This window comes from Humulus lupulus, chromosome 8, assembly GCF_963169125.1.
Source record: "Humulus lupulus chromosome 8, drHumLupu1.1, whole genome shotgun sequence".
NCBI lineage: Eukaryota > Viridiplantae > Streptophyta > Magnoliopsida > Rosales > Cannabaceae > Humulus > Humulus lupulus.
In genome coordinates, this window is record NC_084800.1 from 167299565 (window position 1) to 167371653 (window position 72089).

The 72089-nt window shown below is 39.2% G+C and overlaps 1 protein-coding gene across 1 annotated transcript; it reads left to right on the forward strand.

The window, feature by feature from the left end:
• Positions 1 to 11672: 11672 nt before the first annotated feature.
• Positions 11673 to 14841, forward strand: LOC133798638 (uncharacterized). The gene is made up of 5 exons (XM_062237052.1): positions 11673 to 11975; positions 12090 to 12224; positions 12321 to 12358; positions 12465 to 12531; positions 14427 to 14841. Exons 1-5 carry the CDS (start codon positions 11688 to 11690, stop codon positions 14802 to 14804), a joined length of 906 nt encoding a protein of 301 aa, XP_062093036.1. The 5' UTR covers positions 11673 to 11687; the 3' UTR covers positions 14805 to 14841.
• The last annotated feature ends 57248 nt before the right edge of the window (positions 14842 to 72089 follow it).

Consider the following 72089-nt stretch of genomic DNA (forward strand, 5'->3'; position numbering starts at 1 on the left):
TAGGACTTTGTTGGAAAAGGTGTAATGGATGCTTTCCAATGCTAATCTATCAGAGTCTTTTTGGGCTGAATCTGCTTTTACAACCTATCTTCTTATTACTCGCTCTCCTTCGACTGTTGTTTATCCAAAAATGGCTCCTGATGATGTGGCAAGAATTTATTACACGTGGTTGGCACGTGGCAGTGTTAAAGTGAAGGGGTGCTGTTTGCTTATCGACTAGCTGTTTATTGCTTCATCAGATCTCGCTTTTAGATGCGACCAGTCTGGTCGCATGCTTCAGTTTATTTCCTTTAAGATACACAATCTTGTAATAACTACATTCATTATATTTTCTCTTTATTACCTTGATACGCTGATATTAAGGATAGTTAAGGCCCATTGGCCCATGTAACCCCCCTTGAGCCTATAAATATGCATGAGGGGGGCTCAAGGAAGGGACTTTTGAACTTTGAATTTGAATACTCATAAAGAGATAGCATAGTGTGATTATACACCAAAAAGTTGTAATTCTCCTGAAGTTTGTGAAACTCAAGAACCCTAGTTCTTTGATCACGACATTGGTATTCAACATCAATAAGAACACTAAGTGGACGTAGGTTATTACCACACAGTTGGGGCCAAACCACTATAAAATATTTGTGTCATTTCTTCCCGTTTGATTCTCTTCTTAATTTCCTTTTTGTTCTTTGTCGTTATTTTGACTTTGTGTCGTTGGCCAAATCAAGGGTCAACAACTGTCATTGACAAAAAGACTCCACAAGAGGTATGGTCTGACACTCCTGCAAATTACTTTGATTTAAGAATTTTTGGATGTCCAGCTTATGCACATGTTAATAATGGAAAACTTGAACCTAGATCTCAGAAATGTATTTTTCTTTGTTTCAAAGAAGGTGTTAAAAGGTATAAGCTTTAGTGTCTAGAAACTAGTAAGGTTATAGTTAGCAGAGATGTTATTTTTGATGAAACTGCTCTGCTTAATGATTTACCTTATAAAGATTTATGTGATAAAGGACAACATAGTTCTAGCATGCATGAGGAGTTACAGTTTGATTAAAAACTGTTCCAGGAAGTTCTTCTCGGTCTAATCTCAAGGTACAAAGTGATGATACCTCTTCACCAATTCAAGCACAACCACAACATTCTATAGCAACACATAGAGCTAGAAGAATTATTAAGCCTCCACAAAGATATGCTGAGGCGAGTTTTTTAGCTTATGCTTTAAATGTGGCAGACAATGATGATTCCAGTGAAGAACCTTCTACTTATTCTAAGGTAGTTAGTTGTAAAGATGCTGATAGATGGATTAGAGCTATGCATGAAGAGATGGAATCACTTCAATATATTTACACATAGAATTTAGTGCATTTACCTAAGGGTAAGAAAGCTATTCATTGTTAATGGGTGTTTAAAAGTGTTGGGATTTGTGCCTTTAAAGCGTATTTCTATATGAAAGATTACGGTTAATTAAATAAAGTTAACATTTTACACTTATATGTGTATTTAATTATACATGCCATATATCATGAAGATCCAATATTATTGATGTGGTCTTGGATGAATTATATATATAATGGTATATATACAAGAGGATTTAATTCAAGATAATAATATAATTTTTTTTCTGTAATCGCTAAATGAAGTGGGAGCTTTATCTAATAAAGATTATGAGTACGGTTTATCTTCTATTTAAGATATAGTAGTTTATCCAGACTGTTAAGTGTAGTGACACAAAGAGATTGAGGTACGATATACAATATAGAATGTATTCGACTGGGACAAGATGAAAGAAATAACTTCTGATAATCTCCGTTAAAATATATATGTTCAACATTCATCAATCAATGGTTGTTTGAGACTTGACATCAATCCTGAAGTGAGTAATGAACTCCTATTTGTTCTTTTATGACTTTTGACTAATCGGGTAAGGTTCAATATTCGTACTACCGAATTTTTGATATCTTGGAGTCATAGAACTACAAGTGGCTGGGAACATACTTCACATATATGGAATATGCTCCTTACTTAAATGAAAACAAATTATTTGTTCCTTTTAGTGTTGATTTGGGGCTTGAACATAGAGCGCTCAATTTCTGTTAGAGAATAGAAATTTCATTCTATAATTAAATTTATAGAATAATGTTCATTAGAGGATCAATGGAACTAATTATTAAAGACATAATTAGAGAGGTTAATAGACATTAAGGCCTAGCTTTAATTATGAAAAACTAGCAGATGGCCATAACTCATGCAATGACTAAATCAGTGGACGACTTTATAGTTATAGCTTCTAATAATATAAAACTGTAGTTTTGAGAGTTCAACTATAAATTTCAAGTGGAATAATTCATAGTTAATAAATTAATTAATAGAAATCAGAGTTAGTGAACTTAATTAATGGAACTAAGAGTTAGTGAAATTAATTAAATTATTGGAGCTCAGAACTATGGGTCTATACTGCCCCCGTACTAGCTCAATAACACAGAGGTATGATTTTGGTATTGTTGACCCTCGTTTTGGTCAACGACACGGAGTCAGATATACGACAGGAAAATAGTACAAAGCTTGATCAAACAATCTGATGGAAAGTAAAGAACACAAGGAATTATAGTGGTTCAGCCCCAGTGATTGGTAATGACCTACGTCCACTTGATGCTATTATTGATATTGAGCTTCAAAGGTGTGATCAAAGAACTAGAGTTCCTGAGTTTCACAGACCTTCGAAGGAGAAAACAATACAAGCGATGGATAGTAGTAATGTAATTCGTAAAAAGATCAAAGAACCTCCCTCCTTGAGCTATTTCTTTTATATTTATAGGCTCAAGGAGAGTTACATGAGTCAATTAGTCATATCTTTCCTTAATAAACGGATCTTCAGGTCATAATGAAGAGATATTCTCGGATATTATTACATCTGTACATATTTATTCATAAATAAATGGAGTATACGACCAGGCTGATCGTATATAAAACTTGCACTTTGCATATGGAAATATCTCTGGTCGATATGCGAGCAGCATCTCTGCCACGTGTGGGCCACGCGTCGAAAATCCTTGCCACATCATCAAGAGCTATTTTTTGGATAAACAATGTTGACCCTTGTTTTGGTCAACGACACAGAGTCAGATATACGATAGGAAAATAGTACAAAGCTTGATCAAACAATCTGATGGAAAGTAAAGAACACAAGGAATTATAGTGGTTTGGCCCCAGTGATTGGTAATGACCTACGTCCACTTGATGCTATTATTGATATTGAGCCTCAAAGGTCTCTTTATCGATCGGCTTTGACAGGATGGGTGGTTGCGCCATATGCACTTTTAGTGCTTGAAAGGCCTGTTCGCACTCATCTGTCCATTCAAATTTCTTATTGCCTCTTAGTAGAATGAAAAATAGGACGCACTTGTCTGTTGATTTCGAAATGAATCTACTTAGAGAAGCAATCCTCCTGGTCAGGCTTTGGACATCCTTAATCTTCACTGGCGACTTCATCTCGATTAGGGCTTCTATTTTCTCGGGATTAGCTTCAATTCCCTTGAGTTAACTATAAATCCCAAGAACTTCCCTGATCCTACTCCGAAGGAGCATTTAAGGGGATTTAGCTTCATCCTATATTTATTCAGGACGTTGAAGCATTCCTACAAATTCCTTACATGCCCTTCTGCTTTCTTTGACTTAACCAGCATGTCGTCAACGTAAACCTCCATGTTTGCGCCGATCAGCTCCTTGAACATGTGGTTGACGAGTCTCTGGTAAGTCACACCAGCGTTTTTCAAACCAAAGGGCATCACCTTATAACAGTAGAGCCCTGTATCAATTCGAAAGCTAGTGTGATCCTCATCAGGGGGATGCATACTAATTTGATTATACCTGGAGTATGCATCCATGAATGAAAGGATCTTGTGCCCTGCAGTGGCATCGACCAGCTGGTCGATCCTCGGGAGTGGGAAACAGTCTTTGGGACAGGCTTTATTAAGGTCTGTAAAATACATGCACGTACGCCACTTGCCATTTGGCTTGGGCACTAGTACAGGATTAGAGACCCACGATGGATAAAACGCCATCTTGATGAACCCATTCTCCTTCAGCTTCTCGGCCTCTTCCTTCAAGGCCTTTGATCTATCTTTGTCGGGCAACCTTCTTTTTTGTCGCACTGGTGGAAAGCTTTTGTCGACGTTCAGGACATGGCTGATGACTGCAGGATCTATCCCAACCATGTCTTTATGTGACCAGGAAAAAACATCCTGGTTCCTTCTTAAGAACCCCACCAGTGCTTGTTTTGTTGTTGTCTCTAAGTTTTTACCAACTTTCACAACTCTGGTCAGAGTTTCCTCATCGATTTGGACCTCTTCAAGGTCCTCGATGGGTCCCACTTCTTCTTCAAAAACCCTAAAGCGAGGATCTAAGTCTCTATCCTCACTTTGGGCAACGCCTTATTTGGGGAGATTATCACCTGAGCGGGCTTGAACATTAGTTGCCATTTGCAACTCCTTCCCAGTGGCATCTCTCGATACACCCTTCTTTGCCTTGGTGATTGAGGCATTGTAGCACTCCCTCGCTTCCCTCTGGTTTCCCAACACGCATCCTACCCCTGCGTCTATTGGGAATTTCATGGCGAGGTGCCATATGGAAGTGACGGCCCGTAGGTCGACCAGAATTGGTTTCCCTATCATAGTGTTGTACGCTGAAGGACAATCAACTACTATAAAAATAGTGAGTAATGTCCTGTTAGCAGGCGCAGTGCCTGCTGTGACTGGGTGTCTAATCGACTCTACTGGGGCGAGCCCTTCTCCGGAAAAACCATAAATGGTTTGGTTGCATGGCTCCAGGTCCTTCACGGACAACTTCATCCTTTCCAGAGAGGACTTATATAGGACGTTGGCCGAATTTCCTGTGTCGACCAACACCCTTTTCACCATCATGTTCGCGATCTGTACGCCCACGACCAGTGGATCGGAGTGTGGGAATCGCACGTGCTGGGCGTCATCGTCAGAGAAGGTGATCAGTTCCTCCTTTGTTCGAGCCTTTTTTGGTGCACGATCCTCGACACTCATCATCTCGATGTCCTGGTCGTGGCGTAGGGTTCGAGCATATCGTTCCCTCGCTTTCCCACTATCTCCTACAAGATGTGGGCCTCCGCAGATGGTGAGTAGGGCACCTGCCACGGGAGCTGGCTGTAAAGGTGGCGAGCGTTGGCGTGCAGGCGCTGACTCATTGCCACCTTGAGCCTCTCACTGAGAACCTCCCGTGGCTCGTACATATCTTCTTAAATGTCCCTATCTTATCAGGAACTCAATTTCATCCTTCAGCTGGTTACACTCATTAGTGTCGTGCCCGTAGTCGTTATGAAAGCGACAGAACTTTGTTGAATCTCTCTTGGAGATATCTTTCCTTATTGGCGTGGGTCGTTTGTAGGGCACGCTTGAGCTGGTCGCCTAGTAGACCTCGGTTCGGCTTTCAACAAGGGCAGTGTAATTGGTGAATCTCAGTTCATACCGATTACCTTTGGGGTGCTTACTCTCGGAGGTCGAGGGTTCGTTGCTCGCCCTCTTTCCACCATTCTTACCATTTCCATTCCCGTTGCCATTGGGCTTCGACCCGCTGGCGGCTTTGGCGGGTTTTTCCTTAGGCCCTTTGTCTTTTGCTGGCGATTTCCCTTCATTGGCAATCGTGTCCTCGAGCTTGATGTACCGATCAGCTCGATCTAAAAACTCCTGGGTACTTTTAACCCCATGCCTTATGAGGCTACTCTAGAGGGGAGAATGGTGCCTAACCCCAGCAGTTAGGGCCATCATCTTGCCTTCATCGCCCACAGTTTTGGCTCCAGCTGCAGCTCGCATGAAGCGTTGAACGTATTCCTTAAGGGGCTGTCCCTCTTTCTAACGTATCTTGACCAATTGATTCGCCTCAGTGGGGTGTACACGACCCGCATAAAACTGTCCGTAAAACTCTTTTACGAACATCTCCCATGAGACTATACTTGCAGGAGGGAACTTGAAGAACCACTCCTGGGCGGCATCAGAAAGTGTCGCTGGGAAGATCCTGCAGCGAGCATCTTCAGAGACTTTCTAAATGTCCATTTGTATCTCAAACTTGTTGACATGAGATACTGGGTCTCCATACTTATTGGGGGTTTCTGCCACAACAATCCTCTGTATGAAAGGGGTGCCTCTCCTCCGATCGTACTCAATGTGTGATGCCTGCTCCACGACCAGCTGCTGCACAACTTGGTTCAAGGCATCGATTTGAGCCTGAACAACTTTTGGGATTGCTGGGGCCTCTGGTGCCGGGGGAATGTACTCATCATGCCTTTCTCGGCAGTCGTTGAGTACATCCCTCAAGTCATCGTCTCTTCGTCGCTGCTCGCTGGCTCCGAGCCGACTAAAGACGTTATTCTACCTAGGCTGCTCCCCAACGTTACGAATTGCTGGTCGGTCTTCTCTAGGTCGGGGGCTCCTGCCTCCACCTCTCTCTTCATCCCTCCGACCAGCATTTCCTCTGCCTGAGTCGGCTTCATTGTAGCCGTGTCCATCTCTGAACCGTGGCTGGCTATGGTGGGACCGACTATTCCCTCTGTTACCTCCTTGGGCTGGAATTTCTCAAGCGTTAGGGGGAGGTCTGCGTTGGTTGGTGAGTCCCCATGCATTGTCATGCCGTGGGGGGCCCCTGACCGCATAGCCTGTCTCTGAGTTCTTCCTGTTGGCAGAAGGATGCTGCCCCCTGCTCGGTGGATGCGACTCTTCACCCCGTGGGCGTCTAGGGCTGCGGGGCTGTTGCCCGGCCCTATCCTGCCTCGGGCGTGGGGGATTGCCTTAACCAGCCTGAGACGGAGGCTGCGTCTCAGAATCCCTAGGTGGGACATCATCTTGAGGCATAGGTGGCTACTCCGGCCTCTGAGGGCTTATTGGCTGGAGCAGAGGACTAGGATTGGGGCCTCTTTGAGGTGGCCCGTTTGGTGGCTAATCTGGCTGGCGCAGCCTGATTTCTAGCCAGCTGGATGGCTGCTTCAAGGGCTGCCATGGCATTACTCTACCGACGGTCCATCTCTGCCTGCCGCTCACTCAGTTCCTGGCGCTGGCGCTCTATCTCCCTTTGCTGCGACGCCATTATCTTAGCAGCATTCTCTTGATTGGCCCTAAGATTGGCCAACTCATCCTGCAACACCCTCAATGTTGCCTTTAGGGTCTCAGAATCCAACTCCTCCTCATCAAACTCCAAATGAAGTTCGTCTTCAACCACATTTGGGGGAGGAGGCTGGGATGGTGCAGTGGCAACCTGTCCAGTCTTCTTGGTAGTTTTCGCCATCAGATCTTGAGTTCAACTCTCAATGAAAGCACCAGAATGTTGACCCTCGTTTTGGTCAATGACACGGAGTCAAATATACGACACGAAAATAGTACAAAGCTTGATCAAACAATCTGATGGAAAGTAAAGAACACAAGGAATTATAGTGGTTCGGCCCCAGTGATTGGTAATGACCTACGTCCACTTGATGCTATTATTGATATTGAGCCTCAAAGGTGTGATCAAAGAACTAGGGTTCCTGAGTTTCACAAACCTCCGAAGGAGAAAACAATACAAGCGATGGATAATAGTAATGTAATTCGTAAAAAGATCAAAAAACCTCCCCCCTCCCTTGAGTTATTTCTTTTATATTTATAGGCTCAAGGAGAGTTACATGAGTCAATTAGTCATATCTTTCCTTAATAAACGGATCTTCAGGTCATAATGAAGAGATATTCTCGGATATTATTACATCTGTACAGATTTATTCATAAATAAACGGAGTATACGACTAGGCTGATCGTATATAAAACTTGCACTTCGCATATGGAAATATCTCTGGTTGATATGCGAGCAGCATCTCTGCCACGTGTCGAAAATCCTTGCCACGTCATCAAGAGCTGTTTTTTTGGATAAACAGGTATTAAAAGGAAATAATTAAAAATAATAAAGTATTATTTTTAATCTCACAAATTAATATTATTTGTAAAATAATATTTAAAATATTATTTATGAAGTAATATTTAATGGCAAATAAAATTATATTGATACTTTTGTGAAATTAATTTTTTTTATTGAAAATTAATTTAATCATATTTAATTTTGTGGTATAATTGTATAGTGCATAAAATAATATGATAAATGCCCAACAAATGGTATTTTATAGAGATAAAATATCACATGCCCATAGTTCTGCAATTGTTGCCAACCACAATCCCAATGGATTGTGGCCCATGCATAGGCCCAATGTGATTAGGGCTAGGTCTTATTTTGATTGTTAGATTAATATAACATAACATCATGAGAAAAAGACATCAGATGCATTTTCATGTTATATTTTTCCAAGAGAGAAAAATAGAGAATTTTAGTTCTATCTGAATTGTGAGAAGAATACTCTCTCATGTGTTGAGATTCAAAAGTATGTTCTTGAGTATCCTACCAAATAACATAGACATCCACTTGTCTCATTTTCTTTGTGTGAGCCATAGTATGGAAGATGGCTGGTTAAGAGGCTAAGCTATTTGATCTACATGTGTTCTACATCTAGAAAAGGTATTTGTAATTTTCATTTTATTCAGATTCATGTCTCATGAGAAAGATCTCATTCTAGTTATGGTTCCTAGAGTGATTCGTTCTTATGCTTTAATGATTGTTATTATTGCATTGAAATATTATCACATGCTTTCGCTGCATTGTCAATCACGTGATCAAAAACCAACAAAAAGAAAAGAAGGCACACCGGGAGTTGAAGAGCCCAGGTATAAGACAAGGCTAGTTGCTAAAGGATACAATCAGATTCCAGGTATTGTTTACAACGATGTTTATTCTCCTGTTGTCAAGCATAGTTCAATTCACGTCTTACTTGGTATAGTGACACTGCATGACTTTGAGCTTGAGCAGATGGATGTAAAGACTACTTTTCTGCATGGAAATATTGAAGAAGATATTTATATGCAGCAACCAGAGGGCTTTACTATTTCAGGAAAAGAGAACTATGTATGTTTTTTGAAAAATTCACTTTATGGCTTGAAACAATCACCTAGAAAGTGGTACAATGGATTATGAGATACTTGCATGGGTCTATTGATGTTTGTTTTCATTTTGGAAGTACTGGAGATGGAGTTTTGGGATATGTTGATTTTGATTATGCTGGAGTCCTTGATAAAAGAAGATCTCTTACTGGCTATGTTTTCACTGTTGGTGGTTGTGCTATTAGTTTGAAAGCTACTCTTCAGCCTACAGTAGCTTTGTCCTCTACTAAAGTAGAGTATATGGCAATTACATAAGCTTGTAAGGAAGCAGTTTGGTTGAAAGGTTTTTTCAATGAGCTCAATGATGACTCGAAGATGTCCATAGACTTTTGTGATAGTCAAAGTGTTATTTATCTTACAAAAGATTAGATGTTTCATGAGAGGACAAAGCATATTGATGTGTGCTTTCATTTTGTGTGTGATATCATTAATCGTGGAGATTTAGTTGTGAGCAAGATCAACACCTATAATAATCCTACTGATATGATGACCAACTCTTTACCTGTAGCCAACTTTGAGCACTATTTGAACTTGGTTGGTGTTTGTTGAGTTAACCTTTTGGGGCTTTGTGGAAGAGGAGGATTTTGTGTGTGTTGAAATAAATTCTTATTCTGAGTATTAGAATTTGTGTTAAGGTGGAATTTGTTATGTTAGTGACCCAAATTCTAAAGGCCGATCCCAAGAAACTTTATTATTTTAGGGTTTCCCTTTTATGTATACTTTCTGACTCAGATGAATACTCTCTGAGTTGTATTGTTGAAACACTCTTGTATCATTATCTGATATAGTGAATTTCTCTCCTGTGCGTGTGGTTTTTTTCCCTTCGAGGTTTCTATGTAAATTTGTGTGTGATCTTTATTTTTCTGTACATTGTCTATTATTATATTTTCTACATATATATATTGTTGTTTCATTCCACACATACACTCTAGAAGAGTTATAATAAATGTGTTCATGGATAGTTTATTTATATCATGATATTTACAAGTTGTGATTTATAGTGAATAAAAAAGAAAATCATATGAGATATTTGATCACCAAAATTATTGTGTATTTTTGCATGAGGGAGATATAAATACATGTTGCACTCTTTTTTACTTAGTTCAAGTTTTGTCCAATTAAGTTTTCCTGACAAAGTTTTTAATAAGGAAACTATAAGTGTATATTACAGGATTGTTGTAATCATTTCCTTGACAATGAATATTTTTCTACAAGGTTTTTATGCTAGTAAAGTTTTAATGTGACATATTTTGTATAGAAGACATCATGTGGATGTCTAGCTACCTCTTAATTAATATTTACATATTAGTAGGGATGGAAATTTTCCCCACAAGGACGGACCCCTGCGGGTGCCTGCCCCTAATGGGGTAGGGATTCCCGGCTTAAACGGGGAATGGGGCGAGGACGGGGGCCATTTTCTAACACCGAATGTTAAATAGGGTAGGGACAAGGATAGCAATCCCCGCCCCAACCGAGCCTCGTGTAATTTTTTTATTTATTTTATAATATTTTTATTTATTTTACTTGTTCTTTATGTGATTTTGTAGCATATTTGTAACTTTTTAAAGATTTATAATTTTATTTTGGACATATTTAATACTTTGGGTGATTAAAATAGTGTAATATATACTAATTTTAGGTAATCTACCTTTGTTTATTTTATTTTTAAATAAATGGGTACGTGTGGAGATTCTTCGTCCCAACGGGGATTCTCCGTCCAACCCCTAACGAGGAATACGCATATGGGGATTAAAATAGTTAACGGGGATAGGGGCGAGAGGAGTACCCCCGCCAATTACCATCCCCGTTTCTATCCCTACATATTAGTCTTCTTCATTATTACCATAACTTCTATTAGTTCTTAGTAACCTATGTAACTCATGATTTTGTATTCTCTACACTTTATAGATAATCCATAATCTTGTAATTTTACACTTAATAAGATAGAAAAATGCTCTTTATTCTTTGTCTCATATTCATTCTCTATAATATATTTCCACTATGTTTATATTATTATTATTTTATGAAATTGAAATTTACTTTCACATAACAATATGTTTATATTATTATTCATCACTCCTTAATATATTTGTATTTTCACCGCTTAAATTTAAAATTAAATGATATATACTTTCGGCAATATGGAGTACTTCTTGGATGGGTTGGGGGTAGCCGACTTTGTAACAATTTATCGGCTCTATTTTGCTAAGTTTTTTCTTTTGCTTATAACTAAAAGAATAAGATAAGTAACATATGTGACTTATTTTTTTATTTGGATAATTATTACATAAATATATTTCTTTTAATAAAAAATTATTTTTAAAGTGTTTGGATAATAATAATAAAAAAGATTTTTTATCAATAAATTAAAAATTATAGTAATTATTTTAATTTAGAAAATAACTTCATAGAAATCCGAGAAACAAGTCCGAGAAACTAAAATGAAAGGACTTCCAAATTAAAAAGATTTTTTATTTTTTAACCAAACACCTCAAATGACTTTTTTTTTAATTGTAGAAGTTAAAAAAAGAGAGCTTATAGCTTAGCCAACCGGGCCAATATGGTCGTTTTGAGCAAATGTGTCCGTAATTTGGCATCTTGATAACATTTTTTTCTCCCAAACGAGAGGCCTTAAAACGATGTCGTTCTACTCATATGGGTCGGCCACTTCTTTCTGTTTTCTACACCAGTAGTAACATTTGGCTCGATCCAGTTTGGTCCAGAGCCACAGGCATTGGCAAAATCATGCTGTTGCATTGTTGGACAACTTCCACTGCTTCTGCTTCTTCGTCTTTTCAGTCTCACGCTCGTTGGCCTTTCGCCAATCCAAGAAACCCTCACAATGTTGTTTTATCCAAACCATTCTTCTTCTTCCCCAAGTCGAGACCCACAACTCTCAGAGCTCACTTCTTGGACGAAATCCCTCAGCTTTTCCATAATAAGGTCAAGAATTATGCTGGGTATTCCTTATTTTCTTTTAGTTCTTACGTTACAACTTGTTTGGTATGATTTGTGTTTTGTATCTGTACTGAAGTCAAGTTTTTTTTTCCTCTAAAGGTTTTGATAGCAGCTGGTGTTTCTGCGGCAATTGGGCAACTCTCTAAGCCTTTCACCTCTGTGATTCTGTATGGGAAAGAATTTGATATCAAGTCTACTATTCAGGCTGGGGGCTTTCCTTCTACTCATTCCTCTGTAAGGCTTTTTTTTTCTTTTTTTTTTTTCTCACGTAGATATTGTTTGATTTTTGAAGTGGGATTTTTAATGTTTATTGCATCTTTTGATGGATAGGCAGTTGTTGCTGCTGCAACATGCCTTGGTGTTGAAAGGTATGCAGTGCTACTGTCTTTCCATAGGCATATATTTCTTAGTTTGTTTCTGCTGATAAGTTAGATGCTGAAATTTAAAATAAATACAATGTTTATTTATCTGCAGGGGTTTCTCGGATTCACTATTTGGTGCAACGGTTGTTTATGCTGGCCTTATTATGTATGATGCCCAGGTATAAACATCCTAAAATCCTACTCATTTTACTAGCACAAGCTAGCATCGCATGATTTTGTATTGTGATGCATGTTCAATAGTAGAAGAGTAAACCACTTTGATTTTGATGGTATTTTGCGAATTGTTTTATCCTGTCGCAGAATTTAATGGTTGTATATTATTCTTTCCTTCTCAATTTGTGTTCCTTCTTATCATAGATTGATAATTTTTTTAAGGTAGACTCCAACTTAACCCTATAATATTGGGAGACTAGGAAATTATGCTATATGTGTCCCTAGGAAGGAATTGAATCTCAGAACTTGTGGGAGAAATCGCCTGTCTGACCGTTTGAGTATCCTCTGGAAATTCTTAAATTGATAATTTGCATACAAAAGGACCCATACACAAATTAGTTGTGGTCAGTTTTCAGAGGACTTCATATTGAAGAACAAGGTGTCTGTAACAACGCTCGTTCATGACCTTGCTAGGGTGTATTGATGCCTTGCCTTAAGGTTATTTGTTAGAGAGAGGTTTGTCTGTGCACTGTTTACACTGGTGTAATGCAGGATTAGTTGTAAATCTTTGAATAAAATTAAATTGACTCATAAAAAAATACCTAAGGAGTTAAACCCCTTAAATTTTTCATTATTTAGCAACCTTGTTCTTGAGAATTTGTTTTCTTCAGTTAAACCCTTGAGTTTTAAAAATAGTTGCGATTAAGTATTTACTGTTAATTTTGAACCAAATGCTTAGATTTTGAAGAGCAAAGTTGGTAATTATATATATACCATACATCCCAAAATTTCTGAGAAATCATACTGTAGAAAAATTCAAAATTTTCATTAAAAACTAATCATTTTGCAAAACTTTTTCTATACAATTATTAACAGATTGGACTTGATTGTCTTTGATTTAAGATTCAAGAACATGGTTGAAATACACAAACTCATGGACTTGATTGCACACGGCAATAAACTTAAGAGTCATTTGTTGGAAAAAAATTAGATAAATTATCTAATTTTTATATGGGCAAATCATGTCATATCAAAATTTACTGCTTGTTTATCTAATTACTCTACTTTGGAGCAATTTTTTGTTTTTCCTTTCTCTTTATTATGTTATGGAACTCTATTATTTTTAATTTAAATAAAAAAAATCAGATTATGGGGTTCAATAGTGGAAAGGATTCCAAAATTAGAAACTTGTTTGTTAGTTACTCTGATATCGTACATTAAATGCATGCACACACCCTCCTTCTGTGAGTTGGTCAAGTTTCATTTTGGTTGGAATTCTAGTTTAGTTGAAGTAGTTACGCTTTTATCTTTGGAAGTCTTGTTAAGTTGGAGTTGTTTTAACTTATACTAAAATGTTTCAGACTCTTACATCCTATTCATCTCATCTCATGCATAGTATTATTTATCTTTTTTTGATACAATGCGGATTTGATCCCCTCCCTCTCCCACGCTCTCACGCACCTAACCACTTCAACTAGCCTCAAGTGGCATCATCTCATGAATTGTTAAAGTATAAAGCCTGGAGTACTCAGCCAAATGCACTGAAGTGTTAGGTTATACGGCAATATGGGCATTTGTTCTACCAAGTGCACTGTGAAGTGGTTAGGTGATACGGCAATATGGGGATTTGTTCTACTTTTAATGGTGATGGATGAGTTTTCATGTCTTCTCTACTAAGGAGTAGTTTATTACTTATGATTTTTAGTAGCATATTCATGTTTACACATCAAACATTGAACTGGAGTAACTTAGTGCAATGTCATCCTTAATTATACACTTCGAGCTTGGCCAATGATTATTTGATAGATTTTCTATTCATGTTTGAATTTAGTACTATTGTTTCATTGTTTGGATGTTGTTACCTGAACTGAAACTAAGAAGCAGATCCATATTCTTACAGGGTGTTAGAAGAGAAGTAGGGATTCATGCAAGGACACTGAACGAAATCCTAACGGCCAAGTCACGAGAAAACTCTACTAATGCTGGGGACATAGATGGCTTTGATTCTCAACCAGGAACATCGTTGCCCTTGAACTACTTGTCCAATGAATTAAGTTCTTCAACATCAAAATCTAGAAACGCCCTTTTAGTACCAAAGTCGGAGAGCAAGCCTCAGATGCAGAATCCTTCTGGCTTGGCAGATGAAACTGGGGAAGGATTAGAAAGAACTTCTAGCTATTATCCACTAAAAGAATCAATTGGTCATACCGAGATTGAGGTCATAGCTGGTGCTTTACTTGGCTTCTTGGTAAGCCTGGCTGTAGACACCCTTATATGATGCCAAATACTCTTTTATATATCATTTTCATTCTATAGATGTTGTGTAAATTCCTACACCAATACAAGAACAGAATCCAATATATGCTACAAGACAATAAGAATCAAAATAATAAACAGATTAAACAAAATGAAAGTTTAAGAGCTAATCTGCTGGAGAAAAATAGCCAAAGGCAATGGCTAACGATTCCTTCATTAAATCTCCAAGGAATGATACAAATAGAGTTACAAGAGCCTAGCTTTACACAATTACAAATCAGCTCACACTGAGAGGCATTGATCAAACACACAATGCTCTCTTTTACAACCCTCCAAAACTTTCTGTAATGACTTAGAAATTCAGTACCAAATAATGAAGCTAGGACTCTTATTTATAGACTCGAATAGAAAGAAAAATAAAGCTAACTACATACATTACAGGTAATTAACTAACTAAACAATGACATGTCAGCTGAGTTGGACAAGTGGTTGAATCATCACAACAAATCCACCTTGATTCGACTACTTGGACAGCAGCAGCAGGCATACAGAATTGAGCTTCAAAAGATTTGAAGATCAACAACAATTATCAATGTTTAGGAGATTTAGACAGTGTTTAAACTTTTGGAAGGTCACACTCTTGGTCAGCATATCAGCTGCATTATTTTCAGTGTTGACCTTCTTAGCTTGAACTTGCCCTTTGGCAACAATGTCTCTTATAAAATGGTACTTGATATCTATATGTTTTGATCTTTCATGTAGCATAGGATTTTTAATCAAGTGCAAAGCACTTTGATTATCACAGTAGATAGATATCTTACTTGAGTCAAAACCAAGTTCATGAGTTATACCTTTGAGCCAAAGTGCTTCTTTAAAAGCTTCTGCTGCAGCTATATATTCAGCTTCTGTAGTTGAGAGAGCAACTACCTTTTGCAAATTAGATTTCCAGCTGACAGCACCTCCACATACACAGAATACTAAACTAGAAAGTGACTTCCTAGTATCAAGATTTGCAGCATAATCACTATCTACAAATCCAATAACATCTCCCTCTTCTGTTTTCTTTCCAAAAATTAATCCAAGCTGAGTTGTTCCTCGAATATACCTCAGAATCCATCTTAAAGCCTTCCAATGTTCTTCTCCAGGATTGACCATGTATCTACTGACTACATTGAGAGCATGAGCTAAATCCGGTCGAGTACAAATCATGGAATACATGAGGCTGCCCACAATGTTGGTGTATGGAACCTTTTCCATGTTTCTTCTTTCTTTCTCACTTTGTGGGCATTGATTCTGAGATAATTTGAAATGAGGGGCTAGAGGTGTTAAAACAGTTTTGGCTTTATCCATCTTAGACCTCTCTAATACCTTCTCCAAATATTTCTTTTGATGCAGCATAATGATTCCTGGTTCAGGTCTTTCAATCTCAATTCCAAGGATCTTCTTGGCTTTGCCAAGGTCCTTCATTTCAAACTCATTACTTAGCTGCAACTTCATATTGTGAATGTCTCTTTTGCATTTGCCTACAATTAGGATATCATCAACATATAAAAGCAGATATATGTTGTTGTTTAAGTAGACACAAGGGTCAAAGTTACTTTTGACAAATCCAATATTAGTAATGAATTGGTCAAATCTGATGTTCCATTGTCTAGGGGCCTGTTTAAGACCATAAAGAGACTTCTTGAGATGACAAACTTGATTTGGATTACCATTTTCAAAACCTTCAGGTTGATGCATAAAAATTTCTTCCTTCAATTAGTCATGTAAAAATGCAGTTTTTACATCCATTTGTTCCACCTCAAGCTTATCTCTAGCAGCCTTTGCCATTATGATTCGAATTGATGTTTGTTTCACAACTGGAGAGAATATTTCTGTGTAATCTATTCGTTCTTTTTGTGTAAATCCCTTGGCCACAAGTCTGGCTTTAAACCTTTCTTTCTCGACTCCAGGAATTCCCTCTTTCAGCTTGAATATCCACTTGCATCCAACCAGTTTTTTCTTCTCTGGTTTTTCAACTAATACCCAAGTGTTGTTTTTTTTGTAGGGAAGACATTTCTTCCTGCATTGCCTTCTTGCACTGTTTGCATTTGCTACTGCTCATAGCCTCTTCATATGTCAAGGGATCTGTGTCAATATCTTCTTCTGCAACAGACAAGGCATATGCTATGAAATCAGCATATCCAAGTCTTTCTGGTGCCCTGATGTCTCTCCTTTCCCTGTCTCTGGCCAGTTGATAACTATCAAGATTGCTGGTCTCATCTATGACTTCTACAGATTCAATTGCACCTGTTTGAGAACTATCCTTAGGTGTTGCACCAGTTTGATCCCTTTGTGCATTATTAGCATCTTCCACCTGAATTCGAGCAGTCTGGTTTGCATTGACAGGTTGAACTGTAATAGGTGTCTTCATTGGCATTTCTTCTTCTCTGAAAACAACATCCTTGCTCGCTATGCATCTTTTAAATCCAGGTTTTAGGCACCATAGCTTGTAGCCTTTAACACCAATAGGATACCCGATAAACATGCATTTGATTGCTCTTGGCTCTAACTTGTCTTGTTTAATATGAGCATAAGCCGTACATCCAAGCACTTTCAAGTGTTCATAGGACTGCTTCCTTCCTGTCCAAATTTCTTGAGGAGTTTTAAAGTCTAAGGCTACTGAGGGACATCTATTGATTAGATAGCCTGCTGTAGTGACAGCTTGTCCCCAAAATTTCTTTTCTAAACCAGCTCCTTTAAGCATGCATCTTACTCTTTCAATGAGTGTCCTGTTCATTCTCTCAGCTAATCTTCTCAGCTAATCTATTTTGCTGAGGTGTTTTCCTTACTGTCTTGTGCCTAGCAATGCCCTCTTGTTGACAGTACTTGGTGAATTCATTGGAGCAATACTCAAGGCCATTGTCTGTCCTGAGTTTTTTAACCTTTTTGCCAATTTGATTTTCTGTCAACTTCTTCCAATTAATGAAAGTTTCTGGAGCTTGATCCTTTGTTTTTAACAGTAATATCCACACCTTTCTTGAGTAATCATCTACAATACTCATAAAGTAATTTGCTCCACCTAGAGAGGATACTTTTGCAGGCCCCCATAGGTCTGAATGTAAGTAGGCTAGAGGTTCAGTTGCAGTATGTATTCCTTTGCCAAACTTCACCCTACAACTCTTTCCAATAATACATTCCTCACAGAAGTCTAGTTTCCCACTTAATTTTCCACTGAGCAGACCTTGTTTTGTCAGTTCTATTATACCTCTCTCACTTACATGCCCAAGCCTTTTGTGCCAAAGTTGAGTCATGTCAACATCCTTTTGAACGACTGAAGCAGTACCTGTTATTGATTTTCCAGCTAGAAAGTAGATTCCACCTTTAAATTCTCCTTTCATAACCAGTAATGAACCCTTCATAACCTTCATAGTGTTACTTTCAATCTTTATTACACAACCATTCTGAGCTAAAGTCCCAACAGATAGCAAGTTCCTTCTCAGATTAGGAACATATCTAACATTTTGTATTGTTCTGATCACACCATCATGCATCTTTATTGTGACAGAACCAATTCCTCTCACTTGACATGCCTTGTTGTTTCCAAGTAACACAGAACCACCTAAAAATTCTTTGAAGTCTTGAAACAACATTTTGTTAGGACACATATGGAAAGAGCAGCCAGAGTCAAGAATCCATTCATTACCTGAACTTTCACTCGATACAACCAAAACATCTGCAGAGTCATATCCATCAGAAACTACACTAGTTTATCCTCTTTCTTGACTTTTATCTCTGTTTTGCTTGTTCTTCAAGAAGTAGCACTCAGTCTTGTAATGCCCTTCCTTTTTACAGTAATTGCAAAACTTTCCTGATCTGAATTTTGACTTTGGTTTCTGGCTGTTGTGCCTCTTATAGCCATTGTTACCTTTTACATGCTTTTGATCTCTGTGGTTAGTCCTGCCTCGAGCAATTAACAGCCCTTCACCTCCTGCATCAGATCTTTCTTCTGATCTTTTCTGAATTTCTTTTGAGTTTAAGACAGCTTTACTTCTGCCATTGTGAGAGTATCCTTTCCATACAATATTGTATCAACAAAGTGTTCATAAGATCTTGGCAATGAACTGAGTAAGATTATACCTTGATCTTCTTCCTCAAGCTTGACACCAATGTTGTTCAATTCCAAGATGATCTTGTTGAAATCATCAAGGTGCTTTCTGAGTTCTTTTGCATCATCCATCCGAAGTGTATACAGCTTTTTCTTCAAATACAATTTATTTGCCAAGGATTTCTTCAAGTAAATTGCAGCCAACTTTTCCCATAGACCAATGGCTGTATCTTCATTTGACACTTCTCTAAGAACCTCATCTCTAAGGCTGAGCAAGATTGCACTATGAGCTTTTACTTCAGTCTCACTGAATTTCTCTCTGTCATCCTCAGCTTTCATTTCTTTATTGGGATCAATGGCCTTCGCAAGTCCCTGATGCACTAAGAGTGCTTTCATTTTGATTCTCCAAAGACCAAAGTCATTATGCCTTGTGAATTTGTCAACTTCGAATTTCACACCAGCCATTCTTGAAGCTTTCTTGAATTCTTGAAACAGGTTCTTGATTTCTTGGAGATAGAACCTGGCTCTTGATACCACTTGTTGTGTAAATTCCTACACCATTACAAGAACAGAATCCAATATATGCTACAAGACAATAAGAATCAAAATAATAAAACAGTAAACAGATTAAACAAAATGAAAGTTTAAGAGCTAATCTGATGGAGAAAAATATCCAAAGGCAATGGCTACCATTCCTTTATTAAATCTCCAAGGAATGATACAAATAGAGTCACAAGAGCCTAGCTTTACACAATTACAAATCAGCTCACACTGAGAGGCATTGATCAAACACACAATGCTCTCTTTTACAACCCTCCAAAACTCTCTGTGATGACTTAGAAATTCAGTACCAAATAATGAAGCTAGGACTCTTATTTATAGACTCGAATAGAAAGAAAAATAAAGCTAACTACATACGTTACAGGTAATTAACTAACTAAGCAATGCCATGTCAGCTGAGTTAGTTGGACAAGTGGTTGAATACAACAGCATTCGGTTCATATAGAACCAATATCGTTTTAGATTATAGTAAAGTTGCACATAATTTTGTAGCAAGTCCCTACTTTCTGCAGCATATGGAGACTTAGGGATGGAGATTTAGGGGTGTTTATTAGATCATATTTAATGTTTTTAGGTCTATCCGATCCAATCCAATTATGTAAGAATTCGAGCCAATTCAATTATCTAAGAGACTCATGTACAGCGATGAACAGTATAATAAAACTAATACATTTCACAACTAATATAAACATTGAATATTAGTTTTTTAATTCTATTCCACTTGTTTTATTTCACTTTATTTTAACAAAACCAAACACTACAACGAGCTCTGTCTATGAACATTCATTTCTATTGCACATCACTGTCTTTGCTGTGGATAGATGCATGAGACAGACACATTTGATATTTTTGTAACATTACTAGGTGGGGCACGTGTAAAAAGTTTAGGTTTTTTTTATTAAAATCTAAATCTAAATTTTTATAATTTTAATTAGTTAAAATTTTAATTAAATTAATTAAAATATCATTTGATTGTAATAAAAAAGAATTGAATTAATTAAAAAGAATTGCATTTTTTCATACATATAATAAGGTTGAGAAAAGAATTAAATTGAATAAATATCTATCAATATTAAAAGTAAAGGTAAAACTTTTAAAAATATTTATAATTTGGATTTGGAATATAAAATATTAAATTAAGTGCAAATATTACATTTTAGAACAATACAATATTGTAGGAGAAAGGAAAAAAAAAATTAAAATAATTATTAAAATCAAATCATCCTAATATAACTTCAACAAGAAGGTTTTAACTTTTAATTTTGAAACTTTAAACAAAATAAAAAGAATAAAAAAAATTTAATGCATTTTAAAAAAAAAAAACCTAATAAATCTCTTTAAATAAATACTAAAAGTATAAAGCAAACATAAAATAGAAAAGTGAGAATCGATATGTAGAGATAAAGCATGAATTATAGAGTATGTATAGTAATAATTGATTAAATAGTTAATTTTTTTTATCAAATGTAATTAATAATATTAAACTATTAAAAGAGATATATAACTAAAATATACACTCCACTACAAGATAATATAATTTGATCAAATTTAGTAAATTAACTCACCATTTAAATTTATTAAAAAAAACAACTATATGAATCTTTGCCAAAAAATCATTCTTTTTTTAAATAAAAAAAATATTTCTATACAAAAATATTATTTACTACAATACAAACTAAAATATATTCTCATTTTCAAAAAAATAAAAAGCTAAAATATATTCTCACTACAATATAATGTAATTTGATGAAATTTATTAAACTAACTAACTCACTTTTAATTTTTTTTTAAAAAAAACTCACTTCTTAAATCTTAACCAAAATAAAAAGAAATACATATTTTTTTTAAAAAAAAAGGAAAATATATATACTTAACAAGACAATAATTTAAATCTACTCACTCTTTTTTTATAATAGTTATAGATAAGTTAGATTATTGCATGCCTCTAGAGTTAGCTTCGAATGTTCATAGAGCAATTCTTAGAATTAATGCACAACCATGTAGCAAACTAGACATTATATTCATTTGATATGAATTTATGTGGCGGGTAATTAAAATAAAGTAGTACAATATTTTTTCTAACTGAAACTTTTTGATATTCAGAATCGTGTTGTACTTTTTTTTTATTTAGTAAAAGATGGTTTTTCAATTAAAAAGAGGAGAAAAGGTCATAAAAAACTAAATGCAACAATCATGGATTTTATTCAACTATTCATTTTTTGTCACTGTTAGAGATAATCACTACAAGAAACATGATATTTGTAGTGGTATGTGTTTCGTATAAGGCAGGCACCGAGAAAAATTTACTTTGGTTGATGCATCTTACGTTGGTAAATTTTTGGGAGATTCAAAATTAACATAAAACGTATAGTCAAGAGAAGTCAAAGATTAGTGATATCCAAGTCCCACCTAATAAAACTTTGTGTAGAATGATAATGATTATTGAGAGATCTAAAATCTAAGCTACATTTTTCGTTTGTTTCAAATATAGAGATCGGTAAGTCTTGACTCTAAAATAGAGATCTCTCTAATGGGATTAAACAATAGAAAGGAGTTGCTTGATTCCACAAGACTAGAAAATAGGTATTTTTTTTTTGAAAGTCGTGCATTTTGATTTTTGTAAAGACCAATGTCTCAAAATGTAAAAATTCTTTTTTGAATGGTCATTACTCATTTTAAGCATGAGCATTTACGTTGGTTATTATACAAAAATTGATGTTAAGGGCAACCAAAAATCGACATAAAAGCTCAGTATGCAACGAAGAGGCTTACATCTATTTGAAATTTTGAGCATGTATAGTAAATTCAAATGTAGTTTTTTTCATCATCATAATAGTAAACAAGAAATATTAGAGAAAACAATTCAACTATAAAAGTTTTGGGTTCTCCAGTGCACCTCTAAAAACACCGGTGCATCCTTTAGTATTTTTGACTCGGAAAATTTTTTTGAGTGATTTTTTTATGATGATGTATTTTGTAGTTACTTAGAGCATCTGTAAATTTTCAAAAGATTCTGAATAACTTACAGTGCCGAAAATAAAATTCAAACGTGTTGCTTTTCACGAGCATAAAAAAAAAATAGTTATGAGTGCAACAAATTATTTGAACATTGTTTTTGGCACGATGAATTATTTAAAATTTTATGAAAATTTACAGAATGCTCTAAATAACTACAATATACACGATTATAAAAAAAAATCGTCGAAAATACTTTCCGAATAAAAAACACAAAGGGGTGCATCAAAAAGATCCCAAAAGTTTTTATACTACTAATGATATAGCTAAAGTGTTGGTTAAAAAAATGTAGCCAAACTGCGTTCAAATTCCAAATTCTCACACTAACATTAATAATTATTTATTTGAAAAGCAACAAAATAGTTGGAAGTAGTTATGTCTTAATGGTTGGATGATTCAAAAACAATATATTTAAATTGTTAATTTGATTTGGATTGACTTATTTTAAAAATAATATTTTGATTTTTCAAAATTCTGATTGGTTTGTCATTTTATATCTAAAATAAAAGTGGTCCCATTTGTTTGTCTTAAAAAAGGATAAAAATCATTTCCTAGTTTTAAGTGTAAATGCTATTTCATTTTCAAAAAATTATTTTGGATTGGATTTTCAAAATAGCCAGTAAATCAAATATTATGTTGGCTGATTTATATTATAGAGAAGTTTACAAAAATATTTAAGATATTAAAAAAAATGCTAAAATTACAGAATTTGGAAAATAGTATAAAATTACGAGGGGAATAATCATAAATAGGAAGTTTTTTTTAAACAAAATTTATAAATTTGTAATAGTGCTAAATTTTTATAACAAAAGTTTATAAATTTGTTACTAAAGTTTATAAGTTTGTAACTATATGTTACAATTTTGTTAATAATATTTACTGTTTAAATAGAAAATTGTAACAAACACTAATAAAACTGTTACAAATTATTATCCATATTTTTGTAATTTTTATAAAATTCTATATTTTAAAAATAAATTTAAAAATTTATAGTTGTATGTAATTTAAAAACTTAAAACTATAGTTGGATTGTTAACCAATCAGACTCTTGCGGTCATATTCTTTTGACCACACACGAGGATTATTATAGAATTCCATTGCAACTTATTTATAAAGTATATAAAGCCTTAACATTAACATTGGTTGTGTATAGAAAGCTAATGTTACGGTCTTAAACATCGGTACTTTATTTACAGCCGACATCAAAAGTTATTAAAAACATGGGTTTTAATTACCAAACTTTGTGCTCAAGTGTTTAATTGATGTTCCATTATAAAAAAAAGGTTTGGAAAGTGTTTAATCTTTTTTTTAATTACCATAACTTTGTGCTCAAGTTTTTAATCTTTTTTATTAATTATTTGGTCTAACTTTTTGAGGTCTACACATCTATAGGCGAGTTTGGTACAGCTGTATTGTGGAGAAAAATATCTTAGTTGTGTTGTGGGGAAAACTACTGAGTATTTAGTACATTTTAGATTTAAAAATGATGTGAGTTAAAAAAACTGTATCAGAGTATTTGATAAATTATGTGATTAAAGTGTTGTTAAATATTAATAGCTGAAAATAAATGTCATTATTTTACTTTATTTTATTAAAATAAATTCACATATACTAAAAAGATTTCAATATAAATATTGTATATATTTAAACATGTTAAAATTAAATATATTTGTTATAAGATTTTAATTATAATGCTCATAGTATAATAATCTAGTTATGATATAATCACAAATATGTAAAACTTAAGGGTCCGTTTGGTAAAAATTTTGTTTTTGAATTTTTTAAACACAAAAATTGAAATATTATTTTATTTTTGTTTCTTTATTTTTAAAAAATAAAAATATGTTTGGTAACTATTTTTGTTTTTTGTTTTTAAAAACAAAAAATAATAAACGCGTTTGATAATTTTTATTTTTATTTTTTGTTTAACAATATGATGTGTTGATTTGAAGAAGAGAAGAAAAAAAAGAAAGGAAAAATTAAAATCTGTTTAAAAAAATTTTAAAAGTGAAAAAATTCTATTTTCAAAATTTTAATTAAAATTTTAAAAAATAATCAATAAAAATAGAGTTACCAAATACATTTTATGTTTAATTATTAAATTTTTAATTAATTAAATAAAAAACTATTTTTTTAAGTGTTACCGAACAACACCTAAGTTATGCAAAATTCTCACTTTCTATGTTTTTAATTATTTCCCTTTTAACTTTTTTTCTTAAAGCATGAAATTAATATGAGTTTGATAAATTATAATTTGAAAAAACTATTATATGAAAAAAAAAAAAGTTATAGTGTATAGTAAACTATATATTAAACATTTCGGAAAAAAAAAACTCTATATTAGTATGATTTGTTAATATAAAATTACTAAAAATAAAAATATTTAAAATATATAGTAAATATAAAATTATAAAGATATTTTTAGAACAAAGAATAAATATGACTTTTTCCCGAACTATTACACTTTACAAATCGTGCCCCCTGAATTATTTACATTGTTAAAAATTTCTTCCAAACTATGCATGTTACTGAATTGTGGGATTTCCGTTAATTTCTGGAAGACATGGCTAACATAAAGCTTATTTGGTAGTTTAAGCACTAATATGGCATTGCCACCTCAGTACCACGATTATAATTCAATTAAAAAATTAATTTAAAAAAATTATTTTGAAAATTATAAAATTTATATACTTTTTTGTCTTTTTTTTATTTAAACATTACTAAAATTTATTACAAATTCGTTTTATATAATATATATATGTCGATGCATAGATTTCCAAAATCAAACAATATAACACAAATTTCCAAAATCATATTCTAAAATTATCTCAATTTTTTAATAGGCAAATAATCTTCTTTAAATTCACACAAACTCTCACAAACCCAGACTCAAAATAACATTAATATTTTCCATAAAAAATTAAAAAAAAAAGAAATATTGTTGATCAGTTCTTCGTGTTCTTCAAGTTCTGGAGAAAGAAAGAGAAACTTTATTCAAACAAACCAAACAAGCTTCAAAGCAGGAGGTATCTCTCAACCAAATACCATTAATAGAGTTTTATAACAAACAATAGCTAATTTGTGGGTAAGTAAAACAAGGATCAATTTTGCAATCCTCAATAATGGATCATTGAAAAAAATCAAACATCCTCATTGAAAAAAATTCACTACACGCTTACAATCAGACAACAAGTGAAAAGAAGAATCCATTTACAACAACATAGAACCTATACAAAAATGATTTCAAAATAACATATCGGTTTTCAATCTCCTAAATACCCAAACCCAAAGTCAGAACTATATATATATATAAAATATACCCAAACCCAAAGATATATATATATATATTTATATATATAAAATACTCAAACCCGGTTCAATCTCGTTCAACCACACCCTCTCCATGCCCAAACCTGTTCATCCTCCATTCACGCATTATTGCAGCTCCAGCCTTGCATCAACCATTCCGCCCAACACTTCATCCGCAAGCTCGTCCCCGTCCTTGCCCAGTTGCCAGCGAGCACGTCTTCCCCAAAGCCTCATCCATGCCCTTGTTTCAAAAAATACAACATCTGACCCAAATCGAAGAGAAGAAGAAGAAGGAAGAAGAACCCTCTGTCCAACATCTTCTCCGACCTGCCTTTCAAAGCTCTACCTCCATTGCAGATGAGAAAGTGAAAGGAAGAAGAGAAAGATGAAGAGAAAGAAACAGGAAGAAAGTGGAAAAAGTTAGGGATTTTTTTTTATTATTTTTACTTGGTTTGTGTACGCCCTAAATATCCGCACATATTGGCGATCGATCTGACACGTGTAGATCGTCCACCCGGAGCTGTGTGTTGCGGGCCTCCTTTTCTACATCCCGAGCTGATCAGGGAGTTCACTGCTACACTGAGGCATCGTGTAGCTGAAGTATGAGTGTCACGAGCTGGCGCTACGCTAAGCTCATGATGCAGCAGAGATCTGACATCCGAGCCATTGTAAAGTCAACCACGCAATATAAACGTGCATATATCAAACATCACGTGTTTATTCTATTCCCGAATTCTCGGACACACAGTATAAACGTGCGTGTTCAGACATCCCACGCCTGATTTGGGCCATGCGGCCCATTATCCCTCCTTACCTATTGATTAGACTACACTTCACTGCAAAATTTAGGAATTAATCATCAGTGTCACAGACATGAAGTGAAGGATAAAGAGATCACGGGATGACCCCAATGCCAACCCATATATCTTCTTCCTATAAATACCAAGACCCTGGGTAGTGTAAGGGGTTGGTATATCTTTGTAAAGAAACACTCTGTAAGAAATAGTCAAGAGATATCAATAATATTGCTTGGTGGACTAGAGAGATTTTAACCTTCGAACCACCTAAAAAGAAATGAGTGATCATCTATAATTATTTTCATATTACGGTTCACCAATTTGCACTAATCCATCCTATTTATTCGTATAATTACTTGTTGCCGAAGAGCCGCGTCAACAGTTTGGTGCTTTCATTGAGATGATTTAGATTGGTGCTATCGCAAAAACCTGATCATGGTAGTTACTCGTTCGAGACATGGCAATGAGGCGGATCAACATGATGGGCAGGAGACCCACCATGCCGCCACATCCGATGAACAAAACCCCGAGATCCAACAGCAACCGAGAAAGCAGCCGATGGGCTAGGACGACACCGGGAGTTCGGCGCCCCAACCGCCAAATCCGAACCCGGGTTTCCTGACGGCGATAGAGATGGAAAACATACAGTTGAGGAGTCAGCTATCCAGAGCAAGCAAGCAAATCAAAGAAGTCTTGGCCTGGCTACCCCCTCTTACGACTGACGTTAACATCGGAAAGAGGCAAAGTGAGACTCACAAGTCCCACAAGGATAATCGGTCCAGGCCCAGTCAATCAGTCAGAACCTCAACCCCAAGTTCTGCACCCACATCACGCCACAACTAGGAAATTGGGTTTGAGGAGTTTCCTAGGGCCAATCAGCAATTCAGCTGGTCAGTCCGAACCTCGACTCCTAGCTCGATTCCACCGTCGAACGCTCACAGGAGGGCTTGTGGCAGCTCGCGGAGGAGATCCAGGGAAGGCTCGCGAAGACAGACTGCTCCGGCTAGCCCTCTTGTGCCGCGGATCGACCATCGAGCGCAGGATGCTGGAGATGGTAGAGTAGAATGGCCGCGAGCTAATTTGATCTGCCTGGACGGGACTAGGATCGCGTCACCAGTTAGGCACCCCCCGTCGCCGATAAGATATCCATCTCCTCCCCGTCCAGTTCGGGACATTCTGGCACACGGGAGCAGTAGAAGAAATCCTCCTTTCACCGATCCTTCCCATCGCAACCGAGTGCGCGGGGAGGTCCCGGATCCTCACCCCCAGCAGCGGGCTCCAAGATATTCCAACGGGAGTTACTGGACTGGAAGCCACCGAAGTGGCAGATCAGGTGAAGACCTGCGCAATCGCTTGAGTTCGGCGCAAAGCCCTCGGGCCACCTCGAGGGCTGACCTTCGAGATCGCCTTAACTCGCAGAGGGGGGATCCGGCTAGAAATGGAAGTCATGCTTACCGAGGGGATGGTCTTTTCGAAGTACGTGACATTGGGAATGTCCCACCTAACCAAGCTCAAGCTTGGAGGGACAATAACCCGCCTAACGCGTACAATGGAACTGGAGCTGTTGAACAGCCCCACAACAACCAAGGGAGTAAGGACCAAACCCTAGAGCGTTTAGCTCAGATGGAGGAGCTGATGAAGAAGCTCTTGTCAGAAAAGGAGAAAGAAGAGTACGACTCGGGGGACGAACTCGAGGTTTTCGCCCCCAGCATAGCAGCCACAACATACCCGCCGAGTTTCCGGATGCCCCACCTGTCTAAGTTCGATGGAGATGGAGACCCGTCGGATCATTTGGGTATGTTCAACACCCTGATGATGGCCCATAACATTGGCCCCGAGCTAAGGTATTTGATATTCCCTTCCACCTTGACTGGGCTAGCTAGGCAATGGTTCAAGCAATGTAAAAAGTAGTCCATCAGCTCGTGGAAGAATTTTTCTGCTGACTTCAAGAGGGCATTCCGAGCTTTTCAAGCTGCCCGCGTCAAAGCTGACACCCTGGCGAACGTGAAGCAACAGCTCGAGGAACCTTTGAAAGCTTACCGAGCAGGTTCGCAAACGTCGCGGCTCGAGCCAGGGACGCAGACGATAGTTCCAAGCTTATGGCCTTGAGGACTGGAATCCTCGTTGGAGGCGGGCTATGGAAAGAGATACAGAGAAAATGTGTCAGCATTGTGGATGAATTCCTGAACAAGGCCCAGGGATGGATAAAATTGGAAGAGGCATGAGCGTCGGTCGCGGGAACCAGCCAAACCCCTGATCAGCCCGTTGGAGTGGGAACGGATGTCGTGAAAATGACTCAAATCGTTACACAGAATAACCAAGGGGGTGGAGGTAAGAGAAAAGGGAGCAGCGAGGGCGGCTAGCACGGTCCAAAGAAGAACAAGCCCGTGGAAAAATTTAAGCCAGTCTACGCGGCTTACACCAAACTCACAAATACTAGGGAACACATTTTCCTAGCAAACTCTGCTCGCCTCCCCTGGAAAAAGCCGGAGCCTTTGAAACACCAGAAGGCTAAGAGGGACCCTTCCAAGTTCTGTCGATTCCACAACGACATTGGCCACAACACGGACGATTGTAGGCATTTGAAGGATGAGATCGAGACACTCATCAGAGCCGGACGTTTGGCTCAGTATGCGCGGAATCGAGTTTTTACTAGTCAGCCAGCTCCGGAAGCGCTGGTAAATCAGCCTGGGCCCCGGATAAGTCAGAATACCCCTCCTCCTGTAATAGGAGGAGAGATGTCCACAATCTCCGGAGGCCCCCATTTGGCCGGCACGAGCAGAGGTGCCCAGAAGAGATATGTCAATGAGTTGAAGGCCCATAACATGGTGGAATTTGTCCCGGAGCAGCATCTACCCAAACAGCAGCGATTGGAGAGGAAACAAATCATTTTTACCGAGGAGGACGCTAGTCACGTCCAGTTCCCCATTACGATCCTCTAGTCATAACCGCCCAACTTGCCAACCGAAGAGTTAGGAGGATACTAGTCGATAATGGGAGTTCGGTGAACCTGCTGTTTCGGTCTACGCTGGAGAAAATGGGATTGTCTATCACCGAGCTGAAGGCCACTTCCATGATGATGTATGGATTTTCTGGGGAAGGGTCGACAGCGATAGGAACTATCGAGCTAGTAATAACCTTGGGAGAAGGGCCCTGAACTATCTCTAAACTCGAATTCGTGGTTATCGATTGTCCCACCGCCTACAACGCTATTCTGGGCTGACCTACGTTGATGGCATTTGAGGCCGTAACCTCTATCCACCATCTCGCAATCAAATTCCCCTCCTCTACGGGAATATGTACGGTTCGAGGTGATCAGCTCGCTACTAGGGAATGCTATAGCATTTCCATGAAGGGAAAATCATGACCCGGGCAGCAAACGATGACCGTTCAAAGCGGGGATGAGGAATCTTAGCTAACAGGACCTACTCCTGAGATAGAAAAACCTCAAAAAGCCAGTGGGGAGGGGATCACCTTGAATGATGATATCGACCCCATGATAGGCGAAGATAGTTTCGAGCTCCAAGCCATCAAAGAGCTCGAAGAGGTGAACATTGACCCGAGAGACCCCTCGAAGGTGGTGAAGCTCGGGAAAAACCTGTGTAATAAGAGGAAGGCGGAGCTGCTGAGATTTCTACCAGAGAATCTAGATGTGTTCGCCTGGTCTCACGAAGACATGATAGGGATCAGCCCAAGCGTCATCATGCACACCCTCAGCCTGGACAAGAGCGTGCCTACGAAGTCCCAGAAACAAAGGCGCCTGGGAACGGCACGAGCTGAGGCCCTAGAAGAGGACATAGCTCGACTTTTAAAGTGCGGCTTTATTCGCGAGGCAAAATACCCGATCTGGGTCGTCAATCCTGTTTTGGCCCCGAAGCCCAACAGGAAATGGTGGACTTGTATCGACTTTTTCGATCTGAATAAAGCCTGCCCCAAAGATTGCTTCCCCTTGCCAAGGATTGATCAACTGGTGGATGCCACTTCGGGGCACGAGCTCATGTCTTCATGGATGCGTACTTGGGCTACAACCAGATCGCCATGAATCCTGCGGACTAGGAGCACACTAGCTTCATGACCCCAACTAACATTTATTGTTACAAGGTCATGACTTTCGGGATGAAGAATGCAGGAGCTACATACCAGAGATTGGTCAACATGATGTTTGCTAATCAGATCGGGAGAAACATGGAAGTGTATGTTGACGACACATTGGTTAAGTCAAAAACTGCCGATAATCACGTCCCCGATCTGAAAGAATGTTTTAAGATTTTAAGGCAGTATGGCATGAGGCTGAATCCTCAAAAGTGTACCTTCATGGTTGTGTTAGGAAAATTTCTAGGTTTCATAGTCAACACCAGAGGAATAGAGGCGAACCCCGATAAAATCAGGTCGCTACTCAAAATGCCATCACCCCGGTCGCGAAAAGATGTCCAAAGTCTAGCAGGAAGGGTGGCAGCCCTTAATCGGTTCATTTCCAAATCAACCGACAAGTGTTTTCCATTCTATAACTTGCTCTGGGGAAATAAAAAATTTGAGTGGACCGATGAGTGTGAGCATGCTTTCCTCGACCTAAAAGCACACTTAGCTGAGCCGCCCGTGTTATCTAAACCAACGGTAGGAGAGCCTCTTTTTCTCTACCTAGCTGTAACGGAAGATGCAGCCAGCGCCGTGCTGGTTCGTGAGGAGGACCGGTCTCAAAAGCCGGTCTACTACATTAGCAAGAGGCTTCTCAGAGCCGAGTCTAGGTATCCGGTGATGGAAAAAATGGCGTTCTGCCTTATTACGGCCTCCAGAAAGCTCAGGCTGTACTTCCAGTCCCACTCAATCCACGTCATAACTGATCAACCTTTAAGGCAGGTTTTGCAGAAACCTGAGGCATCGGGGCGTCTTTTGAAGTGGGCTATCGAGCTCAACCAATTCGAGATACTGTACGTGATGCGAACTGCGATCAAAAGCCAAGCTCTGGCTGATTTTGTAGCAGAATGCACGGGATTCCAAGAGGAACCAATGGAAGAATCGGTGTGAGCCTCGTGGAAAGTCTTTGTGGACGGTTCGTCCAACGAGAATGGATCCAGAGCTGGAGTCATTATGATATCCCCGAAGGGACATCGTTTCCACTCTGTATTGCGATTCAGATTCAAAGCATCCAACGAGGCCGAATACGATGCTTTATTGGTTGGGCTAAGGGTGGTCCGGGAGCTGAAGGCCAGCTCCATCCAGTGCTATAGCGATTCCCAGCTCGTGGTAAACCAGGTGTCAGGAGAATACCAGGCGTGGGGAACCAAGATGGCGGCCTACCTGGCCAAGGTAAAGACGGAGCTGTCCGCATTTGAGCATAGCCTAGTTGAACAGATACCTCGGGAGTAGAACGCCAATGCTGACGCCTAGCAAAGCTCGCCACCTCCGGGGAGGCCGAAACCTTGGGCCTAGTACCGGTGGAATTCTTGGAAAGGCCAAGCATAGAGGAAGCAGGGAGGGAGGTCGAAATGATTGACACCAGGCCGACCTGGATGACTCCCATAGTCGAGTACCTTACAACAGGAAAGTTACCTGAAGAGCGAAACGACGCAAGAAGGGTACTTTACCAAGCTCCGAGGTATACAATGGTAGACAGGACGTTGTATCGACTTGATTTTTCTTTACCTTTCCTACGATGTGTTTTGCCAGGCGAAGCGAAAATTATTTTGCGGGAAATCCATGAGGGGTTTTGTGGAGATCACGCTGGGGGGCAAAACCTGGCCTTAAAGATATTAAGGCAAGGATATTATTGGCCCACTCTGTTGAAAGATTCGTTTTCCTATGTCCAAAAGTGCGACAGGTACCAGCGGTTCGCCACGGTCGCCTGGGCCCCTTTAGTCGAGCTGAAGATGATCTCGTCCCCGTGGCCATTCGCGGTCTGGGGAGTTGATTTAGTTGGTGCCCTGCCCACGGGAAAAGGGGGAGTTCGCTATGCGATGGTGGCTATTGACTACTTCACAAAATGGGCAGAAGCGGAGCCCCTGGCTATGATTACATCAAAGAGGGTCCTCGACTTTGTGGTTAAGAATATAGTCTGCCAATTCGGGTTGCCAAAGAAGATTGTGTCGGATAACGAAACCCAGTTCGATAGCGACCTCTTCACCAAATTCTGCGAAAAGCACGGCATAGTTAAAAGCTTTTCCTCCATAGCCTACCCCCAGGCTAATGGACAAGTCGAGGCTGTGAACAAGACACTAAAAGCGAGCCTAAAGAAGAGGTTGGATGAAGCCAAGGGAGTTTGGCCTGAACAGCTACCCCAGGTGCTGTGGGCGTACCGGACCTCGCACCGAACTTTGACAGGTCACACTCCTTTCTCCCTGACTTTCGGGAGCGAGGTCGTTCTTCCCGTCCAAACAAAGATAGCCTCACATAGAGTCCGGGCATTTGACCAAGACCAGAACGACAAATTGCTTAGCGCGTCCCTCGACCTAGTTGACGAAAAACGTGAAACTTCGCAGCTGCAGCTCGCGCATTATCAACAAAAGATCACTCGTTATTTCAACTCAAAGGTCAAGTGATGCATCTTTAACTTAGGCGACCTGGTGCTTCGAAGAGTCTTCTTAGCCGGTAAGGATCCCAAGGACGGAGTTTTGGGGCTGAACTGGGAAGGACCCTATCAGATCATAGAGGATGTGAAGGAAGGGACCTTTAAATTAGCTCGGCCTAATGGAGAAGCAGTCCCACGGTCATGGAACGCTATACACCTAAAGAAATATTATCAATAGTCATACTTTTGTAAGGCTTAATTACGAAAGCTACCTTGTTTTATTAAAAAAATGAGAAGTACTTTTGTGTATCATTGTATGTTTCTATGTGCGGATAGTGCTAGAAGAGTGTTTTCCAAGTAACCAAGAAAGATCTCTTTCTGTTTACTTGGGGGGCATATGTCCTGGATACAACCAGGTCTTAAAAACTTGGAAGTTAGTTAAATTGACTAACTAGTGTTTTTCCTAAAGAGCACGAGGTGTCGATAAAATTAACGCGAACTAAGTTTTTAAAATTAAATATGTCCTGGATACAACCAGGTCTTAAAAACTTGGCAGTTAGTTAAATTGACTAACTAGTGTTTTTCCTAAAGAGCACGAGGCATCGATAAAATTAACACGAACTAAGTTTTTAAAAATCAAATATGTCCTGGATACGACCAGATCCTAGAATTTAGATGTTGATTCAAATTGGTTAATTGATGTTTTTCTTAAAAAGCACGAGGCATCAATAATTAACGCGGACTAAGTTCTTAGAGTTAATCGTCCTGGATGTAACCAGGTCCTAAAAGCTTAGAAGTTTGTTAAAATTGACTGGCAATACTTTGTAGTTTCGAAGAAAAAGTCAATAGACTGACGCAAACTAAGTTTTTTCCAAACAAAAAAGAAAAATATAAATAATAATAACTATTAAAAATAAATTGAAATGAAAGTCATGGAAACCAAGTGTCTTGAGGAGGAAAAACCTCGTGGTAAAAGACTAAAAATAAGTAAAGAATACAGAAGTCCTAGGCCCCCCCAGGCCGCTCCGATGAGGTCACCCCTTCGGTTTCCTGCTTGCCAACAGCGGAAGTCTCCCCAGTCTCAGAAGGCGGGCCTTGAATTTCTCAAGAAATGGCTCCCACACCTCAGGCGCTAGGAAGGAGAAGTCGCCATCCTGGTTGAAGGCCCAGCAGTGATAGAGCATGGCCTCCATGGAGGAGCTAGAAGACGCCCTCTCTGCCAAGGTGGCGGCTTTGGCCTCCAACTGCTTAGCCTTGGCCTCCTCGAGCTCGGCCTTCCCAGCAGCCAAGGCGACCTGTGCAGCCTCGACCTTTAATTGCTTAGCCCTGGCCGCCTCCAGTTTGGCCTTCGCGGCAGCCAAGGAGACCTGTGCGGCCTTTTCGCTTTCTTTGGCGGCCGTCAGGGCAGCCTTGGCGTTTTGCTCTTGCTGTTGTGCAGACGTGAGAGCGCCCTGAGCAGTCTGGAACTCGCCCTTGATCTCGTCAAACCTGGCCCTGAACCGAGCTATGCTACGGTGTAGAGCCAAAGCCGCCTGCAAAGACATAGAAAGTAAGGCAAAGAAGCAGATGCTGGGAAGAAAACAAAGAAAGTTAACTAAATAAACTTACCGTGAGGGTCATCCCCAACGAAGACTCCATAACATTCTCGGGGCTCCTCGTCTCGATCTCCCGCAAGTCCCTCGGAGTGGCATTGTAGTAATGGTCCACCGTATAGCTTGCGGTCTCGTAGACCATCCCTCGGAAGGCCTCGGGGATGTGCGCACAATAGGAATGGGAGCTGGCGGGTTTCCGGCTGGTTCCTCCTGCTCCCGAGTAGGGACTGGAGGCTGCGGGGGAGGTGGGAGCATGTTCTCTGCGGCGGCAGGAACTTGGCCCCTCCCCTTGGCGGGAGACTTGGAGATGGTCCCGGGAGGAGTCTTCTTGATCAGCTGAGGTTTCTTGACCAGTGGCCCGGATGATCCGGAGGGAGGATTCCCCCTGGAAGATGGACCGCAGGATGTTGTCTCCGGGCTGGGCCATCTCTTCGCCTGAAAAAAAAAAAAGACAGGAGTGTTAATATACATACAAGGTTACTTCATTACAATAAAAGTCTAAAGATGTATTGCAAAGGTCCTACCCTCCGAGCTGGAGGAGGAATCTAGTGCCACGACCTCCGGCCTCAGAGCTTCTATGGGGGAGTCTAAGTTTATAACTTCGCGAATAAGAGGGGGTTCTGGGTCCGGATCCGCCTCAGGACTGGACTCCTCTACATACTGCCTAAGCCCTGGAGCGAATACACCCTCCAGAAGGGAGGGCCACAACCTAAGGTTGGTCCTGTACTCCTCAAAAAAGGCCGACCTAAAAGCCAGGGTGTTGTCTACTACTATGGTTCCCCTAGGGCGGCCCATATCATGGCGCAACACTAGTTGGTCTACACACTGGAGTAGGGTTATGTTAAGGTCTGGGTCATCTCGATGACGATGTACGAGCTGGCTTAGGTTAAACCTAGCCAGCCTTAGGTCTGCGGCAACCCTGTCTAAGTCTCTAAACAGGTATGGGTTACCTTGGCCGGAGGGGCCGGCTGCTACCCCGGACTGAATCCGATCCGCGTCGAGGCCTTGAGCAGCCTCGAGGGCCTGCTTTCGTCGCATGAGCGGCACCTCGTCTTCCTCGTCCTGCTCGTCACTGTCCCCAGCATCCCCCTCGGGGACAGGCATTAGCTCGCGAGCTATTGGGATAGCCCGCGACCTCTTCAAGGCCAGAGTCTGGCCCGGAGAAATCAACTTACACGCCATCATCGTCTCATCCGACATGAGCTGGCGGTAGTCTTTTTCACTTGATGGGAGCCCCGCCAAGGTTTCGTATTGACCCCCAAGGGTCACCGATTTGGCCGTCCTTGCAAAGATGGCTGGACGATGATGTTCAAGTCAACACGCATGAAAAGAAATAAAGCAATGTGCTGATTTTGCGAGCTGAGAATAGAGAGAACTTACGAGGATGGTTGAAATAGTGGTATTCGCAGTTGCGAAACCCCGTCGACATGAAGAACTGGTCCTTGAAGTCGTAGGGGTGGCTGGGCAGCTCGATGACTGCGGGAGAGTTGGGAAAACGGGTCAAATAGTAGAACCTGTTGCCTCGGCCTCGTTGATCCGGGATTGCTTTGAGGCAGAAGAAGAAAAGGATGGCCGCTGGGGTCGGGACCTCCCACTCATGCCTTAGGAAGAGGTACCTCAGCCCCGTCGACAAGCGGTAGGAATTAGGGGGCAGTTGGAAGGGAGCCAACTTCACGTAATTCACAAAATCCGTGAAGTACTGGTCCAACGGTAGGAAGGCCTCGACCTTGAGGTGTTCGTCGCTCCAAGCTGCGAACTCCTCGTCGAGGGGCGTGCAGTTCCTCTCGCCCTTGAGGGGAGGTCGGGTAACAAGAGCGCCTGTCCCGATTTCGATGTTATGGGACAACAGGATCTTGTTGACCCTCCCTTGGGTCGTAATCTTCGAGACTATCCTCTCTGCCTCAAAGAAAGCATCAGGTCCCACCTCGACCTCTTTCTCCATTGTGGGACCAAAGTGGGGGATGGGAGAATCCACAACAATCCCTTTCCCCTTGCAGGCCTGTTGGGATGACGAGCCAGCCGTGCTTTTCTTGGGTACGTTTTTCCTGGGTCCCATCTGGTCGCCTAATGAACAAGAAGGAAGAAAAGTTTAAATAGGCGACCTAAAAATAGAAAAGGGAATATAGCGCGAGAAGTGATTTTCGTGCACGGGCTGAGGTAATCTCAGCCCACGGTGTGTGAGGCCACGCGATGCCATGGTCACGCGCCCATGTTTCCAATGGATCCCCGATTGCTCGGGATCTGTGTGTCAGGAGGGTCAGGATAATGCTTGCCTTGGAGGGAAAGTTTTAAAAAGCAAAACCTCCTAGGAAGCATGTGTTGGACCCAAAACGGGTATGTTTTAAATTTTAAACTCGCAAGTGCACGAATCGTTTCAGAATATAATGTTCATGTAAGTACGAGGTCGAACCCATGGGAGTTGACTAACATCAAAAGAAACTATTTCAAACAAAGCAATAATATTCTAACCTAGTTCCAAATATTTGATGAGATTTTGTTTTAGAAAAATAAAAGACAAGTAATAAAAAGATTTAAGATTAAATAGAAAAATGGTTTTCAAATAAGATATATAAAATAAGATTATTAAGATATTAGAATCCACAAAATGCAAGTTCAATAGTATTTATAAGTATATTGATTCCCAAGTTTAGATATAGTTGAAATAAATCACACTATATTTTTTTCAAAATACATTTTCTATTCAAGCACAAGTTACTTTAAAAAAGGTAGGATTTTTCTTCACTTATATAAGATATAATTTCTAAGCATTAGTTGTGTTACAACCTAATGAAACTACAAAAAATCAAAGAGATTATGTTTAGGCAAAATATGATACTTATGCTCTAAGAATTAGATGTGAACAATTTAATGAAAAACATTTAATCAAAGAATATCATATTTTTGCATAATGAAGAACTAAGTGTAATATGCTTTAACACTCAATAATAGATGAAAAATGCATATCTTTGATAGAAAAAATCCATAAACAATGTTGTACAAATGGGAAATCAACATACAACAAAAAAATACTATCTAGTTACATTTTGCTTCATCATCATCTTAATAACCTTTGAAAAAGATTAGAAGCTCATAACTATATTGAAATAAAAATTACAAAATAACATACTTGACATGCTCTTCAAAAGATAAAAATGGTAGAGAGAAAATAGTGAAAAGAAGAGAGAAAAATATGAAGTGTGGAAGAGGTTGAAAAGATGAAGAAGAAGAGCTCCCCAAATGGTCTTACAATACTCTATTTATAGGCAAAATATGGAGATTAAATTAATCAAATTAAAATAAATAAATTAATTAATTTAATTGTGTTGGGAAGTGGTAGGATAAATAGAGTAAGTGTAAGAGTATTGGAAAGATGAAATGTTTGGTTGGGTAAAAGATTAGTGAAAAGCTAGGGTAAAAAAATGAATTAGGAATGTTTATTTAGGTGAGAAAAATAGGGAAGAGTGAGTTGATATTTGAGTGAAAAATATTGGGAATAAAAATGTAGTTTTTGGCCTTTTGGTGGCTATTGGCAGCTGTCTTGGCATGGGAGCATGACTGATGGTGTTGGGCCTGAAGAGGCAGGCGTGGCTGGTGGAGTGACTTGGGCCGTTTGGCCCTTGAGGGATGAATTGGGCCACGGCTGGGGAGAAGAGAAGCTGGTCCGTACGACTTCGTTGGTGCAATCAGGAGGCGTTGGGAAGTCTTCAGGAGGCTATATGCTGAAGAGGATAGCTTGACAGGTGGTGGCATGATATATGTTGAGGAATCAGCTGGAGCTTCAGGCGTCAAAGTGCTGAAGGAGAATTGGTGAGAGCAGAGAGAAGGCTGGACTCATTTGGGCTGAAGGGCACTGTAGCAGGCGGTTTGGGCCTTGGAGCTGGTGGCTGTTTTTATTTCAAAAATACCACTTTTCTTCCTTCTTTTCCTTACTTTTCAAAGCTAAAAATTGCATTAACTTCCCTACAAAATAAACATAAACTAAATCATAATAAAATATTTTCAACTATAAAATAAATCAATTTCGTTTTTGTGAAAATATTAATTATAACTTAATTTATATTTAACATTTAGTTTCAATAAAACAACATTTTTTTACCCCAAACTAAATAACAATAATTTAAATAATTAGCTATAATATTTTACAACAAAATAACTATAAAAACACACAAAAATCTATAAAATTAAATTAAGCCTAATAAATTCAAAATTACTTAAAAACTTAATAAATCAATTAAAAAATCAAGGATTAAGCAACAATTAGCACATAAAAAGTGGTAAAATAACTCTATTTTGTAGAGTTATCAGCATGACCCCTAAGCTACCCGGTTTTGCACCCTAGAAACCTCTTACCTTCCCCTTTCCAAACAGGCTTTCCCTAAAGCTACCCAGAAAAGCTACCCAAAATTTATCTTGTCCCAAACATCATGTTCCTAGACATGTTCTCGTATAGTTGATATACCTAGGATCAAAACTTATGCACCAAAAACCAGCCAAAAACAACCTACAGTGTGTGACTAAGAAAGAGGTTTGCCTAACAGAAAAACAAAAAGATCAAAACATGCAATAGGCAGAGGACTTACAGTGTATTTTCCATATGGAAGCCGCAAAAAGCATAGGAATTGGAGTCCTAGTGGAGTCTTTAAAGCTGGACTGGTGCAGAAACTCTTATGGCGAGAGCATAGGGATCTCTGGGATGATAACCAGAAGAAGAGAAACTTCTGAGACTAAAAAGGAGAGAAAATGAGGAAAAAATTTCAAATGAAGGGTGGCTAATACAGAAGAAGGCCAACCTTATATATACGTAAGAGGCATAAAGGAACGAGGACCGTTCGATCAAATTAATGCGAGATACGAGGGTCATAACTCGAGAGGCGAAACGACGGCCGAAAGCAGGCTAGGCCATTTAATTCAAGTCTCGGAAACCGAACAGTCGCCAACCACGGCGCTCCACGTGTCCGATGCCCATGCAGGGGGCAGGACATGAAGAGTCGAAAGGGATACTTAAAAGCCCCCGCTGTGAAGACCACGGATGACGTCATGGGTAACGAGCAGGGGCTTGGGGGGCAAATGTACGCCCTAAATATCTGCACATATTGGCGAGCTAGAAAAGGGCCTAATTCGATCTGACACATGTGAAACGTCCACCTGGAGCTGTGTGTTGTGGGCCTCCTTTTCTACATCCCGAGCTGATTAGAGAGTTAACTGCTACATGGAGGCATCGTGTAACTGAAGTATGAGTGTCACGAGCTGGCGCCATGCTAAGCTCGTGATGCAGCAGAGATCTGACATCCGAGCCCTTGTAAAGTCAACCACGCAATATAAACTTGCGTATATCAGACATCACGTGTCTATTCTATTCCCGAATTCTCGGACACGCAGTATAAACATTCGTGTTCAGACATCCTACACCTGATTTGGGCCATGTGGCCCATTATCCCTCCTTACCTATTGATTAGACTACACTTCACTGCAAAGTTTAGGAATTAATCATCAGTGTCACAGACATGACGTGAAGGATAAAGAGATCACGGGATGACCCTAATGCCAACCCAGATATCTTTTTCCTATAAATACCAAGACCCTGGGTAGTGCAAGGGGTTGACATATCTTTGTAAAGAAACACTCAGTAAGAAATAGTCAAGAGATATCAATAATATCGCCTGGTGAACTAGAGAGATTTTAACCTTCGAACCACCTAAAAAGAAAGGAGTGATCATCTATAGTTATTTTCATATTACGGTTCACCAATTTGCACTAATCCATCCTATTTTTTCGTATAATTACCTGTTGCCGAAGAACCGCATCAACAGTTTGGTTTTAATATTTTGAATAAGTTTTAATGTAGTTTTTTTTAATTTAAAATCAATTTAAATTTAAAAAAAAATTAGTTTAAATCTTAATTTATTTTTTTTATTTCCAATTTAATTTATATTATAAAATTTATTAATTAAATGTATTTTTTAATTATTTTTATTTTAAAAATTTAATATATAGATTTTTTATTTTATAAAAAATTAATTTTTTAATTGAAATGTACACGTGGCACTAACGTGAAATTACCACATCACTGCCAAAAATGCCACATAAGTAGTCTGTTAGCCATGTAGGATTGAAACTAACATAAGTCCTACAACTCTGTAACGAGAATAGTTCAGATGGAATTTTTAACAATGCAAAAAATTTAGGAGCACGATTTGCAAAGTGTAATAGTTAAGGAGAAAAAATCCTATTTATTTTAGAACAAAATAAAAAATATTTAAGATTTAAATATTGTTACACCCAATTTTTGTGTTGCCCACATGGTGGCCCGCGTTGCTGATGGCGTGTCAAAATAAGTGGTGAAGTGGCAAGAACTTGCAATCATCATCGCTCACCGCATGAGTGACCTTCATCAGTCCCATCATAGTTAGACAAAAGCAGACTTCATCAACAAGAGTCTACTTCTCCAATTGTACGAGTCAATCGTCTAGGCCCCATCGCCATTCACACTAGGTCGTCGTTAGTCACAAGGGCCAGTCGCGCATCGTCGATGGCCTTAGCCAGTTGTTGGTGGTTATCATTGCTCACTTGTGACCCTCGGCACCCGAGTCCTCCTTAGCACTGAAATGTGCGTCCAACCTCTTCACACAAAGGACGTGCTAGATTGCCATATTTAAAGGGTACATAAACTTGGTCTTTATCCGAGTGTCTCCGAAATTAGCCGGATCGAAAAATGACTTGCTACCGTTAGCTCTTCCCATCTCGGCAACTAAAACTTTTGCAAACCAAAATGTAAAAGATGTTGGTGGGTTGGTTGGTGAGTAAATTTCCATAAACTCTACTATATCAATTTCAAATGTTAGCACCAATACTAAAAATATTGGCCTTGTTAACTCCGAGACATCAACATTCAAATTAAGAACTCCATAAATTACCAAAGTAATGCTTGAGTATAAATTTGGAGCTTCCAAAATTCTTATTAACTATAGGCTAAAGTATCTTCCCAAAGAAGAATCATTAATAATTTCCCCTATCTCCATTAGGGATGTAAATAGGGTGGGTCGACCCCACTATGCAAAAGATTCGCTCCGACCCTCTAAGCTTCCGACCCACCCTGTTAAGGCTTTTGATGCGGGCCGGGTCAGACCCGCCCTGGATGTGATGGAATGCTTTTAACTATTTTTTTTTAAATGTTACAATATAAAAAAAATGGCAAAAAAATCCGTCATACTAGAGAGAAATGAGCTGCCCAAAAAAATTATATAAATGACCTTGCATACAAAAATAAAATAAAATTTAATTCAAAGAAAAACATCAATTTTCTCCTCTATCTATCTTAAATATAATTTGTCTTATAACATATATTTGGATTGTGGATCACCCTAAAAATGGTACTAATTAGTTTTCTTAAGAATTTGTTTAATTACAAAAAAAAATGGTCGGGATGTGATCCGACCTGCTTCAATTGTTGGCGGGTTGGATAGGATCTCGACCTGCCTCATTTTCGCCTTGCTTATATCGGGTTGAGGCTTCGACCCGCCCCAATCCACTAGGTTTTTTTTCCATCCCTATAATCTCCATAAACTAAAATATTTCCTGCCATACGTTACCACACACCTTAAAAAGAATAAATAGAAGTGTTAGATTTTTTTTTGTGCATACTTTCCATAATTGATAAAGGCTAATATGGAAAATAAGGTTCATTGATTTTGTATATCATCGTATATTAATGAAATGGACATTATGTTCATTGATAGTGACTTGATTGAACAATGAAAAAACATATGATGATTATCTGCAAATGGTTTTCCAATGCTTGATAGAGAAATTTATTCTCAATAATTCAACTACAATAATTCAATAAACAATCTGTTGACGCGGTTCTTCGGCAACAGATAATTATACGAATAAATGGGATGGATTAGTGCTGGATGATGAACCGTAATATGTAAATATTTATATTCCCAACTGGTGAAAATAGTATAGGGGGAAGGTTATAACTCCTTTCCTTTTAGGTGGTTCGAAGGTTAAAATCCCTCTAGTCCACCAGTCAATATTATTGATATATCTCTAGTATTCCTTACAGGGTGTTTCTTTACAAACTAGACGCCAACCCCTTGCAACGCCCAGGGTCTCTATATTTATAGGGAGAGGACACCTGGGTGTTGGTAAAGAGGGTCATCCCGTGACCTTTTTACCCATCATGTCACTTATGTGACCCTTATGATTAATTCCTAAAACCTGACAATGAAGTGTTGTCTAATCAATAGGTAAGGAGGATAATGGGCCGCATGGCCCAAACTAGTCGTGGGGTGCCTGAACACGCACGTTTATGCTGCATGTCCGAGAATTCAGGAATGGAGTAGACACGTGATGTCTGATATGCGCATGTTTACATTGTGTGGTTGACTTCATAAATGGTCGGGGGTTTCAGCTCTATGTCGTACCTCGAGCTTGATGTAGTTCCAGCTCGTGGTGTCCACACTGCTGACCTGATGCCTTTGAGTATACTTACTAAACCTTTGACTACCTCGAGATAAAAAGGTGGAGACTCGTAACAGCAGCTCTGGGTAGGTGGCTGATAGAATTATGCCCTTTTCCAGCTCGCTAATAACCCGTGGATGTTTAGGGCGTACATTTTCCCCCCAAGCCCCTGCTCGTAGCACGTGACGTCACTTGGGGCCACAGCGGGGGCTTTTAGGCTTCCTTGTCGACTCTTCATGTCCCGCCTATTGCGCTAGTACCGGATACATGAAGCATCGTGGTTGGTGACGGTCCGTCTTTCGAGAATCGCATCAAATGGCCTAGTCTATCTTCGGCCGTCGTTTCGTCTTTCGAGTTGTGACCCTTGTATCCCTCATTAAGATGATCGAACGACCCTCGTTCCTTTGCCTTTTACGTATATATAAGGTTGGCCACCTTTCGCATGAGCACCCTTTATTTGAAAATTTTCCTCATCTTCTCTCTTCTTAGCCTCAAAACCCTTTTTTCTTCCGGTTATCGTTCCAGAAGTCCCTAAGTTTCAGATACAAAGGTTTCTTCGTGACTCCGGTTCTAAAGGCTCCACCAGGATTCCGACTTCTATGCCCTTTTCGACTTTCATACAGCAAAAAATTTTGTAAGTCCTTTGCTTGCTGTATGTTCAAATGTTTCTGTTTTTTGTTTTGTTTTGGTAGACTCCTTTTTTAGTTGCACACTGTAGGTTGTTTGTTATTTTTTATCCTAGGGGTATTGACCATAGGAAAGAGAATGCTTAGGAACATGACGCATAGGACAAGATAATTCTGGGGGGATTTGTTTGGGTAATCTCTTGAAATGCCTGTTTGGAGAGGGGAAGGCAACAAGTTTCTGGGGTGCAAAACCGAGTAGCTTAGGGGTCACGCTTCCCAGGCGGTTTTGCTTTTGAAACTTTCCCTCCAAGGTAAGCATTATTCTGACCCTCCTGACACACGGATCCCGAGAAATTGGGGACCCGTTGGGAGCACAGGCGCGTGTTCATAGAACCGCGTGGCCTCACTCACCGCAGGCTGAGATTACCTCAGCCCGTGTAAGGAAAATCATTCCTCGCGCTAGATTCCCTTTCTTATTTTTAGGTCGCCTTTCTAAGCTTTCTTCATCTTTGTTCGTTAGGCGACCAGATGGGACCCAGGAAGAATATGCCCAAGAAGAGTGCCGCCAGCACGTCATCCTAGTAGGCCAGCAAGGGGAATGAGGTGGCAACAGATTCTCCTATCCCCCACTTCGGTCCCACCGTGGAGAAAGAGATCGAGGTGGGACCTGATGCCTTCTTCGAGGCCGAGAGGATCACCTCGAAAGTTACAACTTAGGGGAAGGTCAACAAGATCTTGCTTTCCCATAACATCGAGATAGGGACAGGCGCTCTTGTTGCCCGTCCTCCCCTTGAGGGCGAGCGGAGCTGCGCACCGCTTGACGAGGAGTTCGTGGCCTGGAGCGACAAAAACCTCAAGGACGGGGCCTTTCTTCCCCTGGACCAGTACTTCGCGGACTTCCTGAACTTTGTGAAGCTGGCCCGCTTTCAACTCCCCCTAACTCCTAACTCCTACCGCCTGTTAGCGGGGCTGAGGTACCTGTTCTTGAAGAAGGAATGGGAGGTCCCTACACCGGCGGACATTCTCTACTTCTTCTGCCTCAAGGCCAGCCCGGATCAACGAGGGCGAGGTGATGGGTTCTACTACTTGACCCGTTTTCCCAACTCTGCCACAGTCATTGAGCTGCCCAACCACCCTAATGACTTCAAGGACCAGTTCTTTATGTCGACGGGGTTCCGCAACTGTGAACACCCCTACTTCAATCGTCCTCATAAGTTCTTTCTATCCTCAGCTCGCGAAATCATCGCTGACTTGTTTCTTTCCATGCGTATTGACTTGAATACTATCGTGCAGCTATTTTTGTGAGGACGGCTAAATCGGTGACCCTTGGGGGTCAATATGAAACCTTGGCGAGGCTCCCTCCAAGCGAAAAAGACTACTGCCAGCTCGTGTCTGATGAAACAATGTTGGCGTGCAAGTTAATTTCCCTGGGCCAGACTCTAGCCTTGAGGAGGCCGCGGATCGCCCTAGCAGCTCATGAGATGGCCCCCATCCCCGAGGAAGGGGCTGCAGATGACGAGGAGTAGGACAAGGTGCCGCTCGTGCATCGGAAGCGGGCTCTTGAGGTCTCCCTGGGGGTCAACGCAGAGCGGGTCCAGTCCGGGGCAGCAGCCGGTCCCTCCGGCCAAGGTAACCCATAGTTGTTTAAGGATTTAGACAGAGCTGCCGTAGACCTACGACTTGCTAGGTTTAACCCCAGCCAACTCGTTCACCGTCACCGAAATGACCCAGATCGTAACATAACTCTACTCCAGTGTGTTGACAAGCTAGTGTTGCATCATGACATCGGCCGCCCTAGGGGCACTGTAGTAGTAGACAATACCCTGGCCTTTAGGTCGACCTTCTTTGAGGAGTACGAGACCAACCTTAGGTCGTGGCCCTCCCTTCTGGAGGGTATAGTAGCTCCGGGGCTTAGGCAATATGTAGCGGAGTCCAGTCCTGAGGCGGATCCGGACCTAGAGCCCCCTCTCATTCGTGAAGTTATAATCTTAGGATCCCCCATAGAAGCTCCATTGCCGGAGGTCGTGACAATAGATTCCTCCTATAGCTCAGAGGGTAGGACCTTTTTCAATACATTCTTTAGATTTTTTGTGATCAAATATTTTTACATGTATACTGATGCTTCGTTGTCTTTGTTTCAGGCGAGGAGATGTCACAGCCCGGGGACAACATTCTGTGATCCATGTTCCAGGGGGGAAATCCTTCCTCCGGGTCGTCTGGACCCTTGGTGAAGAGGCTCCGACTGACCAAGAAAACTCCCCCTCTCGGGACTACCTCCAAGTCTCCTGCCAAGGGGAAGGGCCAGGGTCCTTCTGCCACACAGAAGGTGCCTCCACCCCCTCCCGCCACAGAGAATATGGCTCCACCTCCCCCGCAACCTCCTATCTCTACCCGGGAACTGGAGGTACCACCCAGGACCTTGCCAGCTCCGACTCCCACCGTGCGAGTCCCGGTCAACACTCAGGCCTTGGAAAAAATCCCCGAGGCCTTTCGGGGGATGGTTTACAAAACCACAACCTATATGGTGGATTAATGCTACAACGCCACCTCGAGGGACTTGCGGGAGATTGAAACGAGGAGCCCTGAGAATGTTTTGGAGTCTTCACTGGGGATGACCCTCACGGTAAGTTTGCCTTACCAATGGTTCTCTTTGCTTCTTCTAAAGCACTTGCCTTATTATCTTCTTATCTTGCAGGCGGCTTTGGCTCTCCACTGGAGCATATCTCGGTCCAGGGCCAGGATTGATGAGATCAGGGGCGAGCACCAAGCTGCCTAGGCCACCCTCACGTCTACTCAACAACAAGAGCAGGATGCCAAAGTTGCCTTGGCGATTGCCCGAGAAAGCGAGAAGGTCGCGTAGGCCGCCTTGGTTGCTGCGCAGGTCGACCTGGAGGCATCCCGGGCCAAGCTGCTGGAGGCCGAGGCTACCAAGGTCGCCCTGGACGCCGCGAAGGTCGAACTTGAAGAGGCCAAGGCCGCCCTTGTGGCGGAGAGGGCATCTTCTAGCTCCTCCATGGAGGCCATGCTGTATCATTGCTGGGCCTTCAACCAGGATGGTGACTTTTCCTTCCTGGGGCCGGAGGTGTGGGAGTCCTTCCTAGAGAAGTTCAAGGCTCGCCTTCAACAAGAGGCACCCTCTGAGACTGGGGAGACTTCTGCTGCTGCCGAGCAGGACGCCGAAGGGGTGACTTCGTCGGAGCGGCCTGGTGGGGTTTAGGACTTCTGCTCCTTTTTCTCTTATTATTATTTTTTTATTTGTAATTTTATATTACGAGGTTTTTATCCTCGAGACAATTGGTTTCCTCAAATTTACTTTGATCTATTTATATATTTTTTTTGTGGTTTAACTTTATTGTTACTCCTCTTTAATGCATTTGGTGAGAACTTAGTTTTTGTTGGTGTTATGATTAACATCCCATGCTTTTTAGGAAAAAACATCTATTAATCAATTTGAACCAATTTCTAAGTTTTAGGACCTGGTTGTATCCAGGACATTGATTTTAAAAACTTAGTTCGCGTTAATCTTTTATTGATATCTCGCGCTTTTTAAGAAAAACATCGATCAATCACTTTGAATAAACTTCTAGGTTTTAGGACTTGGTTGTATCCAGGACATTGATTTTAAAAACTTAGTTCGCGTTAATCCTTTATTGATATCTCGCGCTTTTTAAGAAAAATATCGATCAATCAATTTGAATCAACTTCTAAGTTTTAGGATCTGGTTATATCCATGACATTGATTTTAAAAACTTAGTTCGCGTTAATCCTTTATTGATATCTCGCACTTTTTAAGAAAAACATCGATCAATCAATTTGAATCAACTTCTAAGTTTTAGGACGACCTAGTTATATCCAGGATATATGCCCGCCAAGTAATCAGGAAAGGGCCTTTCATGGTTACTTGACGTTACATCCACAAACATATACGACAATGCGAAAAGATTCTCTTATTACTTAATAAACAAAGGTGGCTTTTCTAACTAAGCCTTACAAAGATATTACTGATAATATTTCTTTAGGTGTATAGAGTTCCAAGTCCGTGGGACCGCTTCTCCGTTAAGCCGAGCTAGCTTGAAGGTTTCTTCTTTCACGACCTCTGTTATTTGATAGGGCCCTTCCCAGTTTGGTCCCAACACTCCATCCTTGGGATCCTTACTAGCCAGGAAGACTCTTCTAAGTACCAGGTCGCCAATGCTAAAGACACGTTTCTTGACCTTTGAGTTGAAATAACGAGTGATCTTTTGTTGATAATGCGCGAGCTGCAGCTGTGAAGCTTCTCATTTTTCGTCAATTAGGTCAAGGGACGCACAGAGCAATTCATCATTTCGGTCTTGGTCAAATGTCTGGACTCTATGCGAGGCTACCTTTACTTCGACAGGAAGGACTGCCTCACTCTCGAAAGCCAGGGAGAAAGGAGTATGACCAGTCAAAGTTTAGTGCGAGGTCCGGTATGCCCACAGTACCTGGGGAAGCTGTTCGGGCCAAACTCCCTTGGCTTCATCCAGTCTCTTCTTAAGGCTTTCTTTTAGCATTTTATTGACAGCCTCGACCTGCCCATTGGCCTGGGGATAGGCCACGGAGGAGAAGCTTTTAACAATGTCGTGCCTCTCGTAGAATTCGGTGAAGAGGTCGCTATCGAACCGTGTTCCAATATCCGACACGATCTTCTTTGGTAGCCCGAATCGGTAGACAATATTCTTGACCACAAAGTCGAGGACTTTCTTTGAAGTGATCGTTGCCAGGGGCTCTGCTTCTACCCACTTCGTGAAGTAGTCGATAGCCACCACCGCGTAGCGAACTCCTCCCTTTCCAGTAGGGAGGGCACCGACCAGGTCAATCCCCTAGACCGTGAACGGCCATGGGGACGAGATCATCTTCAGCTCGACTGGAGGAGCCCGGGCAATTGTGGTGAATTGCTGGCACTTGTTACACTTTTGGACGTAGGAGATCGAGTCCTTTGATAGAGTGGGCCAATAATACCCTTGCCTTAAAATCTTCAAGGCCAGGTTTTGCCCCCCAGCGTGATCTCCGCAAAAGCCCTCGTGCACCTCCTACAAAATGGTCTTCGCCTCGCTTGGCAGAACACACCGTAGGAGAGGTAAAGAGAGGTCACGTCGGTATAATATCCCATCTATCACTGTATACCTTGGAACCTGGTAAAGTACCCTCCTTGCGTCATTTCATCCCTTGGGTAACTTCCTTGCTGTGAGATACTCGAGGATGGGAGTCATCCAAGTCGGTCTGGTATCAATCATCTCGACCTCTGCCCCGATTTCCTCTATGCTTGGTCTTTCCAAGAACTTTACCGGCACTAGCCCCAAAGTCTCTGCCTCCCTGGAAGTGGCGAGCTTCGCCAGGGCATTCACGTTGGCATTCTGCTCCCGAGGTATCTGCTTGATTGAGCCGCGCTCAAATGCGGATAGTTCTTTCTTTACCTTGGCCAGGTAAGCAGCCATCTTGGTTCCCCGTGCTTGGTATTCTCCTAACACTTGGTTTACCACGAGCTGGGAATCACTGTAACACTGGATGGAGCTAGCCCTCAGATCTTGGGCCACCCTTAGCCCAGCGAATTTCGTATTCGGCCTCGTTGTTGGATGCTTTGGACTCGAATCATAATGCCGAGTGGAATCGATGTCCCTTTGGGGATATCAATATCATTCCTGCCCCGGAGCCATTCTCATTAGACGAGCCATCTATGAAGACTTTCCATGAGGTTTGAGCTAATTCTTCTATTGGGTCTTATCGGAATCCCGTGCATTCTGCCACAAAATCAGCCAGGGCTTGGCTTTTTATAGCAGTTCGCGGTATGTACAGTATCTCAAATTGGCTAAGCTCGATAGCCCACTTCAACAGACGTCCCGATGCTTCAGGTTTCTGCAAAACCTGCCTTAAAGGCTGATCGGTTATGACGTGTATTGAGTGGGACTGGAAATACGACTTGAGCTTTCGGGAGGCCGTAATAAGGCAGCAAGCCACCTTTTCCATCAACGGATACTGGGATTCAGCTCCGAGAAGCCTCTTGCTGATGTAATAGACTGGCTTTTGAGATTGGTCTTCTTCTCGGACTAATATGGCGCTAGCCGCATCTTCCGTGACAGCTAGGTAAAGGAAATGAGGCTCTCCTGCCATTGGTTTGGATAACACGGGCGGCTCGGCTAAATGTGCTTTCAGGTCGAGGAAGGCACGTTCGCATTCCTCGGTCCACTCGAATTTTTTATTTCCCCGGAGCAGGTTGTAGAATGGCAAACACTTGTCGGTAGATTTAGAAATAAACCGATTAAGGGCCGCCAGGCTTCCTGTCAGACTTTGAATGTATTTTCGCGACCGGGGTGAGGGCATCTCGAGTAGCGACCTGACCTTATCGGGGTTCGCTTCTATTCCCCTGGTATTGACAATGAAACCCAGGAATTTTCCTGATGCAACCCCGAAAGTACACTTTTGGGGGTTTAGCCTCATGCCGTATTTCCTCAAAATCTTAAAGCATTCCTCCAGATCGGAGGCATGGTTATCGACAGTTTTCGACTTGACTAACATGTCGTCAACATACACTTCCATATTTTTCCCGATCTGATTGGTAAACATCCTATTTACCAACCTCTAGTACGTAGCTCCTGCGTTTTTCAGCCCAAAAGGCATGACCTTGTAACAATAAACGTTAGTTGGGGTCATGAAGCTAGTGTGTTCCTGGTCTGCGGGATTCATGGTGATCTGGTTATAGCCCGAGTATGCATCCATAAAAGACATGAGCTCGTGCCCTGCCGTGGCATCTACCAATTGGTCAATCCTTGGCAAGGGGAAGCAATCTTTGGGGCAGGCTTTGTTTAGATCGGAAAAGTTGATGCAGGTCCGCCATTTTCCGTTGGGCTTCGGGACCAACACAAGATTGGCGACCCAGATCGGGAACTTTGCTTCACGGATAAAGCCGCACTTTAAGAGTCGGGCTACTTCCTCTTCTAGGGCCTCAGCTTGGGTCGTTCCTAGGCGCCTTTGTTTCTGGGACTTTGCAGGCACGTTTTTATCCAAGTAGAGGGTGTGCATGATGACGCTCGGGTTGATCCCTATCATGTCTCCATGGGACCAGGAAAACACATCTAGATTTCCTTGTAGAAAACTAAACAGCTCCGCCTTCCTTTCGCTACATAGGTTTTTCCCGAGCTTCACCACCTTCGAGGGGTCTCGTGGGTCGATATTTACCTCCTCGAGCTCTTCGATAGCCTGGAGCTCGGATCTATCCACGCCTACTCTGGGGTCGATATCATTATTTAAGATGATATCCTTCCTTCTGGCATTCTGAGGTTTTTCTATCTCGGGACTAGGTACGATTTCTTGAGATTCCTCACTCCCGTCTTGGATATTCATCGTCTGCTGCTCGGGTCTTAATTTTCCCTTCATGGAAATGCTGTAGCAATCCCTGGCAGCGAGCTGATCACCTCGGACCATGCATATCCCCGAGGAAGAGGGGAATTTTAGCGTGAAGTGGCGGATGGAGGTTATGGCTTCAAACGCTATCAATGTAGGACGGCCCAAAATAGCATTGTAATCGATGACCACAAATTCGAGGAGTTTTGAGACAGTCCGGGGTCTCTCTCCCTAGGTGATCACCAGCTCGATTGTTCCTATTGCTGCCGACCCTTCTCCATGTTGGTTTTTATTGATCAAATCAGAGATTATACGCAGCGGAACAACAATCAAATTGTTAGATTAATCCCATAAGATTTCTAGATCTACTTTTTCACATGCATATATATATTGAATAAAGGACATGAACAGAAAAATTACCTCAGGTCCTTCCTTGCTGCTATCTTTTCGTATGGCTAAATCCTCGAGATCTCACACCAAGATCTTCCAAAATGTTCTCAGGCACACAAAGAACGAGTGTGGGCTCGCTATACAAATAATAGTCAATAACTATTTATCAGATGTTCTTAACACATGAGATCTGATAAAGTTTGGACCTAGGTTTTGAGAAGAACAATGACTTTAGTTTTTGTCACTGTTCCCTTTCTCTGAGAGAGGTTCCCTTTCTCTGAGAGAGATTCCTAGATATTTTTCTATCCCTGAAAAGTTACGTTCTGTGAAAAACTGATATCCAATATTTAATAATATCCAATATATTAAAATATTTGTTATTTTAAACAAATTCAAAATAACTGATCAGTTATCAGATTTTTGCTTAAATAATAATATTTTAATCATATTAAAAGATCTCATTATTTATTTAATATTTAAATAACTAAAATTGTAGAATCAAGAGATTGAGTAAACTCTCTTATGCGTGTAGCACAGTGCCTGTGCACTGTGCCACACGTGTACCACATGCCTGTGATGGCATGTGATTTTTCCCAATTTTTATTATTATTTAAATACCAAAAATTCCAAAAATAAATTAATTCAAAATTAATTATATTTTTGTTAAATCAAACACATAATTAAACAATAATTATGTTTGATACATAGAAAAATATTTTACTTATCACATAAGTCCTTTTTGCCCATTTTTTGTATTTGCCTTTGACAGTGATTGTTTGAGCCATTTCGGGGACCATAGACCTATAACATTAAGCTCCAATAAATTGAAACTAAATAATTAAACTCTTTAATTATAATAGTTAATTTATTAATTATGATATTACTCCACTATAAATTCAGAATTGCACTCTTTATGTTATAGATATATTTTTACAGAAATCTTTTTCTTAAGTCGTCCATTGATATAACCATCTTACAATAGTTCAACCCTCTAATTAATTAGTTCATAAATTAGAATGGAAGAATTACCATTTAACCTTTCTAATTTACTTCTTATTCCTTAAGTACCATTAATTCACTAGTGAATAATTAATCTATAATCTAATTATAGATTTGAGCTCAAAATCATTCAGTTCCAGAATTAACCCTTAAGGGAACTAATATACGATCCATTAGAAAAGATTAGATTCCGTATTGTTGATACATGTTCCCAGCCATCCATGATTTTAAATCTCTAAAACAAAAGTCATTAGCCTCATTCTTTGAAGAGACCTTAACGAATGAATCAAAAGATTTAATAAACATGAGCAGGAGTTCATGAACTCTCAGGATTTAGGTTGATCTATAAATGATCATCAGTTATGATATGAATTACAAGTCTTTATTATTAAATGGTTTTTGGATAAAGACTTTAATTCATATCGGTCCATGTCATATATAATCATATTATATAAAGCACCTTTACCGAGATGTCTTTCCACATCAATAATCCGAATCTAGATTATTTGTATCATTATGATACTTAGTAAACCGTACTTACAACTCCAATTAAAGAATTCCATAACTTTAATTTGTTGTTGTTGACTATTTTTATTCATTCATGTGATCTTAATTCTCTCGTACTAATACAAGATCACATCCTCAATAATGTATATGGAATTTTTCTGATATTTTCAAAATTATTCAAACAATAATTTAACAATCTAAATATAACAATAATAATAAACTATTGTATTTATTTATTCACAGAAAAAACAAATGTCTTTACATGCTTTTAGGACACACTCCTCACAATCTCCCACTTGTACTTAAAGCAAGTGAGGCATTTCTCTCAATCCCATATTACGTACATGACCCTAGAGTTGCTTTGCTGGAAGCGTCTTCGTGAACAGGTCCGCCAGGTTGTGTTCTGATGCGATTTTCAGAATGGTTACATCTCCTCTATGTACGATTTCTCTGACTAAGTGGTATTTGGGCTCTATATGCTTTCCCCTCTTGTGGCTTCTTGGTTCTTTAGAATTGGCCACTGCTCCACTGTTGTCACACAAAGAACAAGTGGTTTCTCCACTTCTGGAACTACTTCCAAATCTGTGTAGAACTTTTTCAGCCAAACTGCTTCCTTAGCTGCTTCACAAGCCGCTATGTATTCAGCTTCCATGGTTGAATCAACTATACTGGATTGCTTAATGCTTCTCCAGACAAATGCTCCACCACCAAGAGTGAATACTGACCCAGAAGTAGACTTTCTACTATCCTTGTCAGATTGAAAATCTGAGTCAGTGTATCCAGTAGGTTCGAGGTCACTACCCGAATATACTAGCATATAGTCTCTCGTTCTCCTGAGATACTTGAGAATATGTTTTACCGCAATCCAGTGTTCCAAACCTGGATTTGATTGATAACGACTGACAATACCTACTGCATAACATATGTTAGGTCTAGTACATAACATTGCATACATTAGGCTCCCCACAGCTGACGCATAGGGATACTTTCTCATATCCTCTTGCTCTTGTGGTGTCTTTGGACATTGATCTTTGCAAAGAGAAATTCCATGTCTGGTCAGCAATTGACCCTTTTTTTGAAATTCTCCATAGAGAATCTTTCAAGCACTTTATCAATATAATTTGCTTGTGAAAGTGCTAGGAGCTTGTTCTTTCTATCTCTTAGAATTTTAATGCCTAGAACATAGCTCGCTTCTCCCAAATCTTTCATTTGGAATTTGTCAGCCAACCATTTCTTTACATTTGATAATGTCTCTACATCATTCCCAATGAGTAGGATATCATCAATGTAAAGAACTAAGAAAGCCACAATTTTTCCTTTGATGTATTTATAAACACATGCTTCGTCAACATTTTGTTCGAAACCATATGTTTTAATAGTTTCATCAAATGTTAAGTTCCAAGATCTTGATGCTTGTTTCAATCCGTATATGGATTTCAACAATTTGCATACCTTTTGATCTTGATCCTTCTTTATAAACCCTTCTGGTTGTTCCATATAAATGGTTACATCAAGGTGGCCATTCAGAAAAGCTGTCTTGACGTCCATTTGCCATATCTCATAATTATAAATGGCAGCTATGGATAAGAGTATGCGAATGGACTTAAGCATGGCCACAGGAGAAAATGTTTCTTCATAGTCCACACCCTCTCTGTGTGTGTAGCGTTTGGCTACAAGCCTTGCTTTATAGGTTTCTACCCTTCCATCTGCACCCCTTTTCTTCTTGTAGATCCATTTGCATCCAATGGCATTAACATTGTCAGGCAGATCTATAAGTTCCCAGACTGAATTGGAATACATTGATTCCATTTCTTGATTCATGGCTTCTTGCCACTTATCAACATTAGGGTCTTCCATTGCTTCTTTAAAAGTCAATGGATTGTCCTTTTCAGTATCTTATACAAGAACGCGTGCCTCATGTTCGTAACGAATAGGTTGTCTCACAATCCTCCCACTACGACGTTGCACTGGTTTTTCCTTTTTCAGGAATTGTGGTTTCTATGGTTGTTTTATCATTAATTGTTGCTGGTGACTTTGCGACTTCATTTGAGACCATCTCCTCCGGTACAACCTTATTGCGAGGTTTGTGGTTATTAACATAGTCTTATTCAAGAAAAGTTGCATTTGTTAATACAAATGTTTTATTTTCTTTTGGACTATTGAAAATTCCACCTCTAGTCTCTTTGGAATATCCCACAAACATACACACTTCAGAGCACATTTCCAACTTCCCGGTCTTTCCTTTAAGCACATGTGCAGGACACCCTTAAATTTGAAAATGGTGTAGACTAGGTTTACAACCATTCCATATTTCTATGGGTGTCTATCGGATAGACTTAGGTGGAACATCATTCAATGTGTATAGAACACATTGAATCGTATAGCCCATGAATGACATTGGTAATGATGAGAAACTCATCATTCATCTAACCATATCTAATAACGTTCTATTCCGACTAACTGAAACATCACTTTATTGTGTTGTTTCAGGTGTAGTGAGTTGGAATTGAATGCCATGCTCACGTTGATGGTTCTTGAATTCACAGTCCAAGTACTGTCTTCCTCGATCAGATCGAAGTGCTTTTAAGTGATTTACTTAATTGCTTTTTAGCCTCTGCTTGAAGTTCTTTGAACTTTCCAAAAGTTTCAGATTTTCTTTGCATTAAGTATAGGTAACCATATCTTGAATAATCGTCAATAAAAGTGACGAAATATTCACAACCTCCTCTTGCTTGTACATCAAGTGGATTGCAACATCAATATGTACTAGCTGAAGTGGTTTTGTGGCTCTTAAACCTTTATCAAAGAAAGGTCTCTTGGTCATTTTGTTTTCTAGACAGGATTTACAAATAGGGAGAGATCCAATAGATAGTTCTCTTAAAGGACTATCATTTACAAGCCGATTTATTATGTCTAGACCAATATGGTCCAATCTCAAGTGCCACAGATATGTCTCACTATTGGAATCAGTTAAATAGATCTAGGATTAGTTGTGTTAAATAATTCAGAATTATAAAAATTTGTCATTCCTTAAGCCTTTGCATAACTAGTAAATAGATAATTTCTTTAAATAATAACTACTTTATTAATAAAAGAAATAAATGTTATGCAAAAATAGAAATAGGTTTCCAAACATTAATAATCAAGATTACTAACAATAAACTAAATTTCTAGACTGTAGTTTTTCTTTGTTCAAAGAAATCTAAAATTTCTAAAACAAAATAAAGAAATTTAAATTGTTCAAAATTACTAAATAAAAACTACTGCTCTCCAACTTCTCCAGCTCCTTACTTGCTACCAAAATCCTCATCAGTCTCTATCATCTGCGTCTCTGGCTCGAGCCGCGACGTTTGCGAATCTGCTCAGGTAAGCTTTCAAAGGATCCTCGGGCTATTGCTTTACGTTTGCTAGGGTGTCGGCTTTGACGTGGGCAGCCTGAGAAGCTCGGAATGCCCTCTTGAAGTCAGCGGATAAGGTTTTTCACGAGCTGATGGACTGCTTTTTATTTTGTTTGAACCATTGCCTGGCCGGCCCAGTCAAGGTGGAAGGAAATATTAAACACCTCAGCTCGGGACCGATGTTGTGGGCCATCATCAGGGTGTTGAACATACCCAAATGATCTGACGGGTCCCCGTCTCCATCGAATTTGGACAAGTGAGGCATACGGAAACCAGGTGGATATGCCGTGGCTACTATGCTGGGGGCGAAGAGCTCGAGTTCGTCCCCTGAGTCATACTCATCTTTTTCTTTTTCTGATAAGAGCTACCTCATCAGCTCCTCCATTTGAGCTAGACGCTCCAGGGTTTGGTCCTTACTTCCTTGGTTGTTTTGGGGCTGTTCAACAGCTCCAGTTCCATTGTACGCGTTAGGCGGGTTATTGTCCCTCTTTTCTTGAGACAGGTTATGTGGGACATTCCCGCTGTCACGTACTTCTGACAGACCCTCCCCTTGGTGAGCACGACTACCATTTCTAGCTGGGTCTCCTCTCTGAGAGTTGAGGCGATCTCGGAGGTCGGCCCTCGGGGTGGCCTGAGGGCTTTGAGTTGAACTTAAACGATGGCGCAGGTCTTCGCCGGACATACCACTTCGATGACTCCCGGTCCAGTAACTTCCATTTGAAAAACTCGGAGCCCGCCGCTGAGGGTGAGGATCCAGGATTTCCCCGGGCGCTCAGCTGCGATGGGAAGGTCCAACGGAAGGAGGATTTCTCCTGCTGCTCCCATGAGCTGGAATGTCTCGGACTGGACGGGGAGGAGATGGGTATCTTATTGGTGATGGGGGATGCCTAACTGGTGATGCGATCCTAGTCCCGTCAGGGCGGATTAAGCTAGGTCGCGGCCGCTCCGCTCTACCATCCCCACCATCCCCCGCATCTTGCGCTCGACGGTCTAATCGTGGTGCAGGACGGCTGGCCGGGGAGGGCTGTCGTCGCGAGCCCTCCCCGGATCTCCTTCGTGAGCTGCCTCGGGCCCTCCTGGGTGCTCTCGAGGGTGGAATCGAGCTAGGAGTTGAGGTTCGGACCGATCGGCTGAATTACTGATCGGCCCTAGGAAGTTCCTTAAACACAATTTCCTGGTGGTGTGACGTGGGAGTAGAATCCGGAATCGAGGTTCTGATCGACCGACTGGGCCTGGACCGGTTATTCCAGCGGGACTTATGAGTCCCACTATGCCTCTTTCCGACATTAGTGTCGGTTGTAAGAGGGGGTAATCGGGCCAAGACCTCTTCGATTTGCTTGTTTGCTTTCGACAGCTGACTTCTCAACTATGCATTTTCCATTTCTATCGCCGTGTAGAAATTCGGGTTCGGATTAGGCGGCCGGGGAGCCAAACTTCCAGTGTCGCCCTAGTCCATTGGTTGCTTTCCCGGTCGCTGCTGAACCTCGGGGTTTTGTTCATTGGACATGGCGGCATGGTGGGCCTTTTGCCCATCACGTTGATCCGCTTCATTACCATGCCTCGAGCGAGTAACCACCATGGTTGGGTTTCTGCAATAGCACCAATCTAAAAACTCTCAATGAAAGCACCAGACTGTTGACACGGTTCTTCGGCAACAGATAATTATACGAATAAACAGGATGGATTAGTGCTGGATGATGAACCGTAATATGTAAATATTTATATTCCAAACTGGTGAAAATAGTACAGGGGGAAGGTTATAACTCCTTTCCTTTTAGGTGGTTCGAAGATTAAAATCCCTCTAGTCCACCAGTCAATATTATTAATATATCTTTAGTATTCCTTACAGGGTGTTTCTTTACAAACTAGACGCCAACCCCTTGCAACGCCCAGGGTCTCCATATTTATAGGGAGAGGACACCTGGGTGTTGGTAAAGAGGGTCATCTCGTGACCTTCTTACCCATCATGTCACTTCTGTGACCCTTATGATTAATTCCTAAAACCTGACAATGAAGTGTTGTCTAATCAATAGGTAAGGGGGATAATGGGCCGCATGGCCCAAACCAGTCGTGGGGTCTGAACACGCACGTTTATGCTGCGTGTCCAAGAATTCAGGAATGGAGTAGACACGTGATGTCTGATATGCGCACGTTTACATTGCGTGGTTGACTTCATAAATGGTCAGGGGTGTCAGCTCTATGTTGTACCTCGAGCTTGATGTAGTTCCAGCTCGTGGTGTCCACACTGCTGACCCAATGCCTTCGAGTATTCTTACTAAACCTTTGACTACCTCGAGCTAAAAAGGTGGGGACTCGTAACAGCAGCTCTGGGTAGGTGGCTTCCACGTGGCTGATAGAATTATGCCTTTTTCCAGCTCGCTAATAACCCGTGGATGTTTAGGGCGTACACAATCCAAGGTCCCTTTCACAAGAGATTATTGTCTTATTTATAGTAGTTCTGAGAATAATACAGTTAGGATACAACTTATCTAATTGGTCCACATCAGGACTCTTACTCTTAGTCATTAAAATGACTTGGATATACTTTAATAGAACAAGGCTTAATTCTGTTGATGAAACTTCATTCACAGAACCAAAACTTGGGCATGATTTCACTAAAGCAGCAACAAAATTGTTTTTGATCCAAAAAAATTGACAAGAAAATATTATTTCATAAGTAGATTATGGGTTGCATATGGAAGAATATCACTTAAGATGAATCGACAACATTACTACAGAAATTGAATCACCAAGTCTTGAAGGAATGGGAGAAACCACTGAGCGTTACCAGCTCAAATGCACCCCGACATTCATATCGTGAGAATTCTCTCAAAGTCTCTTAAGAAAAAGTACAAGTATGACGAATAACGAATCAAAGGTCTCAATTTTGGTCTCATTGGTTGTTATTTATAGAAAAATTAAGTCGTTTAAGTTTTAGAAAGACTTATCCTGATTGGTTCATATCAACAGTTCAAAGGCGGCAAAATGACAATTCAAATAACAAAGGTTTTACGAGATTCGACCCTCCCGACCCTCTATGGTATTTGATTAGTGGTGAAAAATATACATTTATTGATTTTAAATGTCTAAATAAATTAAGTTTTAATTATTATTTTAATTAAATTAATTTGATATATTTTATATATGATAATATTTGATTATGATTTAATTTATTGTTATTTTGTAGGAATTAATTTGTATTTTGGGCACTAGCAAAAAGAAAGAGAACAGAAAACAATTAAATGTGAAAAGAAGATGGGAATTTACTCATTTGGTACCCTATGTTTTTGCAAAGTATCATTTTAGTACCCTCTGTTTTCAATAATGCTCATATGGTATCCTGTATTTTAAAATTATACATATTTGATACCCTAGATTCAGATTTGATAGATAAAATTTTGTCAATATGATCAAACTGTCATCAGTTATATGTAATTAAGTAATTAAATTTAAATTTGGAACTTACATAATTGACAGCAGTTTGATTAAATTGGTAAAATTTTATTAATTAAATTTGAGTTTAGAGTACCAAATATGTACGATTTTAAAATACAGGGTACCATATGAGCATTATTGAAAACATTGGGTACCAAAATGATACTTTGCAAAAACACAGGGCACCAAATGGTTACCTACCCAAAGAAGATAGAAAAAATAGCAAAAGTGAAATCAAGAGGCCCAAGAGAAGTCCAAAAAGACCTAGGTCTGCCCGCCTCTCTTCCTTTCTCCTCTCACCTACGCCTGCCAAGTGTTGGCCCCTCTGCACGCCATGCGTCCTGCAGCCTTCAGCCCGACCTGCGCCCCACTCCATGGGTCACTCGCCTCCGACCCATTCGCCCGCATGGTGACCCACACCCAGCCCGCCCAAAATTTGTTTAACGCCCAAAATGTGCATTCACTGAGCGGTGGTAGTAGTAAAGATCGGGCGTTAAACAAATTTTGGCGTCGTTGCCGAAAGGTAGTTTTTCAAGAGTTTAGTGGAATTTTTACCAAGATGTTAGAAACTTTATTTGTATTTTTTATGTATTAATGTTGTGTTAGTATAGTGTTCTTCCTATTTTGTGTGTTGTATTTTTTTTATTTTCTATTTACTAATTTTTAGTTGATTGGAATCTTGTTGAAAAAAAAAAGTTCAGTTATATATTTGATTTTTTTTCCTTTTCTTTTCGATAAAAAGTATATATATATATATATAAGTAAAAAACATTAAAAAAGGAAAAAAAAGAACAAAAAAAACAAGTATATATAGTTTTTTTGTTTTGTTTCGTATCAGATATATATAAACTTCTATATATATATACTTAAAATTTAACTTTATTTTCTTTTTAATTAATTATAATTTTATTTTCATTTTCTTAATTTTTTAATTTTCTTAGTTTAGTAAATATTTGATAAATAATTGTTAAGTAATTTGATTCATCTTTTTACTTTAATTTTTATATTGATTATTTTATTGCATTAAATTTTCTTAGACCTTTCTTTCTTTTTGCCTCAACTTTCCTTAAAATTTAGGTTTTCCTTGAAAAAAAAACATAAAATTGCATAAAAAAATTTCATAAAATCTCAATCATAAAATGCTTAGTATTGGGAACAATTGTGCAATATTGTAAATGGTAAAATCCGATATTGTTCTGTCTAGAAAGATTGATTGTTAAATAATGTTTATGATAACGTTACCCTCCACACTTACCCGGGAACCTCAGGGAGTTCTGTCTAAGGCAGGTGTGGGTCTAAAGCGGTACCTTGGCAACCTTCCCAATCGGCCTGGGAACATTTCGTGTGTATACATTTGCACTATTACATTTTTGAACTTATTACTATAAGAAAACAAAGTTTGTTTTGTAAAAAAAAAAGTAATTTTACTTCGCTTAAAGGTTATTTGGTCGAAAAGGTTTAACTTGTGATCCTCCATACTTATTCAGTATCATCAGGGAATTCTAGTAAGACGTTAAAGATTACCCCAAAACCTCCAAATCTACCTGGGAACAAGTTAAAAAAAAATTATCATTTCCGAAAGTGGATGAATCGTCACGAAACTTCTAGTGAAACTTCTTCAAATTCATCCACTACTACTTTTGGAACTCCTTCCACCATTCCTTCTACTCCACACACTTTGGTTGGTGATAATCCATTTGCAATGGCTCAAAATGATGAAATCCAACCAAGAACTCTAAATGATTACCTCCATCCTTTTCACACTTCCACGCCTTAATACATTATATTCCCTCTTAATATGGTCTCATTGGACTTTAAACCCAGCATGATTCAACTATTTCCCACATTTCACGGAATGGAAAGCGAAAGTCCATACATGCATATTCGAGAATTTAAGGAGGTAGCAGCTGTTGGGAAACTTATACATGATCTTTATTTATTTTCGTGTATATCTAATATTAAACAAATTAATACGAGATAGCCTAAAATATGTTTCTAAAATTGAATTCAAAGAGAAACATATAATCCCTAGTCCGTCTCAAATACTTCAGGATATGCTTAACTGCTATCCAATGTTTCGGTCTTGGGTTTGACTGATACCTGCTCACTACTCCCACTGCATAGCAGATGTCTGGTCTAGTACACAACACGGCATACATCAGACTTCTAACTACATATGTGTAAGGAACTTTTCTCATTGCATCTTCCTCTTCAGGAGTCTGGGGAGACTGCTTCTTTGAAAGATGAATTCCATGGCGGGACGGTAGACGACCTTTCTTGGAATTTGTCATTGAGAAACGTTCAAGCACTTTATCTATGTAAGCTGCTTGAGATAGAGCTAAGAGTCTGTTCTTTTTATCCCTGATGATCTGGATACCTAGAACATAACTCGCTTCACCCAAATCATTCATCTGGAATTGAGTGCTCACCCAATTCTTCACATATGATAATTTCTTAACACTGTTTCCAATGAGTAAGATATCATCTACATAAAGAACTAGGAATACCACTATTTGATTTGCCTTCAGTTGGTAAACACATGGCTCATCAATATTTTGTTCAAAGCCATAGGTTTTGATTATTTCATCAAACCTAAGATTCCAGGAACGAGAAGCTTGCTTAAGTCCATAGATGGACCAATTCAACTTGTAAACTTTTCCTTCTTGTCCAGATACTTTAAATCCTTCTGGCTGATCCATATAAATGACTTTGTCAAGCTTTCCATTAAGAAAAGCTGTCTTGACGTCCATTTGCCAGTTCTCATAGTCGAGAGCAGCTGCTATGGATAGGAGGATGCGAATGGATTTGAGCATGGCTACCAGACTAAGAGTTTTTTCATAGTCCACGCCTTCTCTTTGGGTATAACCCTTTACCACTAATCGAGCTTTATAAGTCTCGATATTTCCATCAACACCTCGTTTCTTCTTGTAGATCCACTTGCACCCAATGACCCTACAGTCACTAGGTGCTTCCACAAGATCCCAGACGGAATTTGAGTACATGGACTCCATTTCTTGTTTCATGGCTTCGAGCCATAGTTCCTTTTCAGGGCTAGCCTTTGCCTGTTTGAAAGACAACAGATCATCATCACTAGTGTCACCAGCAACCATATTGGTTTCATCATCCAAACCATAGTGAACTGGGTTCCTAGAAACCCTCCCACTACGACGAGGCTCCGTCACTATTTGCTCAGGAACAGTGGTACTTTCTTCATTTAAATCGACTTACGTCGTTTGGACGTGAAGAGTGGGAATTTCATCATCAATTCGCGTTGATGACGATGGAACATTGGTTGGAGTCAATTCTTTAACCATCTCCTCTAAAACTACTTTGCTGCGAGGTTTAAAGTTCTGGACATAGTAATTTTCCAAAAAAGTAGGATTTGTAGAAGTAAACACTTTCTTTTCTGAATGACTATAGAAAAGTCCACCTCGAGTACCTTTAGGATAGCCAACAAACATGCAAACTTCAGTTCGCAATTCTAGCTTTCCCTCCTTTTTCCTCAGGACGTGAGCGGGCACCCCCAGATTCTATAAGGGCGTAAACTAGGTTCACGACCATTCCAGCGTTCTAAAGGTGTTTTGGGGATTGATTTAGACGGCACGACATTGAGAATGTCATTCGCAGTTTCAATTGCATGTCCCCAGAACGAAGTTGGTAGAGTTGAGTAGCTAAGCATGCATCTAACCACTTCCAATAAAGTTCTGTTCCGGCGTTCCGCTACACCATTTTGTTGCTGAGTACCTGGGGTAGTAAGTTGTGATAAAATCCCAAGTTTAGTTAAATGATCTTGGAGCTGGATATCCAAATATTCTCCACCTCTATCAGATCGCAAGATCTTTAACATTTTACCTAATTGGTTCTGAGCCATTGCTAGGAATTCTTGAAACTTTGAAAATGTTTCTGATTTCCTATGCATTAGGTAAAGACATGAGTATCTAGAGTAATCGTCAATGAAAGTGAAGAAATACTCAAAACCACCCCTAGCTTGTACATTCAAAGGTCCACAAACATCTGAATGCACAAGACTAAGTGGTTCTTTGGCCCTATCACCCTTTGCAGAGAATGGATGCTTGGTCAGTTTGCCTTCAAGACAAGATTCATAGACAGGTAATTCACCTAAGGTGAGTTCCCTCAAAGGCCCGTCCTTTGTAAGTCTTTGAATCCTATCATAGCCAATGTGACCTAGTCTCAAGTGCCATAAATACGTCATATTATCGTTATCGGTCTTTTGACGTTTATTGGTCCTAGGTTTAGCTACTTTGAATAAATCATTATTAAGAATGAGGGGTTCGTTAGGTCGTAGAATATAAAGCCCGTTTTCCAAACATGCAATACACAACTGATCCATTGAAAGAAATAGATATATTAAAACTTGTGAAAGTCATAACAAATCGTTCTAATTGCAACATGGAAACTGAAATTAAATTTCTACTAAAATCCGGAATAAAAAAATACATCTTTTAAAATTCAGTATATATTTCCGAACTTCAGACGAGCTATTCCTCTTGCTTGGACCTTAATGAATGCTCCGTTCCCAACTCTAAGCTTTAAGCCTCCTTCGTCCACTTCCTCCCACGATTCAAGAAGCTCTAAAGAATTACAAACATGGTTAGTAGATCCAGAATCAATAATCCAAATGGATTTATCATTCTCTAAAACACATGTTTCCAAGATAAATGAACTATAATCATTACCTTTGTTTTTAGCTGCTAGAAACTTGGGGCAATCTCGTTTCCAATGCCCCTTCTCTTTGCAGTGAAAACATTTATCTTTATGTTTCTTGTTTTTCATGTTCTTCCCCTTAGGCATCTGTGCACGTGGTTGTGCACTCATCTTTGCAGCCTTTGCAGGCTTGGGGTTGTTGTTTTGTCCACCTTTCCTCTTGTTTCTAGCTTTCGAAGATGAAGCTGGATGAGCTTCAACCTTAGCTAGATCAGCAGCAACATCAGTAGTCTTATTTTCACCTCCTTTACTAGGTCCACCCATGACAGATTCAATAATCTGAAGCTCGTTCATGAGCTGCGTCAGACCATAGTTGAGTTGAGCACGAACGTGCAGACACGGTGCCATCACGAACGTGCAGAGACGGTGCTATCCAAGCATTTACGATACCATCACGAGCATTGACGATGCCATCACTAACGTGCGGACACGGTGCTCATTCTGGGGATTCCTCAATCATGACACGGTGCAGACAGAGTTGTCACCAATCAACTCTATGTTTATATTCTGCTTCAAATTAAGAAAGTTTTGTCCAGTGAGTTTCTCCATCGAAAGTTGAGAAAGGATGGGAGTAGACACAGACACTACTTAGCTTAAGACTACAAATTATCAATAAAATAGAAATCAATCACATTTTCTCAATAAAACTTCTATTCACACAAATTTCAAGAAATAGCACAACATATACCAAAATATGTAAGATATGAGAAAAAATACCAAAAACAATCATATCTCTATTTCTTTAGGTTTTTAACTAATCTATGATATCCTTGTCTCGGTTGGCAAGAGTAAAAAATACCACTAGTTAAATAGAGTTGTAAACTCATTTAATAATGGACACCACTATTAACAACCTACTATTCAATCAAAATAAGAAAACAAAATCTCTTATTTTATGAGATAGACCCATGGTTTCAATAATCATAGATTTAGTTCTAGTAGTCACTGTAGGGGTGAGTCTAGTAGAATTTGACCTATAATTATCTATCTTTCGAAATCTAACCTTGTCAAAATAACTAATGAACACCTTCCGTAGGGGGACTAATCAAAGCGCCTCGATGCCCCATTAAGCTATTGACTATGTTAAACCAGCAGTGGAGATCAAATAAAATTCTTAAAATAAGCTCATTATAAAATTAAAAATAGTATTTTTATTATTTATTTTAAAAAAATTAATGACTATGGTTTTCCCAAAAAAAATTAAACAGATTAAATTTTTTAAAACCAAAGTCCTATAATTTCTTATTAATTCTAAAGTGTCACATTGAAACAAATTCAATTAATTTAGAATTAATTTGTTGCTAATCAATATTTAGGTTTAACTAATATAATGAACCTATACAATTAAGTCCAACTCAGGTAAATGAGCTTTAACAATTGAGCTTGTATGAAGGAGGGCTGGGTCCAATATGTTTTTCCCACTACAAAGGCCCCCTATCTTCCATACAAGGTCCAAAAGACAGGAATTTAAACCTTCGTTTTATTAATTATTATTAATTGATTAGGTCCACTATAGTCATGCAAAGCAAATGGGCCTTCACAAGTGGAATCACCCACAAGAGAGGAATTTAAACTTTACATTTTCTAATGAGCCCAAATAAAACCTATCATTTTATGAATATTTTATTTGGCAAAATACCATATATCTAACAAACATATGAGTCACTATATGCATCTAAGCCCAATTGTAAAAATACCACATATAGTGCAAACAGATATGTTATAATTGGATGGACCTAATCATGTTACTATATGAGCAATTCTATGAATTTATGCAAAAATACCACAATTAATTATCTAGAATTTAAAAAAAAAAATTCAAATTAATTAAATTTTTACAAAAATAAATCAATTTAAATGAAATTTATCAACAATTAACAATAGTTAATTTAAATTTCATTTATCAACAATCAACTTGGTTTTAGGGTAATTTGAAAAAAAATATTAATTTAATTTAAATAGGATTTATCAACAATTAACCAAAATTATTTTAAATCCAATTTATTAAAAAAAATATTTTATTAATTGGCTGAAAATAAAGATATTTTTCAAAATTTAACCAATTTAAAATTTTAAAATCAATATCTTAATTATTTTCTAAAAATATCTTGTGTTGTTATAACTATTAGCTAATATTTTAACCATTTAAAAAAATAAAATATAAATAGTTATAACAACCCTAAAATATCTCAAAATAGTTAAAAAAATTCAAATATCCATAAAAATATATAACTAATAATATTCAAATTTCAAATAATTTAAATATTAAAAACTATAGAATACAAAGATATTTATATTTTCAAATAAAGATTTAATAAAAAAAATCAAGAATTTAAATGAAAATATCTTAAATATCTGATATCATAATTATAATATTTTAATATATTAAAAGATTTAAAATTAAGTTGTTAGTCTATTTTTAAATTTGAATTTGAATTTTTGTAGAAAATATCTAGTTATTTAAATCTCAACTATCAAAAATATCTTATTTTTAAAAAATAATTTTAAATACAAAAAAAAATCTCATATTTTTGGCTTTGATTATTAATAATAAATATCCACAATTTTAATTTTCTTTAATTTAAAAAAAATTAAAAAAAAATGAACAGTACCCCCATGGCTGTGCGCGCTCATATTTTTGGGTTTATACTATTTTGGATCCTGTGTTTTGCTTAATTACTTGTTTGGGCTTTATCTTCTATATAATTGACTTTTGGACCCCATATTTTTTAAAGGAAATATTACATATAGGATTGTAAATATAAATAAAATTGAAAAATAAGGAGTTTTATAAAAATTAAAAAAATACGGATAATAGTTTGTTACAGTTTTGTTGCTGCTTGTAACAACTTTCTATTTAGTCTGTAAATGTTGTTGTATGTATTTTTCTTTGTGTTTATGTGTCTTTCTTTATGTTTATGCATGTTTTTCATTTGTTGTAAAATTAAAAAAAAAAAAATTCTTTATTTAATTTTCTTTTTGTTTTTATGTGATTTTCATTTGTTATATATATTTTCTTTGTTTTGTTTGAAAAAAAATATTGGTGATTCTCATTTTCTAATGATAAGAATTATGATAGAAATTGTTCTTAGTTTTTAGAAAAATATAAATAAATAGTAAGCTTTACTTTTAATTTTTAAAGTTAGTTTTGTTTAAATATATATTTTTCATAATATGTCACTTTTCTATTCTATTCGAATTTGTGATATTTGGATATAGTTTATTTAAACATTAAATTCTTTAAATCTCTAAAAAAAAAAATGAAAAATCCTAGAATTTGCTTGATTATCTCATGAGATTTAATTTATTTTTGTTTGCATAAGCTTATCTAAATGTTCACATGATGATTTGATGTTTTTGTGTTTGTATGTTAAGTATCTATTTTGAAAACTGTTGACGCGGTTCTTCGCCAACAGGTAATTAAGAAGATAAGAGGAAGGGATTAGTGCTTATGTTGAACTGAAATAGATGAATGATCTTTTGAAAATGGGCTGGTGACACAATTACGTTTTTAGGTGGTTCAAAGGTTAAAATCCTTCTACTCCACCAGTCAATATTATTGCTATATGCTTGGTATTCTTTTACAGGGTATTTCTTACACAATAGAATCCAACCCTTTGTAACTCCCAGGGTCTCCATATTTATAGGAGAGGGCACCTGGGAGTTGGTAAGAAGGTCATCCCGTGACCTTCTTACCTATCATGTCAACTCTGTGACATTCATGATTAATTCCTAAAACTTGACACATGAAGTGTGGTCTAATCAATAGGTAAAGGGGGATAGTGGGCCGCACGGCCCAACCCAGTCGTGGGTGTCTGAATACGCACGTTCATGCGGTATATCCGAGAAGTCAGGGATATATCAGACACGTGATGTCTGATATATGCACGTTTACATTGCGTGGTTGACTTTATAAAAGGTCACAGCCTCCAACTGCAGCTCGTACCACAAGCTGGATGCTTCCCTCGACCTGTGGCCTTCAGAGTCCAGACTCAGTTCTTAAGTAATCTTGGCGAACCTTTAGGTTACCTCGAGCTAAGGAGGTAGGATCTTACGATGGCAGCTCCGGTCTTGGGGTTGTCCACGTGGTAGACATGATTAGGCCGTATCTCAGCCCGCTAACAGCCCGAGGGAAAATCAGGGCATACAAAAACAATTTTAACTTTTCAAATTAATTACATAAGCTTTACTTTTATTTGTGATTTTATTTGAACTATTTCCATTATGTAATTTTTGAGTTAAACATTTGACATCACCAATTAAAAAAAATGTGTGTGTTTTTAATTTTTCTTTTGCTCAAGGACTAGCAAAATATTAAGTTTGGGGGTATGATAACTCTACAAAATAGAGTTATTTTACCACTTTTTATGTGCTAATTGTTGTTTAATTCTTGAGTTTTTAATTGATTTATTAAGTTTTTAAGTAATTTTGAATTTATTAAGTTTATTTTGATTTTATAGATTTTTGTGTGTTTTTATAGATATTCTATTATAATATGTTGTAGTTTAATTATTTGAAATTAGTATTTTTAACTTAGAAGTAAAAATATGTATTTTTGAGCTTAAATGTTTAAGTAGATTAAATTTTAATTAATATTTTTAAAGAATTATTATGACTCATTTTATAATTGAAATTATTTGATTATGATTTAATTTATTTTGTAGGAAAATTATTGCATTTGTGGCTCTTGAAAAGCAAGAAAAATAAAGAAAAGAAAGTGACATTTTCAAGAAAATAACAAAACAAAATGGCATTTCTCTTCAGCCTAAGCTTCGGGCCCAATGCCCAGCCCGTGCTCTACCTGCCATCCTCCTGGGCCCGCCTCTTCCCTGTGCTTCCCTAGGCCCGTCAGCTGCCCAGCTGAAGTTCCAGGCTCAGCCGAAGCCACCCAGCAAGCTGCCTTCTTCCTCCACACGCCTGGGCCGCAACTGCCAGGCCCAATGCCACATGGCCCAGTTTTCCCCAGCCGAAGCCTTCAGCAGCTGCTCCAGCCATCCGTCCATACCAAGCAGCTGCCCCACGCCTGCCAGCCAAAAGCTCACCAGCCCACGCGTGGGCCTGCCAACAGCCACCAAGCCCGACTGCTCTCTCCTTCATTGAGCCCATAAATGGTCCCCTTGTGACTTTGTCAAAAATTGTCCATTTTTACCCAATTTTCTACAACATTTTACCCAAAATCATCATCACCCCTACAATTTACCCCTATATGCCATATTATTCATCATTTCAAATTTAATTTAATCAATTTAAATTGATTATTTTAATACACTTTTTTTTTGCTATAAATAAGGGAGTTTAGTGGATAATTTCGGGGAGAGGTTACACTACACACTTACCACATTTCAAGACCTCTCAATTCTCTTCATCTTCTTCTTATTTTTGGTTAATTTTCTATGTATTTTTAGAGGAACAATTTGTGGGTTTTCCTCCAACGGCGCCAAAAACTTGATGGAAATAAAAACTCAAGTACTTTGGTAGCATATCCACAGGTCAATGGGCAAGTCGAGGCTGTAAATAAGACCCTCAAGGTGAGCCTGAAGAAAAGGTTGGATGAAGCCAAAGGATTATGGCCCGAGCAGCTCCCACAAGTACTTTGGGCCTACCGACATCGTATAGAACATCCACGGGACATTCTCCTTTTTCCTTAACCTTCAGAAGTGAGGCCAAGCTTCAAATTCAGGCAATGATGGCTACTCACAGACAAAGGACATTTGATGAAGATCAGAACAATGAGCTACTTAGTGCATCCCTCGATCTGATTATAGAGGTCCTACACAAAGGAACTTTTAAGCTAGCCCGGCTAAGTGGGGAAATAGTCCCATGGACCTGGAATGCTCTTCATTTGAAAAAGTATTATCAATAGTGCTACCATTTATGTAAGGCTTACTTATAAAAGCCATTTCAATTCAATAATAGTTGGATTATTAAATAACCACTTCTTTGTTTTATTATTACGAGCTCACATTTTAGAAGCAACCAAGAACGTTTATACGTTCTGGTTACTTAGGGGGCACATAATCGAGGAAAGTTTTTGAGAAACCTAAGCTTACTCAAATAATGATTAAAGACATGGGAGTTTGAATAAATTGATTATTCAATGGCTTTCTAAAGCTCGAGTTTTCAATAAACCTAACGCAAACTAAGTTTATTAAAAACCCTGGATATAACCAGTTCTGAGGCCTGATTCTTAACAGGTACAATGCTATTAAGTTTATTAAAAACCCTGGATATAACCAGGTCCGAGGCCTGATTCTTAACAAGTATAATTCTATTAAGTTTATTAAAAACCCTAGATATAACCAAGTCCGAGGCTTGATTCTTAATAGGTATGATGCAAATAAGCAAGCAAAATATTTGATACAACTAAGATATCGATAAAATCTATCTCGATCTAAAAGTCAATCCCTAACACTTTGAATGTACAAGAGTCTAAGGATTCATAAACATGAGAAAATAATAAACTAAGGGAAACACAAATAGATCATAAGTTAGATGTATATTCAAGAATATATTTTCATCTTGAGGAGATATAGCCTCGAACTAAGCCCAAAGGCAATTGTTTTGGTCCTAAGGGACTGTTAGAAAAATTTTGAAAAAATAATAACAATAAAAGGTTGAATAATAAAGTCACTGGGCTCCATCTGCTCTCTCCAAAGAGGTCACCTCCTCACCATCCCCCTCTACAGCTCCGGAAGCTTCGCCGGTCTCCGAGGGCTCCTGCGAGAACCAAATCTTGAACCTAGCAAGATACGGATCCCACAGCTCGGACTGCATGAAAGAGAAGTTCATGTCTTGGTTAAAGGCCTAGCAACGGTAAAACATCTCCTTCATTGGAGATGAGTACACTGCAACTTCCTCCTTGGCCTTAGCCTCGGCCTCGATTAGCTTCTTCTTGAGTTCTTCATTTTTGACCTGAAACTGATTTGCGCGACGACTCGCCTCCACGACCTGAGTCGGAGAGGTGGACAGGGCGTCCTTTGAAGACCGCTCACCCTCCTGAGAAGAAGTAAAGGCAGCTTGGGCAGCCTGCTCATTCTCTCGAGCAACACTCAGGGCATCTTTGGCGGCCTGCTCGTTCTCTTGAGCGACATTTAGGGCAGCTTGGAGTTCCTCGTTCCTGGCTTTAACATGAGCTATGCTTCGATATTGGGCCAAGACAGACTGCAGAATAATGAAGCAAGTCAAAAAAGTAAAAAATAATAAAAAAAAGGAAAGGTTAGGAGGCTAAAAGGGACTCATGGTAAGGTTCATCCGTGTAACAAATTCAAGGACATCTTCAAGGCTGCACTCCTCTATATCCCTCAAATCCCTGGCACTAGCTTTGTAAGCATGGCCCACCATGTGGCTTGCTGTTTCATAGACAATACCTCGAAAGGCCTAGGGGATCTTGTCCAGGTCGTGTGGCTTAACCGAGATCTGGATAATGGAATCTCGCTTTGAATGGGGGCCTCACTTTGAATCACTTGAGGATTTGAGGAAGACATGTGTCGAGGAGGATGAGGAGGAGCTTGACAAACAGTAACCATTGCTACTGGAGCT

Excerpts from the sequence above, each read along its gene's own strand:
- LOC133798638 (XM_062237052.1), top strand. The coding sequence starts at position 11,688 with ATGGGTCGGCCACTTCTTTCTGTTTTCTACACCAGTAGTAACATTTGG. Across the intron at positions 12,359-12,464 it reads ACATGCCTTGGTGTTGAAAG|GGGTTTCTCGGATTCACTAT; the intron begins GTATGCAGTGCT and ends ATTTATCTGCAG. Across the intron at positions 12,532-14,426 it reads TTATTATGTATGATGCCCAG|GGTGTTAGAAGAGAAGTAGG; the intron begins GTATAAACATCC and ends ATATTCTTACAG.